The 72,089-nt window shown below is 37.2% G+C and overlaps 2 protein-coding genes across 3 annotated transcripts; both read right to left on the bottom strand.

Annotated features, from left to right (window-relative positions):
• Positions 1 to 14,956: 14,956 nt before the first annotated feature.
• LOC110466874 lies at positions 14,957 to 26,244 on the bottom strand. Of its 2 annotated transcripts, none has more exons than XM_021523680.1 (2): positions 25,692 to 26,244; positions 14,957 to 18,889 (listed from the first exon to the last, which is right to left on the bottom strand). In XM_021523680.1, the coding sequence occupies exon 2, from the start codon at positions 18,866 to 18,868 to the stop codon at positions 16,829 to 16,831; it is 2,040 nt and encodes a 679-aa protein (XP_021379355.1). In that variant the 5' UTR covers positions 18,869 to 18,889; positions 25,692 to 26,244; the 3' UTR covers positions 14,957 to 16,828. The 2 variants fall into 2 exon arrangements, with proteins under 2 accessions (XP_021379355.1, XP_021379356.1); XM_021523681.1 differs by lacking the exon at positions 25,692 to 26,244 and adding an exon at positions 22,545 to 23,031.
• A 12,473-nt stretch (positions 26,245 to 38,717) lies between these two features.
• Positions 38,718 to 50,466, bottom strand: LOC110466784 (protein shisa-5-like). The gene is made up of 5 exons (XM_021523541.1): positions 50,263 to 50,466; positions 46,220 to 46,277; positions 44,615 to 44,683; positions 41,858 to 42,204; positions 38,718 to 39,658 (listed from the first exon to the last, which is right to left on the bottom strand). Exons 1-5 carry the CDS (start codon positions 50,317 to 50,319, stop codon positions 39,632 to 39,634), a joined length of 558 nt encoding a protein of 185 aa, XP_021379216.1. The 5' UTR covers positions 50,320 to 50,466; the 3' UTR covers positions 38,718 to 39,631.
• Between the last annotated feature and the right edge of the window lie 21,623 nt (positions 50,467 to 72,089).

Raw genomic sequence — 72,089 nt, forward strand, 5'->3', positions numbered from 1 at the left:
TGTCCGTCAGCTGTTAGCCTCTATCAAGAAATCGCAATACGCGGAGCTGATATTTGAACGCCGAATCCACTTTGACTTGTCAACGTCATGACTTAATGGAGATAGGGATGTTGCTATAAATAAAGTGAATGTTCACGATCGGTAAATCGAAATTATCAATCGTATCGTACAGTTTCGTAGTAAGCCGTCCCTGTTGGTGATGTTGTAATTAAGGATAGATGAAAACTAAATATCGCTATTGAGGTGTAGGAGGCTACCAAAACACCATAATATGCTGTACAGTTCTTACTCGTACGATGATATGTATCTTAGATATGGCATACAGCATCGTGTTAAAAGTATTTGCGATTTACCAAGTTTTATATTACGTTTCAAATATATTTATTTTCATTGGAATATCTTGGGTTCATTAGAGCTCCATTAAAACAAAATTTCACAAACTGAAGAACACGATTCTAAACAATAATTTAAATATATTTTCATACATTTGTGTTGACTGATTTTTTTGTTCAACATTACATAATAATGGCAATAAGATTTTATCTCCGAAAAATACTGATCATAACTTGCAATTCATTCTAAAGGAAATATGACAAAATTGCTAGATAAATAGTCAGGTAATTCTCTTCAGGGTGTCCAATTTTATTTCAGTTGCGCTATATTTTGTTCCAGGTAAATTCAATGAAAAATAATTATTCCTAGTAATATTTCTTGTGTAAATAATGTCTGGGTGAATACAATAAACTTTCAATGAAACCGGAAACATCTGATGTGAGGGATGATTGCATAGGGAAAGCAATCTGAGCCATGTAAAAAATGGAATAATGAATGTAAATAAATACAAAATTGCAAACGGCACTAGCCGTCTCGAAGCATGCTTTCGATTAAGCGCTGTAATTATAAGAGAGAGAAAACAACTGCATGTCAAACTGACTGAAATGCAATTTTGCAATAGGCTATCGTGTGATAAAAAGTTTATTAAAAAGGCTTTTTATTGAAATCAGTTTGGAAGCAAACTTTCACTATTAAATAAATCTGNCACCACCCCCACCACCCCACCCCCCTGCACCTAGTCTTAACTTCTCACGGATATATCCTAGATAACAATGAACGGACATCAGTACATAAATTACTAAAAAAGCTATTTTTAACATGATGGGCGTGTTATATGTATGTCATGAACGCGTAATACGTGTTACATTATTTTTACATAAAAAAGGGTGCTTAAATTTGAATTCGGACACAACTCATTGTAGGCCTCATGTGAAGTTCGATGCATTGTAATTCGACAAACGAGTCTGATAAGGCAGAAATTGAAATTATATATATTCTCATGTATAGCTATCTGTCGTTGAAGAAAGCAACAAAGAAATTAAATTCATGAACTTTGACCTCATTGAAACCGCATACTTCTTTTGAGTATAGACCTATACTTCCTAATACAACAGAAATCGGTCGATGGTAGAGAAGCGAAAGCTATGTGCTGATATGTATTCCCTAGTCAAGTGAACTTTTAAAGCTTGAGTTATAAACATTTTTTAGAAAATAAGATTGTTGGGATATTATATCCAGTTGTATCATTAGGGAATGCTTTAAAATTTGTTATTGGAGAGACACTTTGTGAATTTGGCACAGGCAGTAACCTTACTCTTGACTTGATAGTACAATTATATTATTGTTCGTCGTAGTTAAATGTCCTGTATACGCTTTTCTGGCGCACTGCAGTTGGTAACATTTGGGATTTGTTTTATAGGAAACAGAGGTCTGGTTTTCTGACGAAAACCTAGTCTACGTGACAAACTTAACACGACGTACCGCTTCACATAAAGAATCCTCGTGTTATTAAATTCCGCGCACTTAAAAAGAATCAGAGATTTCGTACTCATATCGGTAGGAAACTGTTGAAATTACGGATGACTGTCATAGACATGTACAAAATCTACTAATGGAAGCAAAAAACTAGCAACATAAAACTGTATTTTAAAAAGAATCAGAACGAACAATATTTAACAAAGGATGAGTGTCTATAAGGCTCTTTTTTGGCCACGGTATATTCGGATTTCACCCCCCTATTTTATTCAAAGATGTCTTTTTGTATGACATGCGGAAAAACGAAGGTAAAACTTTGACCGAAAGTGGGTTTCTAGGGGTACTAAAATGTGTAGGGTAAATCACAAATATAAGACCAAGCTGCCAAGTCTCCGGATTAAGCGATGGAATCTACGGTTACAACCCTATAAGTTTTCAATAAAGTATGAGCCTGGTGATAGCAATATAGCTGATTACATGTCAAGACACCCACTAAAAGGCAGACCTTTGAAACAAAGTTCACAGGAACAGAGATAGCTGAGGAGTATGTAAACGTCATCATGACTGAGGCTGTACCAAAGGCTATATCACGTGACGAGATAAGGGAAGCAACTCTTCAAAAGGCTATAGAGTATACTAGGACAGGGAGTTGGTATGAAATGAAACAGCTGGGATCTGATGATAAGTATGACATTTAAGAGATGACAGCATTAAGGGCAGTCCCGGATGAACTGACGGTACACTCAGACAATACACTACTGAGGGATACAAGAATCGTGATACCTGTCATGTTGAGAGACAGAGCAATAAGTGTTGCACATGAAGGGCACCAGGGGATCGCTAAAACCAAGACATTCCTTCGATCAAAGGTGTGGTTCCCTGGAATTGGTGCCAGGGTGGAGACAGTAATAAGGATTGTATGACCTGTAAAATCCTTACACCGGAAAAAAAAGCATGGAATCACTGAAAATGTCGGAACCTCCCACAGGACCATGGGAGAACATTAGTATGGATTTTGTCGTCAGAGATAACACGCTCTGTGTCGGCGAACGTGACAATTCTGGTACTTGATAATGTACTAAGTTTGTTTGGAACACCTAAAATAGTGAATAGTGACAACGGAAGTCCCCTCAACTCTGAACAGTTACGGCGGTATGCTGAAAGCATGGGGTTTGATCACAGGAGAGTGACTCCACGGTGGTCTAGGGCCAATGTTTAGGCTGAGGCTTTCAATAGGCCACTCATGAAAGTGGTACGCGCTGCTACCGTTGAAAACAGGAATTAGAAACAGGAAATATACAAATTTCTACGTCAGTATCGTGCCACGCCTCACGTTACTACAGGACAAACGCCTTACCGTCTGATCTTCGGTCGCGAACCAAAGACAAAACTTCCCAGTATGCGCAACTATGAACTGTTGAAAACATCAGCGACAGGTGTCGCTGTGAGAGAAAGAGACAGTGACAAGAAATTTGCTATGAAATCGTACGCTGATGAAAGGAATTGTAACAACTGTAAGGAGATATCTGTTTGTGATACGGTGCTAGTCAGAAATGACGACAAAGGCAATAAACTTTCACGCACATATAAGCCAAAACATGAGACTGTAATTGCTAAAAAGGTCCAATGTTAACGGTTACAGGGAACGTGACCAGGAACTCATCTCGGATGAAGAAAGTAAATGAGGGTCTCAAAGGAAAAGTTAATGCACTATGTTGTGCAAAGAACAAAAACAAAATAGTCAGATACAATGTTGAAAGTTTTGAAGTTTATTGGGTACTGCATAGTACGTATACAGACATTGCATAATACAGATATTGATCATAAACATTGTTCTAATTAATTCGTATATATCTAGTCTTAAATTTAATTGTCAGATTGTAAATTGCAATTGTTATCTATAAAATCTCTTAGTGATTCTAACTCTAAGAAGGAGAGAGATGTAGTATCGTTCCGTTACTAGATACTAGATTGTGTCAATCCATAATATGTATGTAACCGGAAGTGAGAATAAATACAGAGAAATGTCATGGCTGACATACATGTACATGTGTTCGCTTGGTCTATCCATGCCATCTAAAACACTATACACGACTAAACATCACAGGTATTGCTATATTTCAATATTTGAAGAGTAGTGTAAAATAAACATCTACCGAAATTTGTTGACAATTTCACGCTTTGTAAGCTTTGCTATTGTAGTTCACAGTCTTTACAGTAGAACTGAGGTACATTTGACGTAATTTATAAATATTACTTTGTGTTAATACTTTATTAATGATACACAGAAAGAAATACACACATGGAAATACACACATAGAACAGCATGATATAATATCACCAAGGATAACTTAACCACGGATAATAATTCGTGAACCGCTTTGAGACGAGCTACGAACTAGGTTGTGATAAAGCGGTATATAAGAACCTCGAATTATTATATTATTATTATATTTCTTCCTCCGTATTTTTTACAGCAGCATTAAAATACACTTATCGGAAATAATTTATAATACCAATCTATTTAAAACTCAGCTGATATTCTCACTTGTGTTTGTAGCATTATTTTCATTCATCTGATGGGATATCGAGTAAAGTACATTAATAATCTCAACTGCATTTATACAGAACAAGATTTGTGTAACCATGATGTGTCTGTTGGGTTAGGACAGTACAAGATTTGTGCTAGCTTGAAATGTCTGTTGGGTTACGACAGTACCAGATTTGTGTAACCTTGATGTGACTGATGGGTAAGGGCAGTACCAAATTTGTGTTAGCTTCTTGTGATTGTTGGGTTACGAGATTTGTGCTAGCTTTAACTGTTTATTGGGTTAGGGCAGTACACGATTTGTGTTAGCTTTATGTGTTTGTTGGGTTAGGACAGTACCAGATTTGTGTTAGCTTGAGATGTCTGTTGGGTTAGGACAGTACCAGATTTGTGTTAGCTTGAGATGTCTGTTGGGTTAGAGCAGTACCAGATTTGTGTAACCTTGATGTGTCAGTTTGGTTGGGACAGAACAATATTTATTTAACCTTGATGTGTCTGTTGGATTAGGACAGTTCAAGATTTGTGTAACCTTGGTGAGTCAGTAGGGTTGGTACAGTACAAAATTTGTGTTAGCTTGATGTGTCTGTTTGGTAAGGACAGTACCAATTTTTTGTTAGCTCGATTTGTGTGTTGGGCTCGGTTAGTACAAGATTTGTGTTCGCTCAAATTGTTTGTTGGGTTAGGGTATTACCCGATTTGTGTTAGCTTGATGTGTCTGTAGGGTAAGGACATTACCAGATTTGTGTTCGCTTGAATTGTTTGTTAGGTTAGGACAGTACATGATTTGTGTTAGCTCGAATTATTTGTTGGGTTAGGGCAGAACCAGCAGATTTGTGCCAGCTCGAGACGTCTGTTGAGTTAGGATAGTACCCTGATTGTTATGTAATCTTTTAAACAACACCAAAGCCTTGGGTAACATACTTGACAAAGGGTTTTGTTGAAGATGAAGAGTTTTAAAATGGAAATATCTACACTTTTTTTTAACCTTTTAATCTTTTCTAAAAGCTTTAAATACGTGCAATGAATCATATCACATTTCATTGACAATAAATCACTAAAGATGTTAAATCACGTGTGTGTCTTATGTCAATCTTTAAAGATTCAAAGAGGTGGATTTTGCTGGTGAATTTCTCCTTTTCAAAGTTTGATGTGACCTTCTTGACCACGTATATATCTCTTTTGAAAGGAATATCAGCATCTTATGGCAGTCCCGTCCATTTAGATCTCAACAGTTGTACTAAAGGTAAACTGAATAAAAATCAGGAATGTCTAAATATTTCCAAACCATATGTAGAAAATTAGCAAAAGAAAAATGATGTCAATAAAACCCTCCATAAAGCTACAAATTTACATGTTTTAGCTGCATAAAATTCATTTTTAAAATATAACCTATAAGGTCATGGTCAGTCTACCTCAGTTGACGGACAGTCCAAGAGCATATTAATCTAAGGTTGACCTAAGGCCAAAATTTGTCACACAAAAAGAAGGCATCCATCATTGTCAGCTATTTCTTTCTACCAAAACTTATAAGGATTTGTTTTGGTTTTATTTTGTTTAACGTCCTATCAACAGCTTATGTCATTGTAGGACGTGTCTCCATGTGTGTTTTGTATGCGTGTTTCAGTGTGTGTGTGTACAGGTGGCAAGATATGTTGGTGTATTTGCCTCCTTGTAATAGCGCAGCTCTGATGCCGACTTTATAGCGTGAAATACTATGCCGAAGGCACCTAGCCCAGGTTTCCGCCCGGTCACATTATACTGACAACCGGTGGAACAACTTGGCATCTTACAGAAGTTGTCAAAATGGCAACAGTGTTCCAAATAACCCAAAGTCTGAACAGAAAATGAGCTGATAGAGAAGGAAGTACATGTTCCTTCGATAGACGACAGGGGGCGGTGCTGCAGTATGATGTTATCGTGATTACAAACTTTTAGAACGTTTACATTTGAACTTCTGTAAACATATTCTTCAGGAGGAAACATCGTTACCCAATTTCATGATTTATGGAGAACTAAGAAGAGTTCCTCTGAGTGTAAATATCGAAATTCGAATGATTGGATTTTGGGCCAAATTGTTAGAACCAATACCTAATAAATAAAGTAATAAAATGTATAAGATAATCATAAACTATAATACTGAATAGTCTAATTGTATTGAAAATAAATATCATTGATGAATGTAATGTAATACTCAAACATTGCACTGTTTTTTTATGGCCATACAAAAACAGTTCAATAATGATATTTACGTTTTCTCTGCCTCTTATGTTCTTTTTTAACTTACAATTTATGTTTAAAATTTAAAATTCCCGCCTTATCGACAGACCATTCAAATTCGTTGAATAGTTGGAACAGCGTGTTGTCGCGTGCTGATTGGCAAACAAAGTAGTACTTTGAAATTTTAACAAACACATCAATTGTAACGAACCCCTGTTGATCAGTGCAGTGAAACAGACGATATTTTTGATACATTGCATGGGTGTTAAAATTGTTTCCATTGCCGGCATTGGTGATTTCAACCGATGTGCATTTTTTACAATATTGCAGACCTTGGTCTTGTTTTTGTTGTAATAAAAGTACTTCTTTTATATTTTCTTTTTTCTTTTGCACATAAATTTACAATTACATTGTCAAGTCTCACAATGCCCAGTGATATTTCAGCAGCCGTCATGTTCATTTACATTGGATATTGTAGTTCCGGTCAGTGTTGTATTAATACGCTAATAATTGTGTCTCGTGCTGCATGGGAATTAAAGTCCCATTAACGACACAGCTGCTTTCAATGAGGCTATATAGTGACAATGCCATGCAAATGTAAATATATATATTTGAAAGTAAAGAATTCCAATGGTTGCAAAATACAGGTTTCCATACATTCAAAGGTAAATTCATTAATAATTGGAGAAGCGATGTTTTCAATTCAGAATCTATAAACATGATTATTATTCGAAAAATACCTGTTAGATCTCCCTCCAAGACTAGCAAATGTTTATTGTTAATTTAGAATTTGTAATGTTGATTTTCCGACTGAATGTGGTAGAATGGAATAACATTCTAAGAGAAGATAGAAAATGTATTCTTTGCGACCTGAATGAAATAGGAGATGAATATCATTATTTGTTTAATTGTAATGATCACCAAATACTGCAAAACAGAAGAAAAATGTATGTCTAGATATTATTTTGAAAGACCTAGTACTTTCAAGTTCAATACATTATTTAATTATGTCAAGAATGAAGAATTAATTTCACTTGTAAAATTCCTTAAGCACATAATTGAGCGAATTAACACTGTCCATTAACACCATGATTTGTTTATAAATTGTTATAAGGATGGATATGTAAATTCTCTACACGGTAAACAGTTTGTGAGAATAAAACTTGTCATTGTCATTGCAGTAAAATAATAAAATCAGACCACTTCGCCCATATTTAACGAAAATGGCCGAGATAGTCTGATTGTTATTTCACGGAAATTGTCGAGTGGCTCAAACTACCAAAACAAACTATATTTTAAAAAGAAACTATGACAGCTTTGGAGATCAGAAAAAAGTGCCTGAAATATTCATTGACTGAAGAATATCTATACAGAGAAGGAAAAGGCGCAGCACTAAAACAACTTGTTGTTGGATTTCGGATGCTAATTCTAATCATAAAATGATGCAACAGAAATGAATTTTGTTATGGAGAAAAGGAAGACATTTACGGTAACACTTTTGTTCGGTGTATATATTGAACTCACCGAAAAGGCTAACTTTAAAATGTAACCAGCCCGTGTATGATTAGGTGTTCCCATAAATATATACAGTCTGACCTACATTACTGTGTATTTTGAAAGGCAAAAGGAAAGTTCGATATGTTTTGACTGACATTAGATACAGAACTTTGCTTTTATCTTTAAATGAAATCTTAATCATATAAAATCTAATATTAACTATATATCGCCCTGAGTTTTATTTTTACTATCGTATCTAATGGTTTTGCATTGAGATCAATACACTTTATGCTAGGGCTCTAAATCGTATTTAACGGATTCCTTTGACATAATCTGTTACCCTCACACTAGAGTGATTTGTCAACAACCCAAGAAAAACATGTTAAACCGTGTGTTCAGTCGTATTAAATTGACATTAATGTAATGTTAATGTATTTTCCAAGGCTGACCATAGGTCAACTGGAGCATTTCACAAATTTCTGTCGCAAGCTCGAAACTTTCCTAGAAATAGCCAGGTGTGGTCCGATTGGACTGTTTTGTTATAGTGTATCGGCCGAAGTGTAGCTATATCTGAGTGAATCTAAATCCAAGTAAAGCTTATATTAACTTTAGAAATACGTTGAAATGTGTTGCATTCTGTTTGCTTTTAGGCGATACTTGCATGTTGACGTATGGGATTACTTTGTGTAACTAGTTTTTAGGCGTTAGATTGTCATAGTTTGTTGTTTTCATAGATAAGAACAAAATGTTACATTTTATTTCAATACCCGTTGCTGGTTATTTGTAGAAATGATCTTAGTTTTTAAAAGAAAAATTATTAAGTTGAAGAGGAAATATAACACCTGTAATGAAGAGTCTACATTGTTTCAGCTATATCCGAATTTTGTTTTCAAGATTCATTTTTTAAAAGAGCAGAATTAATATATAAAACAAAGTTTTTCGTTTCCACACCCGATACATTCTAGTGTATGTTAAAATGGTGCTATGGTAACAAATAATGCAGGTTGAGGTCGTTTCAATTTCTTCAATAGAATGTAATATAAGATATGTTTCCCAAATAATATCATTTACATACTGCCAAGAAATAGTACCGTCCTACGTATACATTATCTTATGTACATTGTGAATTTTGAACACGAAACTTCCTATTAAACTGTGTATGTTTTCCGCCACATTTTCTTTTTTGTGTTGATTTGTATATCCTTTATATATTCATGAATATATCAACATCTTGTTTTGTAATGATGCTGTCTTCAATAATATTTGACTCCAGTTTTTCTTCAAACAGATAAGAAGACACTTAAGTGACAATACCTGTGTATTCCATGTTATATATTTTAGTACTTGAGTGTGTTCTGTTGTGCATGTACCTGTGTTACCTGTTGTTTACTTAACTTTGTCCAGTTTAAGTGCACGCGTGTTCTGTGGAATGTTTCCAAACCAGTCGGACGTGACTTTAACATCAGCACACCTCGGAACAAAACAGCTTTTTTGCATGCCTGAATTTATTTGCTCTCCACTTTCTACTTCTTAGATGAGCGCGCGAGCGGTTTACGTAGAAATACTTATTAGCAGAACCTGTGAAGGTCTACTTATATGTTCGCCACACAAGCCTGTTAGGTTGACAATGGTTTGAGCAAGGCCGTGTGTATCTTTCGCGTGAAAGTATATTGTGGTAAATATGTGTGTCTGGTATTTTTCGGTTTACTTTATCCTGATATCAATATTCAACACGAAACAAAATAATTACTGTTGTGTTTACGACCCCCGGTGACAAATATGTTGATGGTTAAAGGAAACAATTTAGAAATATCCGAAGTAATTAGTGATAAACATCTATAAATATGCAAATAAATGTCCGACATTGTAAATTTAAGTTGTCAATTAATTGTTAGTGTAGGCAAGCAACCATTACCAGTTCAGTTTCTACATCAATGTTAAGATGGTCAAGCAACGTGATAAGTGACAATTCAGATGCTTAAATATGTAAAACAAGTAGCTATCAACTATTTAAGAATATTGAATATAATTCTGAAGATATTCAGGAAACACAGGTTGTCGACCGCTTAAACCATCATGAGTATGTACAAAAGGCAAATATGTCATCAGTGATTCTGTTACTAAATGTTAACTTAGTAAACAGGATGGAATTGCAGAACGAGCTCAAACAAATTTTGGAATAAGTTCAATAATCACCCGAAAAATTACAAGGTCAAAAACACTTTCATAAGTATAAAACTATCTAACGAATGACACAATTAAAAACGTAATTCAGATGAGACAATAAAGGCGGGCCCGTTCGTAAAAGAATCCGATGGTTATCAGCTAGGTCAAGTTTGTTCGCCACCAAGACGATCAAGGGGAAGTAACCCCCGCTGCACAAGCTTCCGATGTCCAAATAGTCTCGTTCAACCAGACTCTTGTTGTCTGCGCATGCTACGCCAAACAAAGAGTCTGGTCAAACCCAATGATATCGTTTTGTGAAGTCATAAAGAGGCTTACCAGAATTCTGGCAAATTATTTCATTGGTCAAATGTAGACACACCCTTTTCAACTTTTGAAGTCAGAATTTGAGTGGCGCAATATCGCATTGAATATATTTTAATTCATGTAAAAACTTACCTGTACATGCGTTCCTGAAGTATCCGTGTTTTCACTTTTTTTTTTGAGAAAAATGTAAGGAAATGCTTCAAATCTCAAGAATGATTGCATATATTTTCATTGGATATTTTACAATAATTCATGAAGCTAACAAGCTATGGACACAAGTCAAGCCAGAATACTTGATTGAGAACCTGTAGTGTTTTGAATGGTGTACAGGTAAAATCTCACTTGTTTTGCATGTTTTTCCAACCTCAGTTAGCCTTGTTGGCTTTGTGCTCAGTTATGTTTTTTTCAGTGGAAATATATGGCATTATTCTTGAGATTCGACACATTTTCTTACATTTTCTCGATAATAGTGAATAAACGGATACTAGCATGTACAGGTAAGGTGTTTTTTTCATTAATTAGTTATTCTTTGAAATGATTAAACGGCGTTGACATAACGTCCGGAAACGATAGTAAAAACACTGCCCTCTGGTGATGGTATTTTTAAAGTACAGTGTTTGACCAGACTCTTGAATTACAAGTGATCAAGCGTCTGGTGGTTGAACGAGATTAATGTCCAAAACGATAATTTGTCGACGAAACAGTCATGGTAAGATCTTCATGTGTTTCACACATAAAGTTATTCCTGCTAAATTAAAATATTGAGTGCTATGGAATACAAAATGTTTCTTTTTTTTCTGGCAGGAAACAGTTATTCTTGCACTGAAATATAAAGCACGAGTTACTACCTGAATGGGAAAACTCAACCAAGGTTTTATTTTTTTTGCAATTGTTTATTTTTCAAAGGAATGTTTTCCAATTACAGCAGATCACTATACATTCTCACTACCTCCCATTTACTCTTACGTATTGTCAATCATATACTGGTTCTCGACCGCTCAAACCATCATAAGTATAATTGTACAAAGTCCGTGTTGGTTCAACTTTTTCTGAAACGTCTAAACAGGAAATTGGAGTCCCACAGGGTGGAATCCTATCAGTCACCCTGTTTGGTCTTAAAATCAATGATATAGTCAAATGTCTTGGTCAATCAACAGAAGGGTCGTTATTTGTGGATGACTTCTTGATCTGTGACATGTACAGATCTAAGAACATGCACACGATAGAACGACAACTTCAACAGAGTTTAAACAAACTACAAAATTGGGCAGACGAAAACGGCTTCAAATTCTCTAAATCTAAAACTGTGTGCATGCATTTCAAAAACGAAAAGCACACAATGACCCAAATCTTACACTCGAAGGCACTAGAATTCCTGTTGTTGAACAGACTAAATTTCTCGGTCTCATTTTTTATTCGAAACTCTCTTTCATACCACATATAAAGTGTCTGAAGGATAAGTGTTCGAAGGCGTTAAACATTATACGAGTCCTTTCTCATACTGATTGGGGAGCGGACCATGAAATGCTTTTGCGCCTATACAGATCATTTATTTGAACAAAACTGGATTATGGTTCTATTGTATACGGGTCGGCGCGCAGTTCGTACCTGCAGATGCTAGACCCCATCCGTATATGACAGAAGAAAAAAACTTGCATTACAGTTTGCAGCTCAATTAAAATCAAACCCTAAAAATCCTGCTTTCGACCAAGTATTCAACCCAAAATACCAAAACATATATAAGCAAAACCAAAAACTTCTGCCAACATTTGGTATTCTTATTTCAAATTTCCTGTAAGAACTCAACAAAAAGTTGACTGACATAGCTGAATTTTACATATCTGATGTTCCTCCATGGACCATTCATACACCTGATTTTAACTTTACATTACATGAGCGAGGGAAATCAAATGTTATGCCCGAAGAACACAAATCCTCCTTTCGGGAATGCATTTCGAATTACCCTTCTCATACACAACTTTACACCGATGGTTCCAAAGAATGTGAGAAAGTGGCAGCAGCCTGATGTACTGTTTATACACTTCAGTTCGACTACCAGACGGCGCCTCCATCTTTTCTGCCGAAGCATGCGCCATTGGTTTGGCCCTCGACCATATCGATGAAAACCGCATTAAAAAGGCGATCATTTGTTCTGACTCTCTATCTGTCCTACAGAGTTTACAGTTACTAGATCCTAAAAACACACTCATACAAAAACCTTGTTCTTCGAATATCTCGTATCTTAAATAAGTCGAAAATAAATTTACTATGGATTCCGAGCCATGTCGGAATTAAATGCAACGAAACAAAATATGCATTAAATCTCCAACAAACAAATGTCAAACTACCATATACAGATTTTAAACCTATTATTCGTACAGCCATTCAAAATGAATGGCAGCAACGCTGGTCTCGAGAGACCAGCAACAAAGTTTTTAAAGTACAGCCGAAACTTAAAACATCTATTCCAAGTCGAATATATCGTAGAGAGGAAGTTGTCTTCGCTCGGCTCTGTACTGGGCACACATATCCTACTCATTCGTACATTTGAACGAGAATATCCACCTTCATGTGACTGTCACGCATGTAACACTCCATTTACAGTGGAACATTTTCCAATAGAATGTTCCAATTTAAACACATTCGTGATAACTACTTTCGAGTCCCGGATATGAAAACTCTTTTCAGCTCCGTGTACTCGAAGGCATTATTTAACTATTTGAAAGACATCAGTCTATTCTATAGACTCTGATGTCTTTTAACCCACCTTACTGTTATATATATCACATATTCCATATCATCTATTCGTTATCTCTTTTATTATTTTAACCCCCTTATATTTAATTATCTACACATACAATGCGAATGCTTTTAAAATGAACCTTTTTATCTGATTTTATCTTCGCTACTCACATGTGTGTTCAAAAAAGAAAAAAATATCACCATGGCCCTAAATGACCACAGCCGTCGATGGGCCATTAAACACAAACAAACAAACAAACAGTACAAAAGGCAAATATGTCATCAGTGATTCTGTGAATAAATATTAACTTTGTTAACAGGATGGCATTGCAGAACGAGCTAAAAACAAATTTTGGAATAAGTTCAGTTATCACAAGAAAGGATAAACTAGGATAAAAAAAACCGAAAACGATATGTAATAGACTCAGAATAGGTTAAGAAATTTCATAAGTGTAAAAGTATCTAACGAAAGACACAATTAAAAACGTGATTCAGATGAGACAATGAAGGCAATGCCCGTTCTTAAGGACTCACACAACTAAATAAGCCAATCAGCAAGTGTTGCATACGTTTGGTAATAACATCTAGTAAATGATTTAGTTGTGCGAATCCTTTAAGGGAAATAGCCATGTGCTCAATGAACCTGACCTTTCACACATTTTCTGTGTGTTTTAAGACACTTTTTTTAAATACAGCCACTGTTATTTGGTCTAAGCACATTTTGTTCAGTATGTGAATATATATATAACTTGATAAAACAATAATAATTGGGTTAAATCTGGGCTAAATATGACTCTGTGCTAAGGCCAGTATAGTTGGACTGACCCTTATACTCAGGTTTTTATTAGGATTGTGTTCAATTTACTAAAATAATGTATCTGCATGTATTTCAATAGTACTATTATGATCAGTGTACTAGCTTTTAGCACCTTAATCTTCATAGAACAGAAATATAGTGTGCTGTCCTGCAAAATTTTCATCCCCCCACCCTCCACCCACTCTCCCCCTCCTTTTCCAACCCCCTGTTCTAAGTCATTCTTAGGCCACTTCCCTCATTCAAATTATATCTATTTCTATGTTTAAAAGAGGTAGCAGTGTACAGTAGAAATCGTCCGACTCTGAAAAACAAGGCACATGTCGAGGAAATGTAAACACAGCGGATTTACCCTACACAACACATATATACATGTATATATATATATACATATAAGGTACTGATAAGTGTATAAACCTGTTTTTTTTTCTATGTATGTCACTTGTGTGAAAACATGGTTACCACATCAAAAATTACCAAAAAATGCTATTTCGGACCCAAAAATTGACCCCCGGTACTAGTAATTTTCTGTCTGAGATTAAAGATTACCTACTTGGTTGCAGAACTATCTGGGTCCAAGCAAAGTTGTCAAACTTGATTTTTTGCAATTTTGCATCGTGTGCTGTTGTCAAAATTGTACCTCCTGTAAAGCTAGCTTTTCATGTGTAGGCACCCTTTCGGTTATGGCCAAAATTTTATTCTCGAACCAAAAACATTTTTATCTTTTTTTACAAATGTGAAGCTCACATAGCCCACTTCATCATGCTTATACCAATTTAAGAACAGTTTTATTTTAATATTTTTTTTACATATCATCATACAGGGGTTAGCCATTTAACAAAAATATCACCTATGGCCACAACCCTCTACTGTACACTGCTACCAGAAAGCAATGATTAAACTTAAGTTTAAAAACTCAATATCTCTAAAAAGTTTCAAATTGAAACTTAAATAACCTGTTTCAGCATACCCTCATGTGTAAAAGTACACCACAGATTTTAGCACAAGTTACATAGCATATTATTCACACATTTTAAAGCACAATTCAGCATTAAGCCCTATTTCATTGTTCGGTATAATAAATGTGGTCATTCCAAGTTTATGATATTTGTTAGCTGGCTTCTGCATGTGCTGTCATAGTTTCATATTCAAACCCTCGAGATTTGAACAAGTTTTTTGTTGAGTCTTATGTTTTTTGAAATTTTCATTTTATCATAGGTTGAATGTCTCTACATAACTGTTATACCGTGCACAACAAGACTATGAACAGCAAGTAGCCCCTCGCTACCACAGAACAAGCTTTTACAAAAGTTGCACATGTGAGTATCTGTATGTGTATGTATCACATATAGTTTTTTCCGGCTAAATACAACTTCAATTCCATTTTTTTCATCATCATCATCATCATCATCATCATCATCATCATCATCATCATTTGCTTAAATTAGAAAAAGAAATCTCCAGACTAAGTTCTACCAAAATCAATTAAACTACACGGATGGAAAGTTCCCTAGGTGCTGTATTTAATTGGTTAATTAATTATCCTGGGTCACCATTTGACTGATTAGGGGGGATAAAGTTTGCCAAAGACACACTTTTGAGTGTATTGGATGCATTTTCAGTAGGACATATTTCAAATTTTATGAAAATAATGATGAAATTGCGATAAGATGAGAATCAGAAAGTAACATTCTGACCTACCCCGTTTGTAGACCGAATGGGAAAATTTTCCAAAATGACAAAAACAATTATTTCTCAATTATTGCCGAAACAATTTATTAGAATAATTTGAGTTTTTTTCCCTTTAGTTTCATTTGATTACAATTTTATTTCCATTTTATTTTTCATAAGCAATGAAAAGTACCTATATTTATAACTCAGGTTGGCCTTTTTTATTGTGATATATTTAACTTGTATTAAATTATACAATGATTGTGAGGAACCATTAGACTAGCAACTGTGGTAGCCTTGTGCTTAAATAATTATAATACTAGTACATTATCGGCACAGTACCACAGAAGATGTCTTTATGTCCAATTAAATAATCGATTAAATTATGAAAAGGAAAAGGAAAGAAAATGTAAACGACATATGATATTTCTATATCAAAAGTGGCAGTTTTATCCATTGGAACAGGCTAAGAAATTTCAAGTAATTCTAGAATTTTGGAAATATTTACCGTTTCGAAAAGAGATTTTAGACTTGTTAAAATAATTACATGTCTCATGAAACAAATCGAACTTATTTAAGAATAGTTTACTGTACATGGTTCATGGCATGCTAACCATTTAGGCTGGCCTTTGCAGTAAACATAATTTGATGTAAACTTCTGATCAACACAATATTGTACATGAGGTCGAGATCTGGACAGGGCAAAAGTAATAAATTTGTCTTCAGAAAAAACATGAAATATATCTTATGTAGACCAGCAATACGAATGTTTTGATTTATTTTATAACATTGATTATACTGGGTAAAAAATCGTCTTCCCTTTTTCAAACGAAGTATACAATTTCTTGACTAAAAACTTCCAAATAAATACAAACAAAGCAAATGTCATTATATTGAGGCAAAAAAACAGTTCCGTTTATAACACTGCCAGCTTATCTAATTTTTTAACAACTGTTTCTTAAGTATGTCATGTGATCCAACTACTCTCAATCATGGTATGTTTCTCTACACGAGTTCTACACTGAACTGATGTTCCTATGCTAGTTATATTTTGAATTTTGCAAACGCTCCATCCTCTCTTCGGAAGGATTATAATGTGGACGCTGTCTTCGACCGCCAAGAGAGTTTTTGTATTCCCTGAAAGCCCTGGATGTGTCCCCAATCATTTCATAGCATATCCCCAAGAGATTGTGGACTATCCAGTGTTGACCACCCCCCTGTTCCGCATCGTACGTCACCACCCGAAGGCGCGTCAATGCTGTGTCCCGTCTCCTGGTGTCTCCAAGCTCGTAGTAACACAAGAATGACAGGAATACAGCATAGGGGAGTGGAGGGATCACAAGTACATCACCATCATGTACTTTTGTCATTTCCGGGTGTAACTGCGATGGACAGAACAGTACATTGTTTTGCAGAAACCTGAGATCCGATACACATGTCTTCTGACATTTGTCTAGCAGGGTATAACCATGCCCACAATAATGCTGTTCATACCTGTTACTACCATTTTCCTCTGAACATTCGCCAATATAAATTGTGAAAGACGAGATCATGTGTCCGCACAACTCCAGTGTTCTCATGTAATTTCCAGTCTGATAGTAATATGTTGCTAACATCAGTTGTCCTGGACTTTTACACGCTGAGGCGAGTGGTGTCAACAAGTTCTTTGATTTCCTGAAAGATTTGTACTTCTCTTTATTACCTCGCGCAGACGTGTGCTCCTCGAAAGTATCCATCCCCATATAGGACAGTGCCTGTACTGTATAGTAAAGCGTTACAAATTTATCCAGGTCAGACGTTGATCTAGCCAGTAATGCCAATGACTTAGGAAGTATATCATAGTTAAAAAGACTTGTAACTGTTCCTTCGAATATTAGCATGTCGCGTTCCCTCTCTAATTGTTTTGGCGGAGGCATATATTCCAACTTTCCACTTATAATAAGACGCATACGCATTACTATAGATATGTGTGTTACTCCTGAAAGACATTCCCATTTCAAATCATGGAGCATAATGAGCCAACGTAGGAGGATTCGTTGATTTCTACCCTGAACTTTTCCACTGAACATATTGTTTCTGCTAATGAAGTAGTTTGGACAGTATCCTGCTTTCACCCAAGCGATCAAAATATTCAAGCAAATCATGAAACAGATGAATGTGTTCTTTTCTTGCCATAATGAGGTAGGTGTTTGTTCTAAAGCATGGAATATCACTGTTTTCATGATGTATGATGTCAGAAGATCTACGTCCGCAGTTATCCCTTTCAATGATTCAGATATCTGTTTGAGGAAGAATTTGAGAAGTCCATATACTAAAAATTGCTGATGCGTGAAAGAATACATGAGCTTCCTTTCAGCAGTTGTAAATGAAATCCGCCATTGTAGGCATGATCCAGCAGACGTTTTATCTCCTACAGGGACAAGATGACAACCGCCTTGTTCTATCTGATCTCTCAACGCTTTATTTGGCCATTCGTAAAAGCGAGGCCTACTCAACCACTCATTGGCTTCTTTTGGCCAGCTAGAACACGGAAAAGAACGTACAAGATCTACATCAAATGGAAGGTAACTAGATTTACAATCCATACTAGCAGCTGGGCCTTTATTTTCCAGGTCTACTTTTCCCATAAGACCCCATGTTTTCGCAAAAGTTCGTGCAAATTTTTCACTTGATATGAAAAGTTTATTTCCATCTCGAACAATGGATTCAACTAAGAGTTCACTGGATATCTGTCCTCTTTGATCTAGTTCCAAATTTACATAACCAGGTCGGCTGTCACTAGCTCTCATAATCAAAATTGTTTTATCTGTTCTACCTCGTGAAACACTGGTGTGCTGGTCAGGGCATATAACAATCACATTGTTGTCAATTTGCATAATGTCTACATCAGAACCGTTCATGTGGACACCTTCACCCATGCTTCCTGTGTTAAATTCAACGACGGTTTTGTCGCGTTCTATATACTCCCTTATAAATATCATTCTCCTCCTTATTGCAACCTCCTCCCGGCTCCCTATTAATCTGTCCAGAACATGATGCAGAATCCAAGACTTCTGGTACAGCTCATCCTGGTCTGACATCTTGGTTATATGTCACAGGTCCTGTTAATATATAATAGAACTATTATTTATCTATGATGATATATATATATATCACCACTTACTGCTATTGAACTTCTAAACATTACTATGAGAACCTATTATACAACTTACAAAACTAACCAACTTGAATGGAACGAGAACTTATAAATGCTTATTCTCACATGAATATAAACTATACATTGAACATGGCCAACTGTTTGACTCCTACTTTGGTTAACTCTCACTGAAAGGCGAGTTTATAACAATCTAAATACCTTATATCATCAGTCCATTCCTCTGTTCTACTGTTTTGTATTAATACACATAATACGATGTATGGCAGCACCTATATTAATCAAGATTCTTGATATCAAGAAATTAAACAAACCAAACATTGTACTCACCATATAGCCATTTCAGGTGGTTTGAAATTATCTTTAAACCTTGGACACCGCGACATTGAAAGTACGTTATGTCATTTATATTTGTATTTATTCAAATATGATAAGGCTTAAACTCCTGCAAGCTTACAGACCGAATATAATGACATTAGGACTCATGGTCCTTTGGAAGTTTTTAATGTAACTGACACATGCCGTCTTTTACTACAAGCTACATCTAGACCTTTTATATTTGGAAAATAAATATGAAACCTCAGAGACTATTTATATCACAATACACTTATGATATATATATGATATTTGTTGTTTTCTTAGGCTTAACGATATATCGGTATATGCGGCAGCCAAGTTTCAGTAAAATTAACACCTCCAAACGAGGTTACGGTATTACGCCGAAAACATCAACTAATTTTCACTTTGTCATTTGTGAATTCTACCCAACATAAAACTTGACTAAAGCTTTTATACGTCCGGAAATGACGGAACGTGTTTGTGGTTATGCTTGTCTGGTTGTCTAGGTACCAACAAGGGTTCTTTGCGGAGCATAATTTTCTAATTATGTCACCCACGTTCTCCAAATATGCTACACTAACGTATCTAGGGAGGCAGAATGAGACTTTTACGTCTTTACAGTATATATACCGATATAGCGAATAAATGAAAGGTTTGGTTTTATATATAATTGAAGGTAGTTTGACCTATTATGGCATTTGGAGCACAATAAACCAAAACAATTCAGCATTGTAAAAAGACGAAGAGCAAGGCCAATAAAAATGATTGAAAGATTGGACCTAAAAGGGGATATATAGGATATGTTTGAAAGACTACTCCTTAAGAACAATTGAAGGATTTTTTACCCAATTATACGCAAAGCTTCCCTGTGGGAAGTGGAATTAATATTGTATAAATAAATTTGTAGCTTGTCTAGGAAAAGAGGGACAGACTCCCACCCCTATAAATCTTAATTTTATAAAATAATAGATAAACTGAATTCAACAAAGTTTGGTTTTCATGTTTAAAAGAAAAGGAAAATTTAAATATCATAGCAAATTGAAACGAACTGAAAATTGTTAAGAACAAATCACCTCTCCTCCTCGAACTATACTAGCGGAAAAAAGAAACTATGCATGCCTAAAATGTGTTAAAACAATAAATGTGTATGACGTAGAACAACAAGGTTTTCAGGGACAATTCATTTGTTAATTAATTAACAGTTGCAGTCCATTTTCCACGTTATGGAATCAATAAGTTCCGCTCAGGAGTGACGTAAACACAGCAGGCATCAATACTGAGTTCACAAGTATAATACCTCAAATGTCCACCGTTTGCCTGAATTCAAGCCTGGCAATGTCGACGCATGGAGCCTATCAGACGGTTCAAGAATGCTTCTGGGATGGCATTCCAGATCTGTACCAACGCTGCAGCCAAATCAGCCAACGTCAGCGGTTGTTTAGGTAATGCCCGTAATCTGCACTTCATTTCATCCCAGACGTGTTCAATTGGCGACAAATCGGGGGATACAGCAGGCCAGAGCAACACGTCAAGGTTATGCTGGGCCAGAAAGTCCATAGCGGCACGAGCTGTGTGTGGCCGGGCGTTGTCCTGCTGTAGCGTAATGTGACGTTGCTGCCCTTGCACGAATGGAACGACGTGGATCCATAGGATCTCGTCACGGTAACGTAGCGCATTCAAATTCCCGTTAACAACTACCAGAGGCGTTCTCACGTTGGCTGTGATGCCGCCCCAAATCATAACGCTGCCTCCGCTGAAAGAACGTCGTTGTAACACACACGCGTCACGGAAACGTTCTCCAACGCGACGATACACTCTGGAACGGCCGTCACTACTATCCAGATGGACTCGCGACTCGTCCGTAAACAAAATGCCTGCCCAATCCCGTCGAGTAAATCGCAGATGGCATCTGCACCAGTCTAGACGTGCTACACGATGACGTGGCAGAAGAACTGGGCGGATTGCAGGACGTCGCGGACGGATAGCTCGTTCACACGATCGGTTCCGTACAGTTTTCGGGCTTATTTGTAGCAACCCACGGATTGTTCGTGCAGTCAAACTTGCCGTTTGGAAGCGTTTTCTCAAATGGACAAGCCGAATATGGTTGTCCTGTTGACGTGACGTCACACGTGGACGTCCCGCACGAGGTCGATCGCCAAACTGTTGATGTCGTCTCCACAAATCCTGGATTGTGTTTCGATGGACATGAAACGTGTAGATACAACGGCTTGGCCCATACCAGCTTGAAGCATACCAATGATCCGGAGGCGGTCATTTTCATTGAGCCTCGGTATAGCATTAATCACAAATTTAAACATTATAGTGCTGTTTTTACTGTTTACTGGTCTCAACAGAGTGACCCAACAGTTGAAAAATAATTTTTTATTGTCGAATTGGATGGCTGGACGAGAAAAACGTGCAAACTGGTCAACGCCTATAGAGATCAAACTGCACAGGAAAAACTGTCAATGACACACAGATAGTGTGTATGTGTCATACCCGGTCATGTGTGTGAATTTTCATGTATATACAGTTGGTAATACTTGTTCTATAACAATTCTCCGCATGCACAGTTTCTTTTTTCCGCTAGTATATATTGATTCTCCTTTAACTTGATCACAGATTATGTACTTAAGAGGTTGGACCCGGATATTTTGAAAGACTACTTACTTCACCAGCATAATTGACGGGATTTTGACCTAATCATATGCAGAGCTTCCTTCTGGGAAGTGGAATCAATATTGTAAAAATGAAATGTGTAACCTGTCTAGGATAAGAGGGACAGACCTATACCCCTAATTTTACAAAATGATAGATAATCTGAATTCAACAAAGTTTGGCGTACATGTTTAAAAGAAAAAATATATAAATATTACAGCAAATTGAAACGAGCTGTAAATTGGTAAGAACAAATCACTAACTGAAACCTCTTCACCTCGAGCTATATTGATCCTCCTTTTATTTGATCACAGTTAACATACTTAATATAACATAAAAAACAACAAAATGGACAAAACACGGAACTTAAAAAGCGGTTTAGTTTTTGTTGATAAGCAATACATTCTTTAACGTTATATATATTTTCATTTATTTTCAAAGCAACAGATAAAAATCAGTTTTAATCGATGACAGAATACTGTTGACTGCTTCAAAATCAGACTATGTATTTCCATATAGAAAAAAAATCGAAACTTTTGCACTTTTTTACGGTATATATGGAGATATATCATGTATAATTTGATATGAAAAGTCTGATAACTTACCAGAAACTAATACACTAAGGAACAATCCATGATTTGATGGGGAATAACAAGAGATGTTGTAAAGTACCATGGATAATCCAGGTGATGCAGTTGTGTACTGTTCTGTTCATCACTTTGGATGTTGTCAGTATGTCATTGTGTATTCTAATAAATTCGCTACATTATTTCCAGAATAAGACCATTACATGGTTTTAACATACTACCAGAATTTGCAGTACTGAATGAATTATTGTCTCTTCAAATTTTCACATTCATAGACACCACTGTATGTTCGATTCTGTTTGGATTATCAGAATGAAAGCCTGCATTGTTCCTGTCCCAGAAACACAGGCAATCGTTGTAAATTCTGGCTGTCATATATCCTGTTTGTTTACAGTAGTTACTATATACCCAATCATTATTAATATAACGAGGTGTCGATACAATACATAAGGAAATACCCAAACAGAGGTGACACAATCATTATTAATATAACGAGGTGTCTATACAATGCACAAGAAAATTACGCATAACAAAATACTTCCCGTGTATAGTGGATGTCACTAAGCGTATGTTCATGACATTGATCTATTCCTGGCTTGATGCATTAGTGTAGATCTACGCCAAATACCGTGCTATGCATATGCACTGAACCTTTGTGATACCTTTAACAATAATGTACGTTTCTAAGCGTATGTAAATGACATCGATCTATTTCAGTCTTGGTGAGTTTTGTATTAAGTAGCAGTTTGCACATAATCCCACAATAATGATATATTCCGTGCCGTTATGATATATCGGTATATGCGGCAGAAAAGTTTCAGTAAAATTATATTACATCTTCAAATGGGGTCAAGTTATTACGCCGAAAACATCAACTAATTTTTACTTTGTCATTTGTGAATTCTAATCAACATTAATCTTGACCTAATATGTTATACGTCCGGATATGACGGGACGTGTTTGCAGTTAGGATTGTCTGGCTAGCTCGGGGTACCAACAATGGGTTTCTTCGGGGCAAACTTCTCCTGATAATGACACCCACGTTTTCGAAATTTGCTACACTAACGTATATAAGGAGGAAGAATGAGACTTATACGATTCATGTACAAAGTTGTTACCCTCCCCTTTTACCAAAATTCGCCATGAGCATAATGTCCATGTCATTTAAGCTGCATTCTCAATATATGATATATATGTACTTATGTATCTGGAGGTAGCAGAGTGGTGTTCTGTAATTGAATCTTTCACCTCTCTATATGCTGAGATACAGACTTTTATAATTATTTTCAACACAAGTCTGTCTGCGGTCCCCCGTCGTAGAGTCTTTCGGGATCACTAACAGCTTATAAAGAGTTATTACCATCTGTTCCTTATTAATACGAAAATGTCAGTTTATATTCTGGTCTAATTCCCAATTTGATTTAATGACGCATATATATACATTGGATAGTAATTATTTATCTATTTGAACAACGAACATACTTAAGAAACATATGTAAGATGAAAAGGGGAAAACACAATGGACATTCATATTGGGGGATTATTGGCTGTCGCCAGAAGGAGGAGGCTGGTTTAATATTCAAAATTGTCATCTTAAGCACGGGGAAACGGAATTTAATCAATATAACAACTTGTTATTAAACATCACTGGACAACAAACGTCTATGTTTTAAAAGCTAAATATTTCTCTAGTCGAAGCAAAGCCGCAGACCCAAATGGATAAATAGTGATTATTTAACATGCAACTTTTTCGGCAAAGTGAACTCGACATTGAAAGTATGATTGAAGGTATTTTAACCTAGTATGGTATTTGGAGCTCAAAAGTCAAAAATATCAGTATTGTAAAATGATGAAGAGCAAGGCCTAGAAAAAGTGAATGAGAGGTTGGGCCCTAAAGGGGATATAAAGGATATTTTAAAAGACTATTTACTTCTTAAGCATAATTGACGGGATTTTGACCTAATCATATGCAGAGCTTCCTTCGGGGAAGTGGAATCAATATTGTGAAAATGAAATGTGTAACCTGTCTAGGATAAGAGGGACAGACCCATACCCCTAATTTTACAAAATGATAGATAATCTGAATTCAACAAAGTTTGGCGTACATGTTTAAAAGAAAAAATATATAAATATCACAGCAAATTGAAACGAGCTGAAAATTGGTAAAAACAAATCACTAACTGAAACCTCTTCTCCTCGAGCTATATTGATCCTCCTTTAATTTGATCACAGATTATGTACTTAATATAACATACACAACATCTAAATGGACAAAACACGGTACTTTAAAAGCGGTTTAGATATTGTTGATAAGCAATACATTCTTTAAAATTATATACATTTTCATTTATTTTCAAAACAACAGATAAAAATCAGTTTTAATCGATGACAGAATACTGTTGACTGCTTCAAAATCAGACTATTTATTTCCATTTAGAATAACTCGAATCTTATGCACTTTTTACGATATATATGGAGATATATCATGTATAATTTGATATGAAAAGTCTGATAACGTAACAGAAACTGATACACTAAGAAACAGTCCATAATATGATGGAAAATAACCAGAGATGTTGTAAAGTACCATGGATAATCCAGGTAATGCAGTTGTGTACTGTTTTGTTCATCAATGTGGTTGTTGTCAGCATGTCACTGTGTATTCTAATAAATTCGCTACATTATTTCCAGAATAAGACCATTACATGGGTTTAACATACTACCAGAATTTGCAGTACTGAATAAATTATTGTCTCTTCAATTTTTCACATTCATAGACACCACTGTATGATCGATCCTGTATGGATTATCAGAATGAAAGCCTGCATTGTTCCTGTCCAAGAAACACAGGCAATCGTTGTAAACTCTGGCTGTTATATGGCCTGTTTGCTTGCAGTAGTTACTATATACCCACACAGAGGTGACACAAGCATTATTAATATAACGAGGTGTCTATGTATAGTGTATAGTCACTAAGCGTATGTTCATGACATGGATCTATTCCTGGCTTGTTGCATTAGTGTAGATCTACTTCAAATACCGTGCTATACATATGCATTGAACCTTTGTGATACCTTTAACAATAGTGTACGTTTCTAAGCGAATGTAAATGACACCGACATATACATTGTATGGAGATATATCATATGTAGTTTGATAACTTACCAGAAATTGATAAACCAAGAAACAGTCCATGATTTGACGGGGAACAGCAAGATATTTTGTAAAGTGCCATGGGTAATCCACGTAATGCAGTTGTTTACTATTCTTTCCATCACTATGGATGTTGTCAGCAGGTCACTTGTTCTGTGTAATCTAATAAATCCCCTACACTATTTCCAGAATAAGACCATCACATATTTTTTTACAAACTATCAGAATACTGAATAATTAATTGTCTGTTCAATATGTCACATTCTGAACACATTGTTTAGCATAGAAACCACTGTATATTCGGTTCTTGTGGGATTATCAGAATGAAAGCCTGCATTTTCCTGTCTCAGAAACACAGACAATCGTTGTAAACTCTAACTGTCATATGGCCTGTTTGTTGGCAGTAGTTACTATATACCCAAACAGAGGTGACACAAGCATTATTAATATAACGAGGTGTCTATACAATGCATAAAAAATTACACATGACAAAATACTTCCCGTGTATAGTGGATGTCATTATAAGCGTATGTAAATGACAATAATATATTCCTGGCTTGTTGCATTAGCGTAGATCTACGCCAAATACCGTGCTATACATATGCACTGAACCTTTGTGATACCTTTAACACTAGTGTTCGTTTCTAAGCGTATGTAAATGACATCGATCTATTTCCGTCTTGGTGGATTTTGTATTAAGTAGCAGTGTGCAAATATTCCCACAATAATGATATACTCCCTACCTTTGTTATAGTAATCCTTTGTCTTTCAATAAGAATCAGTGGCCAGTCAGGTAGAACTTCAGAATAAAAGATCAATGAACTTATCACAGTATACGTTATAATAACACTGATTATTTCAGATGGAATTTTACCCCCAAAAACTCGTGTGTTCAAACCATTGCTATATGATGTTATTGTGATATAAAGAGCGTCAATACCATATAACTATTTGTTACATAAATAAATATAATATTGTGTAAGCTGATCAAAATACAATATTAGAATACATAATTATTTTAGTCATTAGGTAATCATTTTACATTTACAAGTACATGGTGAAATTAAAACTTCACGCGGTAGACCCTTATTATAAACCCTAATCAATAAATGGTTAGTATGAAATCCTCTACAGTAGATTATTTATTTATTTATTTATTTATTTTTGATTTTTTTTTCAAATTTTTTTTTCAGTACATTTACAATACACAGGACATCATCACACATACACACATTCACACATGTTGAAATAGTGAAATTCATTCCATCATCATCATCGACAGCATTATCCATATATCACTATAATCATCCATATATCATCTTTCCATCATCACTATAGTCGTCCATATATCATCATCATCATCCATATAACATCAAATCATCATCCATATATCATCATCATCTGTACATCATCATCACTATATTCATCCATATATCATCATCATCCGTACATCATCATCATCTTATCATCACTATATTCGTCCATATATCATAATCACCATCCCTATACTATCATCATCATCCATATATCATCATCTGTACATCATCTTATCACTATATTCGTCCATATATCATCATCATCATCATCATCCGTACATCATCATCATCTTATCATCACTATATTCGTCCATATATCATCATCACCATCCCTATACTATCATCATCATCCATATATCATCCTCATATGTACATCATCATCATCACCATCTTATCACTAAATTCGTCCATATATCATCATCATCCATATACTATCATCATCATCCATATATCATCATCCGTACATCATCATCATCTCATCTTTATTATATTTGTCCATATATCATCATCATCATCATCAATATATCATCACCATCATCAATATATCATCATCATCCATATATCATCATCATCCGTACATCATCATCATCATCATCATCATCATCATCATCATCATTTATAATATACATGTATAATTGATACATTCAACAAAACATAATGTCACACACTTTCACACATAGAGAGACAGGACAAAGATAGTGCCATAACATTTTAAAAGGAAGGCTCGTTTAGAGAGAGAGAGAGAGAGAGAGAGAGAGAGAGAGAGAGAGAGAGAGAGAGAGAGAGAGAGAGAGAGAGAGAGAGAGAGAGAGAGAGAGAGAGAGAGAGAGAGAGAGAGAGAGAGAGAGAGAGAGAGAGAGAGAGAGAGAGAGAGAGAGAGAGAGAGAGAGAGAGAGAGAGAGAGAGAGAGAGAGAGAGAGAGAGAGAGAGAGAGAGAGAGAGAGAGAGAGAGAGAGAGAGAGAGAGAGAGAGAGAGAGAGAGAGAGAGAGAGAGAGAGAGAGAGAGAGAGAGAGAGAGAGAGAGATTTAAAATGTTGTGAGAAAACTATTTGTTCGAGAGAGGGAGAGCGAGAGAGAGCAAGAGAGAGAGGGGGGATGCAATAATGTTCATGTATTTTCGGAATATATTAGAATAAGAGTAAATAGTTGTGAATTTGGCAATATATTTCAAGGCCAAGGGTGAAAAAAAACTTACACATGAGAAGAGAAAACAAAAAACAAGAGGAGAAAAAACCCCACCTTATAGAGCAACAAGTTTTCCCCACTTCTTCCATTCTTTTTCAAAACTTTCTTTAGCAATATCTCCTTTGCTAATTGCTATATATTTTTGCACGTGATAGTGGTCTTTTATTGTGTTAATCAATGCATTTATATTCAAGGAGCTATGAAGAGTCTACAGTAGATTATGATAAAATCTTCTACAGTAGAAAGTGGAAATGAAATCTTCTAAAGAAGATTATGCTGAGGAAATCCTCTAAAGTAGATCTTAGTAATGAAATCTTCTAAAGGAGATCTTATTGATGAAATCTTTTAAAGTAGAGTATGGTGATGAAATCATCTACACTCGACGTGTTGATGAAATCCTGTGAAGTAGATTTTAGTGAGGAATTATTCAAAAGAAGAGAATGGTCATAAAGTCTTCTACAGAAGATCTAAGTGAGAAAATCCTCTCCATTACATTATGGTAATGAAATCCTCTAAATTTTATTATGGTGAGGAAATCCTCTATAGTATATCGCAGTAATCAAATTGTCTACCTTAGATCGTAGTGATAAAATGCTCTACTTTATATCGTGGCAGTGGAATCTTCTACAAAAGACTGGAAATGAAATCCTCTATAATATATCGTGGTAATAAAATATTCTATTACATATATCTTTGTTATTAAATCATTTACAGAAAATCTTGGTGATAAATTCCTTTACAATAGATTATGATGATTAAGGTGATGAACTCTTCTTTATGGTGTCTTGGAATCATATACAGTAGATAGCGGTGATGAAATCCTTTACAGTAGATCGTGGTTGTGAAATCCTCTATAGTTTATATTAGTTTTGAAATCATATTCAGACGATCGTGGTGATGAAATCGTCTACAGTAGATCGTGGTGTTGAAATCCTCCTCAGTAGATCGCGGTGATGAAATCCTCTATAGTAAATCATGGTTGGAAATTCCTATACAGAAGATCGTGGTAATGAAACCATCAGTTGCTTATCTTTGTTTTGAAATCATATACAGTAGATGGTGGTGATGAAATCCTCTACAGTAGATCGTGGTTGTGAAATCCGCTATTGGAAATCCTTGATTGAAATCCTCTACAGTAGATCGCGGTGATGAAATCATCTACAGTAAACCATCGTGATGAAATCCTCTATAGTAGATCGTGGTTGTGATATCGTCTATTGTGTATCCTTGATTGATATCCTCTTCAGAAGATCACGGTGATGAAATCCTCTACAGTAGATCGCGGTGATGAAAATCATCTACAGTAAATCGTTGTTGTGAATTTCTCTATAGAAGATAGAGGTAATGAAACCCTCAGTTGTTTATCTTTGTTTTGAAATCGTATACATTGGATCGCGGTGATGAATTCATCTACAGTAGATATCGTCATGATGAAATCCTCTACAGTAGATCGTGGTTGTGAAATCCTCATTTGTGTATTCTTGATTGAAATCCTCTACAGTAGATCGCGGTGATGAATTCCTCTACAAACGATCGCTGTAATGAAATCCTCTACAGTAGATCGCTGTGATGAATTCCTCTACAGTAGATCGTCGTGATGAATTCCTCTACAGTAGGTCGCGGTGAGAATTTCTCTACAGTAGGTTGCAGTGATGAAATCCTCTACAGAAGATCGTGGTTGTGAAATCCTCTACAGAAGATCGTGGTTGTAAAATCCTCTACAGATGATCATGGTTGTGAAATCCTCTACAGTAAATTGTCTTTGTTATGAAATCATTTACAGTAGATAATGACATCCTCAACAGTAGATCGCTGGGATGAATTCCTCTACAGGAGATAGTGGTTTTGAAATCTTATACAGTAGATCGCGGTTGTGAAGTCCTCTACAGGAGATTGTGGTTTTGAAATCCTATACAGTAGATCGCGGTTGTGAAATCCTCTACACTGGATCGTGGTGATGAAAGCATTTACAGTAGACCGTGGTGATGAAATCCTCTAAAGTAGATTATGGTGATGAAATTCTCATACGGTAGGTCGCATTTATGAAATCCTTTGCAGTAGATCGTGGTGATGAAATGCTATTACATGGGTCGTGGTGATGAATTCCTCTACAGAAGATCGTGGAGATGAAGTCCTCTAAAGTCGATTATGTAGATGAAATTCTTCTACAGTAGGTTGCATTGATAAAATACTTTCCAGTAGAACCTGGTGATGAAAACCATGACTTTATTTTATACACGGAAAAACTTATTCCAATTAAGTACACTGTTATTCTCTTTACATGTAATGTTATCTCCGATGACTCAATTGTTAATTCATATTCAATAGTAAGCCCATATCATTACCAGATTTACCTGAGGCTGATCGAAAAGTAACTGTTCCTACCTGGAATGGTGCAGTCTAATTCTCATACGTTGTTAAATAACAAAATAATGTCATTATACAATATTTCAAAAAGAACTTAATTTCTTACCTAAAAATGATATGAAAGGGAAGTCTTTAGCATTCTTGTGTTGTTTAGTCACATCATGAAATCATATCCACTACATCCTCGTAGTGAATTTACATCACAACAGGCAAATCTTACGAAATCCTACATAGTAATCCCCTTGATGAAATTCTATACAGGAAACTCTCTTTGTGAATTCTACAAATTAGATCCTCAACAAATACTTCTTAACCTCCGAAGTTCCCAATTAGGTATGGCCCCTCCCCATTCTTTCCCATAAAAGGTAAAGGTTACGAATGTGTGAAAGTGTGCCACGACTTATTTCGACAAAATTTGCGTCAGCATTTTGTAAATACAATGTTCATACAATTTGAAACCACAAGATGAATACAGTGTGACTGACTTTAGGGCTTTACATTTGCTAGTTCTCTTGTTTCTTTCGAAATTTAAGTATCGCTTTAGGCTGCAACATTTTTCTCTTTTTTTTTTTGTTGTTTTCCAACTAAATTATTTCATCGACTGTCATGCCACAGGTGAGTTCAATAAATAAACAAAAATCTTGATTACAGGTAAACAGACATCATCTCATTCTATGGTCATCTTAAAAACATTTTTGTTTTCGTTATTTATTTGTTTTAAATNGGGGGGGGGGGCTTTATTGTGATATAGTTTACTTATTTCATCAACCGAGATTTCTTTTCGACGATTCATTAAATTATTTGAATAGCAATGAATGGTGGTGATTACTTATGTATCATTGCCCAGATGATGTATCCAGTTATTATGATGTATAGTCTTAATCCAGGTTATATATAAACAATGACTGCTCTCATAAACTACAATCGTATTGACTCTTTTGTGAACGACACTGCAGCAAATACTTCCAGGAAATCCTAAAGTTGTTAAAAGGTCATTCTGTGTTGATAAATGACGATGTGATCTTTATTAATGTGATTGAATATGTCCTTAAAATCATTCTGTATTGTCTGTTATAAAAATATATATATACAGAAAATACACGTCTCATAAAGCACTGCTATGACTGCAGTATAATAGGGCAGATCCTTGATGGATGTCACATAAAATGTTATTTATAAATGTATGTTACATCAACTGAACGTGACCTGCCTTTTTCATTACTAAGTGACCTCATACATCAAGAAAGGTTAGTAAATAAAATTGAAAGTGATATATTATCAACGGCATTTCCTTGTATTTATCTCAATTTTAAACCAAATGTCACAGGCTCCGTTTGTAGAACATCGCCAGCCGTCAACATTAGTAGCATGTCGACAACACAGTTTCTAATCTTTGTTATTGCGTGTGTTCTGTGCATTATCGCACTGGAGCAAAACTTCGTGGAAGGTAAGATCATCATTGTAAATGGTTTATAAATTTTAATTGAAAAAAACTTCGTGGAGGTAATATCATCGTTTTTGTCTATAGTTTAAATATTTCATTGTTACAAAACTTGATACAAAACGTGGATATACGATCACCATGTCAATGGTTTTAATATTTTACTGCAACAAATTTCGTGGAAGGTAAGATCCTCGTTGTCAATGGATTAAGTATAATTTTGTTGCAACAAACTTCGTGGAGGTAATATAATCATTGACAATGGTTTGAATATTTTACTGCAACAAATTTCGGGAAGGTAAGATCATCGTTGTCAATGGATGAAATATAATTCTGCTGCAACAAACTTCGTGGAGGTAATATAATCATTGACAATGGTTTAAATATTTTACTGCAACAATACTTCGTGAAGGTAAAATCATCATTTTAAATGTTTTAAATGTTTTACTGTAACAAAACTTCGTGGATATAAAATCATCATTGTAAATGGTTTAATTTTTTTACTGTAACAAAACTTCCTGAAGGTAAGTTTGTCATTGATATTGGTTTAAATGTTTTACTGCAACAAATTTCGTGGAAGGTAAGATCATCGTTGTCAATGGATTAAACATATTTTTGCTGCTACAAACTTCGTGGATTTAAGATCATTATTGTCAATGGTTTTAATGGTTTTATTGCAATAAAACTTCCTTGATGTAATACCATCGTTGTCAATGGTTTAAACATAGTACTGCCACAAAACTTCCTGGATATAATATCATCGTTGTCAGTGGTTTAAACATTGTACTGCAACAAAACTTTTTAGAGGTAAGATCATTATTAATTGTTTTAATATTTGACTGCAACAAAACTTCGTGGAAGGTAGATTGTCGTTATTTTGAATATGCACGGCATCCTATGGCAGCAAAATAGAGTAGCAGGTAAAATCATAATTGTCTATATTTTGACGTCACTTTTCTGCAGTCTGAATGTATTGGCTTTGTGATGAAAAGTATCTATGGTTTAAGCGTCATTTAACAGTAGCAATCGACAAGGCAGTCAATTCCAAATTCGTCGTTGATACTATGACCTTAAAGTTAAAGTTAAATGAACGAAATGATCATATGTGCTCTTTGTGGGTTCGCATCGACAAAATCTATTATAATTGGTGATTTATTACTTCGTATTTCAGGTAATTGTTTTATATAACAAGATGGTTTGTTTCTGTTGATAGACTATCAGTCCGCGAGGTTAGCCTTAACCTTGAAACTGGAATTTATTCCGTCACTGTGTACATAACATATAAGTTGAAATACAAATTATATGTTGTAGGCCAAAGTTGTAAATGTGTATCTTCATAAAGGTGTTTAAAGGCACATTTCCTTTTCTCTATTTTTCTACACATGTTTCAGAACATTTTAGACACGACATCTCTTTTTTTTACCTTTAGAGTCCAACTGGTACTTCACGGTGAAATACTGTTGTATCGGAAAAATAAATATTAACAGGTGTTTATGAACTTTATATTTTTAATAATGTTGTGTGATCTGTGCGTCATCCTGCTGCAAGTAAGCTTCATGGTAACTAGGAATATAACTGTTTGATTCAAAATTAAATTCTACTTCGAGAATACTTGATTGGAAGCAAGGTTGGTATTGTAATTGAACGGTGCACCATACCATTGCAGCGAAGGCAGATGACATAGTCCAGGGATACAGAGAGAGTGAGCGTAGCCCCTGGGGTATCGATGATCTATTATTTCCCACTTGTGTATGGTCCAAGTATCAACCCACCGACGCATATTTTTTCGTGATAAATTCCTCATAAGAATTGAACTTACTTTTTGATGTGGCAGACCGTATTTGTACAAAGGACTACGGTTCAAACTCCAATCTGGTCGTGTATTTTTTCATCTCCTCATTCAATATTTTTATTTATTGCATTTCCCCACCTCGTTACAGTAAGTGGCCAGTGCTTTATTAAAATGTATGCAGCTCATAGTATCCATGCTACCATAATACCCCCTCACCTCGCCCCCTGCCGAAAAATAAATCAATAAAAAATAAAACTTGAAGGTTTGTCCATGTATTTTTTCAGAAGAATTGCCTTCCTAATGAACTAGTCATCACAACTGTGTTGTATAACCAATCAACAATGAATCCTCACTCATTTCGGTTGATAATCGTTAATGTTACACTGGTGATGTCACAATCACGGGAAGCAGTAAATCACGTGGATTGATTTGACCCTCAAAATAATAAAAAGCTGTGTACCAGCGAGAGACTTTGACAATCAGGCCTTGTTCTGATTTCAAAATATTCATGTAAGTAAAGAAAGGACAAAGATAATGTCGCTTAAATATGTGTTCCGTTATAGGTCAAGCATCTCCTTTTGGACCGTGGAACAGATGGCGACCATGGTGCTTCTGTGTCTGGGCAGGAAATTGTCCGTGCAGATGGTGGTTCGGAATACCGTTTTAGCCGCATCTTAAACTTTTTCAAGAAGATTTGTTCATCCGACATCACTTGAACTTCGTAGAGAACGAGGTTAGACCAGCATTCATCTTAACGATGTCAGACATATTGGATCCCCAGTGTTCTTCCTGAACGTTGACCAACCACGGGTTTACAAGACATAATAAAATGTTGAACTATAAACGATGTTTGTAATATTTTTGTAAAAGGCTGTCTCCACACTTAGTTGTATCAATGTGTATAAGTGAACGGTCGTTAACAGACTAAACATAGCGTATGTTCACGAGGAAAACAAAACATGTTCGTTGACGATTGAATAATTTGTTTTGATATACAAATAAATTTACACTTTTCCTTCATCTTAAAACTGTATAGTTTTCACTGTATTCTTTATGGTTGAGTGTGAACAGGACAAGTGTCATCAAACTCATAAAAATTTGCTGTTAAATATTTGGCAAAGAATATCTAGAAGAAAATGTCATGACCAAGTTTCACCTTACTATATATGGAGAAGTGTGATCAGGACGAGTGCCATGACTAAGTTTCACCGTACGCTATACGGTAAAGTGTGATCTGATCGAGTGCCATGACTAAGTTTCACCGTACGCTATAAGGTGAAGTGTGATCTTGACGAGTGCCATGACCAAGTTTCACCGTACACTATATGGTCGAGTGTGATCAGGACGAGAGTGACAACAAAGTTTCACTGTAATCTATATGGTAAAGTGTTGAAGTGTGATCAGGACAAGTGTCATGACAAAGTTACGCTGAACCTTATATGGTGAAGTGTTATCAGGACGAGTGTCATGACAAAGTTACAAAGTACTATATATGGTGAAGTGTGATCTGGACGAGTGTCACGGCAAAGTTACCATGTACTTTTTAGGGTGAAGTGTGATCTGGACGAGTGTCACGAAAAAGTTACCATGTACTCTTTATGGTGAAGTGTGATCTGGACGAGTGTCACGACAAAGTTACCATGAACTTTATAAGGTGAAGTGTGATCAGGACGAGTGTCACGACAAAGTTACTATGTTCTCTTTATGGTGAAGTGTGATCTGGACGAGTGTCACGACAAAGTTACCATGTACTCTTTATGGGGAAGTGTGATCTGGACGAGTGTCACGACCAAGTCACCATGTACTCTTTATTGTGAAGTGTGATCTGGACGAGTGTCACGACAAAGTAACCATGTCCACTTTAGGGGAAGTGTGACCTGGACGAGTGTCACGACAAAGTTACCATGTACTCTTTATGGTGAAGTGTGATCTGGACGGGTGTCACGACAAAGTTACACTGTACTCTTTATTGTGAAGTGTAATCTGGACGAGTGTCACGACAAAGTAACCATGTCCACTTTAGGGGAGGTGTGATCTGGACGAATGTCACGACAAAGTTACAATGTACTCTTTATGGTGAAGTGTGATCTTGACGAGTGTCACGACAAAGTTACCATGTCCTCTTTATGATGAAGTGTGATCTGGACAAGTGTCACAACAAAGTTTCACTGTAATCTATATGGTAAAGTGTTGAAGTGTGATCAGGACAAGTGTCATGACAAAGTTACGCTGAACCTTATATGGTGAAGTGTTATCAGGACGAGTGTCATGACAAAGTTACAAAGTACTATATATGGTGAAGTGTGATCTGGACGAGTGTCATAACAAAGTTACCATGTACTTTATATGGTGAAGTGCGATCAGGACGAGTGTCACGGCAAAGTTACCATGTACTCTTTCTGGTGAAGTGTGATCTGGACGAGTGTCACGAAAAAGTTACCATGTACTCTTTATGGTGAAGTGTGATCTGGACGAGTGTCACGACAAAGTTACCATGAACTTTATATGGTGAAGTGTGATCAGGACGAGTGTCACGACAAAGTAACCATGTACTCCTTATGATGAAGTATGATCTGGACGAGTGTCACGACAAAGTTACACTGTACTCTTTATGGGGAAGTGTGATCTGGACAAATGTCACGACAAAGTTACCATGTTCTCTTTATGGAGAAGTTTGATCTGGACGAGTGTCATAACAAAGTTACACTGTACTCTTTATGGGGAAGTGTGATCTGGACAAATGTCACGACAAAGTTACCACGTACTCTTTATGGAGAAGTATGATCTGGACGAGTGTCACGACAAAGTTACCATGTACTTTTTATGGTGAAGTGTGATCTGGACGAGTGTCACGACAAAGTTACCACGTACTCTTTATGGTGAAGTGTGATCTGGACGAGTGGCACGAAAAAGTAACCATGTCCACTTTAGGGGAAGTGTGATCTGGCCGAGTGTCACGACAAAGTTACCATGTACTCTTTATGGGGAAGTGTGATCTGGACGGGTGTCACGACAAAGTTACACTGTACTTTTTATGGTGAAGTGTGATCTGGACGAGTGTCATGACAAAGTTACACTGTACTCTAAATGGTGAGTTGTGATCTGGACGAGTGTCACGACAAAGTTACCATGTACTCTTTATGGTGAAGTATGATCTCGACGAGTGTCATGACAAAGTTACCAAGTACTCTTTATGGTGAAGTATGATCTGGACGAGTGTCACGACAAAGTTACCATTTACTCTTTATGGTGAAGTATGATCTCGACGAGTGTCAGGACAAAGTTACCAAGTACTCTTTATGGTGAGGTATGATCTGGACGAGTGTCACGACAAAGTTACCATGTACTCTTTATGTTGAAGTATGATCTGGACGAGTGTCACAACAAAGTTACAATGTACTCTTTATGGTGAAGAGTGATCTGGACAAGTGTCACGACAAAGTTACCATGTACTCTTTATTGTGAAGTCTGATCTGGACGAGTGTCACGACAAAGTTACCATGTACTCTTTATGGTGAAGTGTGATCTGGACGAGTGTCGCGACAAAGTTACAATGTACTATATATGGTGAAGTGTGATCTGGACGAGTGTCGTGACAAAGTTACCAAGTACTCTTTATGGTGAAGTATGATCTGGACGAGTGTCACGACAAAGTTACAATGTACTCTTTATGGTGAAGTGTGATCTGGACGAGTGTCACAACAAAGTTACAATGTACTCTTTAAGGTGAAGTGTGATCTGGACGAGTGTCACGACAAAGTTACCATGTAGTCTTTATGGTGAAGTATGATCTGGACGAGTGTCACAACAAAGTTACAATGTACTCTTTATGGTGAAGTGTGATCTGGACGAGTGTCACGACAAAGTTACACTGTACTCTAAATGGTGAAGTGTGATCTGGACGAGTGTCACGACAAAGTTGCCATGTACTCTTTATGGTGAAGTATGATCTGGACGAGTGTCAGGACAAAGTTACAATGTACTCTTTATGGTGAAGTGTGATCTGGACGAGTGTCACGACAAAGTTACCATCTTTTTATGGTGAAGTATGATCTGGACGAGTGTCACTACAAAGTTACCATGTTCTCTTTATGGTGAAGTGTGATCTGGACAAGTGTCACGCCAAAGGAAGTGTGATCTGGACGAGTGTCACGACAAAGTTACAATGTGCTCTTTATGGTGAAGTATGATCTGGACGAGTGTCACGACAAAGTTACACTGTACTCTAAATGGTGAAGTGTGATCTGGACGAGTGTCACGACAAGGTTACCATCTTTTTATGGTGAAGTATGATCTGGACGAGTGTCATGACAAAGTTACAATGTACTCTTTATGGTGAAGTGTGATCTGGACAAGTGTCACGACAAAGTTGCCATGTACTCTTTATGGTGAAGTATGATCTGGACGAGTGTCACGACAAAGTTACAATGTACTCTTTATGGTGAAGTGGGATCTGGACAAGTGTCACGACAAAGTTACCATGTACTCTTTATGGTGAAGTGTGATCTGGATGAGTGTCACGACAAAGTTACAATGTACTTGATATGGTGAAGAGTGACTTTGAAAGTGGGCCTAGGTCATTTTTGTTTACGCAACCTTTGTTAAGCTCCACAAAGAAAGCTACCACTACATCATGAATATTGTCCGTTCGTCTTCTGAAGTAGCCGTTTGAAGTTTTTGACATATTTGACCCCTGTAACAATGAAAGTTGGTCAAGGTCATTTTTATTTGCAATCTTTGTTGGGCTCCACCCTTCGGGCCAGGTAAGCTAATAAAACCAAACCACTGATCCGGTTTTTCGACTATCAATATTCCAATTTCGTTTATCTTGTCAAAACTGCATTACAATGCAAAACACTTATTGCAGCTTCATTATATAGGCTCACATATAGCTGTCCAGAAACCATTTTTTTTGTAAAGAATAACATAAGGATTTCTTTGTGAATCTATTACATAAATTTTTGGCTACATTTATTTTTAATTAAAAATGAACAAAAGTGCATATAGACATAGATGTACACATGTCACTGAAAACAAGCTCATCTACTTTCATATTTGACGCAAACTTTGTCATAAGTTTGAGAAAATGGAGTACTTTTTACTAAAAATGAACTTGTGTTCTGTGTATGCATAAACACTGTTTTTAAATGCGTGTCCGTTTCACATTAAGTTCATGAAATGCGTCAAGCAATTTTTTTTTAGCAATGTTCTGCCAAACTGATTCCCAAAAACTTGGGAATTCTCATTAGATATACAACCACCTAGAGATTCCTCGCTGTTTTAAGTTCATGTATTTCAAAGAGAGTTCCATTTATTTTTCTTCAAAACAAAGATGCAATTTGTACCAAATATGAACCTTTACATAACCTGCTTACTAAATAAGTTTAATGCATTTAAGCCATTACTATTTTTTGTGTCTGAATATTGCAGTATTTTTTTTTTTAAATGATCATTTCAATGTCTTCAGGGATTTTTTTCGAATATGATAATACTGTTCATCGCCCAAGATACAATGATTCCATTGGCTCTATATCAACTTAAACATTATGCCATTCAATGTAACTAACATATTGCACAGTTTTAAAATTTTTCTTAATCTCAATGACAGGAAATCAAAGACACTTAATCGGTACATCATTTTTTTCAAACTAAGATATGTACACTGTATTTCACAACATGAACATCATATTGTTCATTTCATTTTGTTCTGTAGTAAAAATAAACCAAACTGAACATTCACTGATCACTGTTCATCTGACGTTTACCCCTACAAGGGTAAATAAATATCCCGGACGTGACGTCATCGGCTAAAACACCAGAAGTGACAACGTGTACTGCCCTACCAAATGCCTCACTGGTTTTGTGGTGGAGCAGATTTCTGAAAGAAAAGTTACATAAATGTTTATTAGCTTTTAAACATATAGTGTTGGTTATATCAAAATATAGAACAGTCTGCATTAAAAATATAATTTTGGAGAACCATTTTTTGCTTTTCAATGTAACTTTTTTTTTTAAACTGATGCTTATATTAATTTATTTGCATGATTTGGTAATTAATAATTGCAATATTTTTAAAGATTTCCAAAACAAAATTCACAAGGATATTGAATATTAATGGACTGTTTGTTACTTATAACCGAGGTAATGTAGCAAGGGAGATAACTGGGGTTCATTTCATATCTGTCATGTTAGTTATGATACACATCAAAATACAATATGTACTTAACACATCCTGTTGCTACAGTTGCAGTCTGGGTCAATATTAATAATAATAATAATTTGAGGTTCTTATATACCGCTTTATCACAACCTAGTTCGAATGTCGTCTCAAAGCGGTTCACAAATTATTATCCGTGGTTATAGGGCCTTTGCAACCAGCCAATATCTTTCTCAACTCCCTAGGGAGTATACAACCGGAGCTGCCATTTCGGCGCACACAGCTAGCATTCAACAATTCTAGCACTGCCCAACCATGTACTCATTTACAGCTGAGTAGACTGGAACAAGCGGAGTAAAGTATCCTGCTCAAAGATACAACACATTGTTGTTCCGTGACTTGAACACGCAACCCTTCGGTCACAAGCCCGGCGTCCTACCACTAAACAACCGAGCCTCCTATATTCATGAAACTGTTCTCATGCTCAAGCAAGAATTCTGTACTCAAACCAATTTCCTTGTTACTTGCATAATTCATGCGATGATATGGTCAGAATTAATAAAAGTCAAGTCTAGCCATTGAAAATGGTTTTCTTTCAAATCTCCGACAAAAATGTTAACTTTTATGACTTTATCACCAGAATAAGAAACTGAACTTGAGCCAAAGCCGAGTATGAGATCAGTTTAATGGATACGGACCCTAATCTTCTATCATTTATCTTTAAATTTTGTAACCACCCCTTGGCTCCATCTCACTTTCTGCTCAATTGCAGAGTGTTCACCCATGTGAGGAAGCCAATGAGTTCTGTCTTTGGGTCAGTGTTCACCTATGTGAGGAAGCCAATGGGTTCTGTCTTTGGGTCAGTGTTCACCCATGTGAGGAAGCCAATGGGTTCTGTCTTTGGGTCAGTGTTCACCAATATGAGGAAGCCAATGGGTTCTGTCTTTGGGTCAGTGTTCACCTATGTGAGGAAGCCAATGGGTTCTGTCTTTGGGTCAGTGTTCACCCATGTGAGGAAGCCAATGGGTTCTGTCGTTGGGTCAGGACTTACCAATGTCATTAAAAATGGTATTTGTTATTTCCTGCTAAACGTTCAACGTTAAGGGTAAGCACAGCAAATGGTTTACCCGTTGTCAGTATACTATTACTGGGAGGTGTACTGTGTTGAATGCCTGTGTATAGTCTTTAAGTGAGATAACACACTAAAGTCAGTATCAGATCCACGTGAAGTCAGGCCAATGCACCCACATAACCTGCCCCCAGCACACAGCATACACTACACACATGGAGGCAAGCCCTTAAATCATCATAGTTGTTAATAGGACCCGAACCCAATAAAGCAAACTAAAAAGGATAAATAGTATTGAATTATATAAGTTGGTTTGGATACATTACAACACATTTCTCCCTTTCTCTTGTTTTAAATTAACTCATATCATTAACCCCTGAACTTTCATGATGAACTATTCCAATCTTTGAATTGGAAGAGTTCAAATGTGTCTTCAGGGTTGAATGAGTTAAGTTCTATCAGGGTACATCTAACAATCTGGACCTGATCTTTTCCTAATTATATTAGTCACCCAAAAGCCAGTTCAAACAACTTAACAAGTTCCCCCCACACATGCAAACAACTTAGTGGTTTTTTTCTCAAATACATGCCCCGGTTGCTCAAAGTTTGGTTAACATTAACTAGTGGTCAGTGAAAAATTCCAATTATTACCAACAAAATTCAGCTCTTACAAAATGGAATAAGTCTCCAAAACACATCAATTTCATTTTTGTCTCAACAAAACAAAACTAAGGCACTTATGATATGAGATGTTCTTGATTTTGTTGTATTCCTATCTAAAAGGTTTTTTAACCACTGGTTAACTCTTACCAGCCTCAGAGCAACTGGGGCCAGGCCTCAATAAACCATACCTGTGCTGGTGCATATCCGGGGGGAGCAACATCGGAGTATTTCGGCGGGGCAGCCGCTGGGTATCCTGCGGCGGCAGGTTGTTGATAGCCTTGTTGGGCTGGCTGTGGGTAGCCCTGCTGCGGGTAGCCCTGCTGTGGGGGGTAGCCCTGCTGTGGGGGGTAGCCCTGCTGTGGGGGATAGCCCTGGGGGTAGACAACATTCTGATTGGATGTTGTTGTCACAACAGAAGTTGTCCCATACTCTGGCTGTCCAAACCGTACGTAGTTCTGACGAGCACGTCGGCGTCGCAAGCATATGACACAGCTAACGATAGAAAAGAAGATGATGACCCAAATAGACCAGAACCCTGTGACAAAAAAAAACAGGAAAAACATTTAACACTTCAGGAGGGGACATAACTCTGCTACGATCTCAGGGCTCTGGGTGTGGTTATAAATAAATGAAATGTCTTGTAAAATACTTTTCAAAAGTAGATTTAGAATAATTTTTTTTTAGAAAACCTTGAATCATTATCCTTACCTAAATAGACTTTTGTTAAAGCTATTGACGTCTCCACATTGTATACCCCCCTTGTTAGTTGTTCACAAGTAAGTTTCGAAGCAGTTTTGAGAGGTCTGACTTAAATTAGACTGTTTATTCATATGATCAATTCTGTCATCCACAGCATGACAGCATTTTTGTTACAGTTCATGCAAGAATAAGACAACAGACAAACATGATTCCTTCCATTGAGGCTGCTAGTAGCATCATTTTAATATCTAATATTTCTTTTTAAATTTTGTTCTAGCGAGATCATTTGTGAAAGAAGATAAATTCCAATTTTCTACACTATCCCTTTGTTTCTTATACCAATGGCATTTGTCATGGACTAATACAGATTTTGAGAAATATTTGCACATAGTTTATCCTTCAGAACTTGAGAGTCAAGATAATTCTTCTGCTTGATATCTTCATATTATTACTAGTTATGATCATCTTGCTTCTGTATAACAAAAGGAACGACTTTAATTCCTGAAGGGTAACTTTCTTTCCTTCACAAGTCTTTTGGCTTTTGAAGTTTACATTTCACAGAATCATCAATACTCCAGGGTTTATGCTCAGTTTCGCTCTCTGCACCCCTGGAATACATCATGACAAAATTGAAGGCTCAGTGTGCACCATTATGTGGATCAGAAGAGAAAACTAGTTTGATACTTTGATGTACATCAACAGAATCTTTCGTTCATGCAACAGTAAATTTGACTGGCTCTGACGTTGGGTGTTGCTACTCTGTAATCTTCAGAAGGCAGGTATGGACCTAGCGATTGGTCAGGGTTTTTTTCACCCGAGACCGATTATATAGCTTGGCTAATGCCTTCAATTTTGCTATGACATATTCCAGAGGTGCAGAGTCCGGAAAGGGGGGCAACGCCTGGAGTATCGAGGATGATTTCATAGCTGATTTGGTACTAAACGAGCCTCTTCTTAGTATCAGGAATATCTGGAAAGATTAGTTCTGTTTGAACTTTTGACTAATAAATAACATAGTCAAGGTTTTCTATCAAAGATATTTCAAACTACACTGAGGTAGTGATACGGCGGTCATCCTACTTTTGAGCTATTAGGGTCTTATATCTACCATGATGAAACAGTCAGTGTCTTAGATCTTTGACGGGTGCAACATGCGGTGCAGGACACCAACCCCAGACACACACCCCCTCCTACCATAAATAACTACCACTTCTAATTTTAGTGGAAATTCATATTTTACTCCTCAGGCTCTCATATCGTCATTTCATACTGATTCTAAGATATTAAGAGGTAATCCTTGTGTATTGTGGTATTTCTTTCTATTCACTTTCAAAGAGCAACGTAAAGAAATGACAAGAAGGTTTTCCAGAAGCTCTCTGGATACTTTTTCCAAGAAGCCAAATGTTATTGATCTCTAATAAGCAGAATATCACTTTATGGTATTGTTGACTGATTGATGCTTTTTTATACTTATAAATACTGATATGGAAAGACATTGTTTGCAGATTAAAATTTAGAGCATATTCTTTGTCAAAAGTATGGGTTAGTTTTTTTAGCGAAACAGACAATGATTTCTAGAGTACAACCCAGCAGGCACACAACAATTATTCAACGTTGAAATGAAGTTGTAATTTGGTCGTGACGTTGATAAACGTTACATCAACTTCGATTCAATGTTATTTTTTCAATGTTGAAATGTTGTTGTAATATGACGTTTAAACAATGTTGATTAATTTCATTTTTATCAATCTTATTAACATTGCTGAATCTCAACGTTAATCAACGTCGATTCAACGACCTGTTTTCAATTGTTAATGATATCCTATATTTTATATTTGGTTATTATATATAGAAACATAACGATTTTCATGGTCATAGGTAAAAAAAAAATGAAAGTATCATAATTGTGCAAGCATTATCTACTGGGGGATTTGAAATCATGTTGTTGAACTTATGGGGAAATTGAAAGAATTAATTAAAATCTGGAGTCGTTTTCTTGGTCCGAAAGAAGGTTGAATGGTTAATGTACAATTCAACGTCGAGCTTCAACGTTTAGTCAACGTCGTGCTTCAACGTTGAATTCTGGTACGTTATTTCAACTTTCAAAATCAAATATAAATTAAACGTTTAAACATCGTTGAGCTTCAACGTTGAATAAACGTTTATTCAACGTATATGTGCCTGCTGGGAAGGTTAAACATGATACATTTATGCTTTCCTTATACTATGTCATCAACAATACGTACACCAGTACTGGTAGACAAAGGTTTGGTAACAACAGATATCGGAGAAGTCGCTGCAGCAATAGGCACCATCTGTAACATAAACAATAATATTATCTGTCGAGACCAGAGTCAGCGGGACTAAAACGGTAAAATTTATCATCGAAAATAACATTTTAGAAAATTTGCCACAAAACTTAAAACATTCTCTTAACTTGTTCACCCCTGAAATCTCATAATGAACTATTCCTACCTCTGAATTGGAAGAGTTCAAATGTGTCTTCAGAGGTGAATGAGTTAATTACACTAATTAAAAGTGTCTGAATGCATATTTCATAAATGCTGGAATCAGTCAAATCATAACTTTGCAACCCATGACTACTCACTCATACAATAACACTTGTAGGTTTATCTTTAATGTAAACGAGCCTCTCATTGTTCATGAACACCAGCCAAAAAAACCCACAAAAGTTTCAATCCCGTAAAAATATGTCCATATACAACAAAGTTAACGGTGTGGTTACGCATATCTCTTTAAACTTTTCAGTCTATTGAATCATTTATAGAACTGATTTCCTATTTCCAGGGCATGAAAAATACGGCAATAGTATGTATGGTATTATCCCATGAATAAACTTGCTTATTACACTCGGGTGTAGTACATTGTAACGGCTTGTATTTTCTAATCGCAATAACCTACCATAGTAACCTGTAATACCCTTGTATACGCTGTAACAAGATGTCCGAAAGGATTGATATGGTCTATGAAAATGTAGATCACACTAGTAAAGTTAATGTACCCTATGTTTATAAATGACGTACATATACATTGAAAGACATGTTTGATGAAGATAAATACTTCAGATAGGACATGTATAGATGTAAATAGAAACAGACCCATCAAAATTTGATTTGATTATAAACAAGATAGACCACGCGATTGATCAGTCTAGGGCTGCAACGATACATTAACAGGGCGTTACAATACTTTGGTCACGATACAAAATTTTAAATAAGTAGAAGCAAAGTGAAAAGATATGTTTCAAATCTTTAATGGCGATATTACAACTGGAAACAGGCCTGGTCCAACATGGGCATGACTTGTTTCACACAATAAGTGTGTGCATGCCGAGCTGTCATGTTGGGACAGATATGAGTAGGCTAAATTCAGAAACAACAATATCTGGAAAAAATCGTTTGTGTATCATGACCTCCCCGAAAATATTGTGTATCGTATGGTATTAAAAATATCGCGCTAAATTGTCGCACAATATATCATTGCAGCCATATTGGTCACTCGTCAATAGGGAATGTCATCTGTTGATTGGCTAATGATGCCTCCAATCCATTATACAATCTTATATACCTAAAAAGCACCTTCATTTCAGCACAGCAGTTGTTTTCAATATATTGTTTGTTTTTATTTTGTTTATCGTCCTCTTAAACAGCTACAGGTCATTTAAAGACATGCCTCCATGTTTGTAGTGTTTGCATGCTTGTGTGTGTGTGTGCTGGAGGCAGGCTTAAATATTTAGTCAATTATGACTCAGTTTTTGTCTTCGGTATATTAACACCTTGTCAATGTACAGAGTTGGCCTTAGTAGATTTAAACAATTGAGAGCTACTCACCTCCATAACACCAGGTGCTAGAATATGGGTAGTCGCTGTTGATGCACAGAATGTCGCCCTAAAACAGATCTTACTTTTATTAACTATGCTTAATTAGGTAAAACAAAAACACCTTCAACGCATTAAAAACTCGTTAATTAAAAGACTTATTAATGCAGTAATGATAAACCAAACGATTGAGGAGATCTCTAAGAAGTGTGACATGTACAAGGTTGTCAGAATGTTGACAACGACCATTTACCCAGTAAAGGGTAAGTTCGTTGGAGACTGAAGAATTTAGCCAGTAGATTAATACAGTGTTTCTAAGTGTGGCGGAACTGGACTGGGTCAAGAATAGATAGATAAATTGTCCGTCTAGAGTTCAGAGGGTCCCAGGTTCGAACCCCAGTCGGACCGTTGCATTTCTTTTTCTCACGTTACAAATTTGGTGCCCAACAAAATATTTCCACGGAAGGTGGTATAGGGTCTCCTGTGTCTTCGAGGTCAAAGACTTGATATATAAGATGGAGGAATGTGGCGGAACTGGGCTGGGTCGACCAACGGCGACAAGAAAGCTCATTGGTAGACCATCTGTCTAGAGTTTGGTGGGTCCCAGGGTCTGGCTGTTGCATTTTTCATTCTCTTGTTACATTAAAATGGAGATCGTATATTAGAGTAGAGTGTTAAGGGTGTTCTCAGCCAGTTTAAAGTACACATGTACATTTAGCCTGTAGTATAACAGTGTAGTAGATGTAGGGGTTATCAGTCAGTTGACCATGTACATTTAGCCAGTGGTATGAAAGTGTAGTAGATGTAGGGGTTATCAGTCATTTGACAATGTACATTTAGCCAGTAACATGACAGTGTAGTAGATGTAGGGGTTATCAGTCAGTCGACCATGTACATTTAGCCAGTAGTATAACAGTGTAGTAGATGTAGGGGTTATCAGTCAGTTGACCATGTACATTTAGCCAGTAGTATAACAGTGTAGTAGATGTAGGGGTTATCAGTCAGTCGACCATGTACATTTAGCCAGTAGTATAACAGTGTAGTAGATGTAGGGGTTATCAGTCAGTTGACCATGTACATTTAGCCAGTAGTATAACAGTGTAGTAGATGTAGGGGTTATCAGTCAGTCGACCATGTACATTTAGCCAGTAGTATAACAGTGTAGTAGATGTAGGGGTTATCAGTCAGTTGACCATGTACATTTAGCCAGTAGTATAACAGTGTAGTAGATGTAGGGGTTATCAGTCAGTCGACCATGTACATTTAGCCAGTAGTATAACAGTGTAGTAGATGTAGGGGTTATCAGTCAGTTGACCATGTACATTTAGCCAGTAGTATAACAGTGTAGTAGATGTAGGGGTTATCAGTCAGTCGACCATGTACATTTAGCCAGTAGTATAACAGTGTAGTAGATGTAGGGGTTATCAGTCAGTTGACCATGTACATTTAGCCAGTAGTATAACAGTGTAGTAGATGTAGGGGTTATCAGTCAGTTGACCATGTACATTTAGCCAGTAGTATAACAGTGTAGTAGATGTAGGGGTTATCAGTCAGTTGACCATGTACATTTAGCCAGTAGTATAACAGTGTAGTAGATGTAGGGGTTATCAGTCAGTCGACCATGTACATTTAGCCAGTAGTATAACAGTGTAGTAGATGTAGGGGTTATCAGTCAGTTGACCATGTACATTTAGCCAGTAGTATAACAGTGTAGTAGATGTAGGGGTTATCAGTCAGTCGACCATGTACATTTAGCCAGTAGTATAACAGTGTAGTAGATGTAGGGGTTATCAGTCAGTTGACCATGTACATTTAGCCAGTAGTATAACAGTGTAGTAGATGTAGGGGTTATCAGTCAGTCGACCATGTACATTTAGCCAGTAGTATAACAGTGTAGTAGATGTAGGGGTTATCAGTCAGTTGACCATGTACATTTAGCCAGTAGTATGACAGTGTAGTAGATGTAGGGGTTATCAGTCAGTCGACCATGTACATTTAGCCAGTAGTATAACAGTGTAGTAGATGTAGGGGTTATCAGTCAGTTGACCATGTACATTTAGCCAGTAGTATGACAGTGTAGTAGATGTAGGGGTTATCAGTCAGTCGACCATGTACATTTAGCCAGTAGTATAACAGTGTAGTAGATGTAGGGGTTATCAGTCAGTTGACCATGTACATTTAGCCAGTAGTATGACAGTGTAGTAGATGTAGGGGTTATCAGTCAGTCGACCATGTACATTTAGCCAGTAGTATAACAGTGTAGTAGATGTAGGGGTTATCAGTCAGTTGACCATGTACATTTAGCCAGTAGTATAACAGTGTAGTAGATGTAGGGGTTATCAGTCAGTCGACCATGTACATTTAGCCAGTAGTATAACAGTGTAGTAGATGTAGGGGTTATCAGTCAGTTGACCATGTACATTTAGCCAGTAGTATAACAGTGTAGTAGATGTAGGGGTTATCAGTCAGTTGACCATGTACATTTAGCCAGTAGTATAACAGTGTAGTAGATGTAGGGGTTATCAGTCAGTTGACCATGTACATTTAGCCAGTAGTATAACAGTGTAGTAGATGTAGGGGTTATCAGTCAGTTGACCATGTACATTTAGCCAGTAGTATAACAGTGTAGTAGATGTAGGGGTTATCAGTCAGTTGACCATGTACATTTAGCCAGTAGTATAACAGTGTAGTAGATGTAGGGGTTATCAGTCAGTTGACCATGTACATTTAGCCAGTAGTATAACAGTGTAGTAGATGTAGGGGTTATCAGTCAGTTGACCATGTACATTTAGCCAGTAGTATAACAGTGTAGTAGATGTAGGGGTTATCAGTCAGTTGACCATGTACATTTAGCCAGTAGTATAACAGTGTAGTAGATGTAGGGGTTATCAGTCAGTTGACCATGTACATTTAGCCAGTAGTATGACAGTGTAGTAGATGTAGGGGTTATCAGTCAGTTGACCATGTACATTTAGCCAGTAGTATAACAGTGTAGTAGATGTAGGGGTTATCAGTCAGTCGACCATGTACATTTAGCCAGTAGTATAACAGTGTAGTAGATGTAGGGGTTATCAGTCAGTTGACCATGTACATTTAGCCAGTAGTATGACAGTGTAGTAGATGTAGGGGTTATCAGTCAGTTGACCATGTACATTTAGCCAGTAGTATAACAGTGTAGTAGATGTAGGGGTTATCAGTCAGTCGACCATGTACATTTAGCCAGTAGTATAACAGTGTAGTAGATGTAGGGGTTATCAGTCAGTCGACCATGTACATTTAGCCAGTAATATAACAGTGTAGTAGATGTAGGGGTTATCAGTCAGTCCACCATGTACATTTAGCCAGTAGTATAACAGTGTTGTAGATGTAGGGGTTATAAGTCAGTTGACCATGTACATTTAGCCAGTAGTATGACAGTGTAGTAGATGTAGGGGTTATCAGTCAGTTGACCATGTACATTTAGCCAGTAGTATAACAGTGTACTAAGATGTAGGGGTTATCAGTCAGTTGACAATGTACATTTAGCCAGTAGTATAACAGTGTAGTAGATGTAGGGGTTATAAGTCAGTTGACAATAGACAGTAGTAAATCGGTGTAGTGGGTGATGCGGTTATCAGTTGAGTGTTCATCATTTTAGTGGCTATTTTTTTCATTAACTAAGTTGACATTAGCTGGCTGTCTTTTGTCAGCATTGTCAAATGACTTACCGGGATGGGGATGGGTGGTGTGGGTTGGTTATTGGTCAGATGAGTATTTTGCAATTAATATGGGCATTGCAGAACTGGCCGCGCTCCGATTATAGTGCGATATTTGTAGATGCGTGTAATGACTTGTACAAATATCGGCCAGTTGACAATTCACATCTAGCCTTTTCCTTTTTTGTATAAAATAATATATATAACGAGTGTTTAATATATTGTTAGTTATATGTTGACGTGGGCAACTTGTTCAACAACACCCGCACGTGATGCTTTGTAACATAAACAAATACTGTTGGACATTGTTTTCTTAACAATGATATTACTTCCCTTGTTATTGCAAGACAGTCTACGTACCTTTACATGATAAAGAAGTCCGGTCAAGATGACCAGTAAGGACTCAGTCCAGCCCATGTCGCTATTGTTTTGATTCTGTCTGGATTCCGAGGTACGGCCCGTTGTGTCTATTTCTCATCCAGCACACCAGTAGATGAGATTTTATACTTCCTGTTTACCGTGACGGCTTTCCCCACATGACACGCCAGGTCATATGACCCTGTGCAGGTTATCTCGTCACGTTACTTTCCGTTATCTCATGTCGTACACTCCTTGATCTATGTTATAACATCACATCGTTTCATCACCTAACTCATGTAATATTTCTTTATTTTTAATGATCTTTATAAATTTTACAATGATACGTTTAACTCCTGAATTACGTAACAATTAAGATGCCGATATAAGTATACGTCTCTGATATTATAACCATTCCAGGTTAACAGTTGAGATGCTTTTATTTATTTAGGAATCGAAGACATAACGATTTGTTGTTAATAATACCACGGACTTAGATAATCTAATCTAATTCCGTGATAATACAGTACAAAGACGTTCAACAATTTGGACTTGTGCAAGTCTATTGTCATTTACTTAAAATAAGAAAAGGATAGGCATACTTTTGCTGGGTGGCGAATCGATCTTAGTGGACTCCGAAGTCTCGATTCATCGGTCGAACGTGTAAAAGGTATTTGGTCACATCACGTGCATTTTCTTCATATTTTCTTTTTTATTTCACTCGGACCAGAGACTGCTCAGACGTACGCTTTAGTGGTGTGTTACAATATTCCACTAATTCAAGGCGGATATGAGTGATTAATAAAATCAGTGGATCAAATTTGTTTCGTAATTGTGGTCAAATAAGTATTTAATATATATAGACATGTGAAATAAGTGCTACTCGATATCAGTGATAACACGATATACATAATATATATGTGTTATATTAATTGTATATATATTGTGTTAGAATTTTTTTCATAAAAAGAATTAAGTTTTTAAGTCATGCTAATTTCCTACGAATTTTCTTTCGATACATCCTTTATAGGGATTATAAATTTTGAAATTAAAAACTAATTTTTCTTACGTCTTACTAATTTTAATTAATTGTTTCACGTTCGTATTTAAATAATTATTTCTTTGTGAAGATTGAATGGCGTTATATGATGCCCCGCCTTGGGGCCAGTTCGGACAGACAGTCTGGGCAGAGACATATAAAGCCAGTATATATAGTCTCTTGTCTGGGGTAAGTTCGACTCACGTTGGAAACAGCATAATTATGACCTCAGTCATTAGCCCGCAACGTTAGATTTCCCGCCAATTTCACGATGTTGCATGAGTCGCCTATGCCCCGGTATCATGGGCCGAACCTGCCCCTAACTATTTCAAGAAGTTCGTATATTACAGCAATACACAAGTCAGCGCTAGGCTTTTATGTATACCATCATGTGAAGCTGTCAATGTGCTACACGTATGATATAAATAAGGAACAATTCGATTTACAGAAAGTTCGCAAAACTAGAAGGAAGTGAGGTCATGATTTTCTTTTTCCTTCAAATTTTAAGTAACTTCCTCCGTTTAAATAACATATCTTCGTCATTTTTCAAGCGAGTGTCCCGCCCAGGAAACTTAACTGCTATAACTGTATAAGATACATAACTGTATAAGTTCTTCAAAGTTATAACATTTATACAAGACTATTTTTTTTTAATTTTGCACTCTTTGTCCTGAAAAAAACCCACAGGTTCGAAAGCTCGCGAAATATGTTCAATTACATCAGGGACGTATATACTGTCCCTGATAACATTTACTGTTTGTGTTCAAAAAACTTTGCAATTATTATTTATACGAAACCGATGAATCTCATGAATTCCAAATTACATATTTATTATTTTGCTATCGCCAATAAATTAGTGATATCACCTAACCATTATACAACGTCATCCCCTAATCATTATAGTGATATTACCAATAAATGATCAACTTTCTGTCGCATTTCCCCACATTTTTCATCTCTGACCTCAGTGTTCTGCATGGTCGAGTGAGAATGACCCCTTCCACTATTTAGACGTACAGATACGCCTCGTCTCTCGAAGTTTTGTTCACGCCGCGTTTACACGAACAACTATCAAATTATATATTTTCTCATTATGTTAAGATTTTTAATATTAATTCACTTGACCTCACGTATTCCAGGTGCAGTATTTACTATAATTAGCATTCGGTTACAAGCTAACCGAGGGGATATGCAATTACAACTATATTTATGTATTCTTTATTGTTTACTTATTTCATGGTGACTGTTTTTCTTTGTTTTATGTTGTAATATGTAAATGTTCATGTTCCTGTCTTGATAAAGGAGCAGATCGCCCTGAAAATTTGACACATTTCTTTGTCTGCACTATCCGTTGTTACTTCTTTGCCAATAAATGAAAGTGATGTAAATAACAAATATTTCGGGTTTTTTTTATGATTTTTCGTAATCTGGTGCTAACAGAGAGCATTTTTATTCCTCTCGTGAAGCTGGCTGTAACACACTTTTAACAGCATTTAGAAATTCAGTAGAATATACAAAATGTACATGTATCTGACAATTTCGGCGCTGCTATTGTTGCGACCTTGCTTTCAATTGTTGATGTGACGTCATTTCTGTCGTTGGTATGCTCACATATGACAACGGTAATTTTGCGAGACCAACGGACAAATCAAATTAGTCGCGTTACATTTTTGTGTCCAACTTACGGAATGGCAAAATTTCCTATTTGAATATTCAGATTCATTGTGCACTCAGCTGAGACTAAGTAAAATATAAAACAAACGTCATGCGCTTGTTTGTACAAAAGTCGAAAATGTATTTTTGTTGACAATATATTCAACAACACAAGATATTTTAACATGAGCGCTTAGTTCATCGTAGATACAGTATACGCCATTAACGGTCAGCAAATGGCCTTTTTGAAAATTTCGTTATTGATCAAGCACTTATAAGCTTTTACTTCTTAAAAATATAGAGGTTTAATTTTAGAAAAAGATGATTTTTGGGCTTCTCTGCTCGAAGTCACTTATATATATTATATATAAAATGTTTGCTAAAGTTCAGATCATTTTTTAAAATTGACAAATACTAGTTCAATAACTTTTATATACTTTTTTCTCATACTTTACACTAATTGTTTCTTCTATCCAGGTTAACAGTATGAATTTGGGCATATTTTTAAGCAATTATGTACTAACTTCCTTCATCATTTATGAAAAAACGCATCCATTCCTGTATAAAGTAAATGATAACTTTTATTAAAATTGATTTATATTTCTAATAAATGTAAAAACATTTTTGGAGCTAATTAGATTTTTGTCAGAAATTAGTAATAAACATGCATTAAATTGGCTTGAATTTGGCAAGAGTTACTCCCCTTTGCAGAACTCTCTAGTTTAGTTTACAACCACAATTAATTTTACTATATGTTACTACCAAAGACAAAAATGAAATTAAATTATTTTAAAACTTTGCGCAGGGTCTGGTTCCTATTTCATATTGTATTTCTATTCAAACTGAACATACAGTGAGCTGGAAAGTACCTCATGACCGGCATTTAAGAAAGATAATTTCATTTGAATGTCACTACCCTGCTTGTATAGGGGGAAATACCAAAAATCACAAAATATCACTACTCAAGCCTCATCACTCATTGTGTCCTGCTGCCAATACAAACTTGGAAACTGTGTCAAATAAAATTTAATCACTAGAATAGATATTGTTAAAACAATTCTACGTAAAAAATTGTACATATCTGTCATAGATCAGACAGGAAAAAATATTTAGATTATGCTGCAGCAGAGGTGGCAGACAGAAAGGATTCTGCTGGAATCAAATAACAGTTAGCAGGGGCGGTCCGGAAATGTTTCAGGGGGGGGGGGGGATAATAAGGTAGTTACAAAACAAATGGTAACACATGGTTTACAAAATGGATTCCAGTTTCATGTTTCTTTGACCGCCTCAATGGTTTTGTGGTAGCACTCTCCCCTTGAGTGTGCTAGGTCTTGGGTTCGAACCCCCGGCGGGTCAAACTTAAGACTTGAAAATTGGTATTTGCTGCTCTCTGGCAAGAGCAAAAAAACAACCTGAAAAGGGGTAAACATTTCAAAACATGTAAAAAAAAAAGTCAAAATTGTAAAGAAAATATAAAGGGCTGGGTATTGGATTTAGCATGTTGATTATAATCAGAATGAATGATAAATCAATTGGATTTTGGCATCACAGTAGCAAAAAGGTTATGTTGAGGAAAATTTGAAAATAAAGTTTAAACATTTCAAATATGAATATATAATATTGAAGAACGAAAAACGTTTAAAATGGAAGGTGTCACCTGACCCGATAATACTCCACTGATCCGCCTCTGGTTAGTTATTCATGATGAGGTCAACCTTACCTGTGTAAACAAATCTATGTTCCATTTTTCAGATATGAATATACTAAGCATATACTTAACATTTTTTACCACAAGTAAATCTATCAGAAATGGGAAATTAGTGAAAACTTTAATAAAATAATTTCTTAATTTTCTCATTTAAACCAAAGAAAAACCATCATAAAATGTGTTTTGAAAAAAATCCATTTCGAAAATAGAGTCTTGTAAATGTTTAAATCGTCCAATCAAAACTCTTTTCAAGGAAACACAACAACATATCATGATTATAATGTATTCTAAGTTTTAAAGAGATCCGTTGAAAAATGTAGGAGGAGGTTGCCTGACAAAAATCAAATACTGAAATGAACAAAGGGCAATAACTGTTGAAAAAATTGTCGAATCTAAATTCATTTAAGGGAGACACAACTTCACAAATTTGACGGGCGTATACAAATAGTCACATGACCCATTATTTACAGTTCAATGATATTTTGTGAAATTGGTTAAGTTTTATATGTCCAAGTTCATTTCACAGATATCATATGTCCACTGTTATGTAGCTTGATGTTGGTGTGCATCATAGGGGACCTGTAATCATGTGATAAATAGGTCACTTCGACCTACATTTCATGTTCATGAATTTATGTCCAAGTTCATTTCTCAGATACTATGTGCCCTTCTAACCTGTTTTTGAAAATACACTGTTTCCATATTGAATAATTTTTAGGTGAAACAACTGTAACGTATTTTAGCAATTCTAAGTTATCGTCAATTTATGATTGTTGTCTGTCTATTTGGCAAGAGTTCTTAGGGTTTTTTAACAGGAACATGGGACAGGCACATAAAGAATGTGGCGGGGCTAAACATGTTTGTGAGCACTCAACCGTCTAACCTGGGACATTGCTTGTTTAAACATCAGGCTTATGTGAGTCTATGTAAATATTTTATTATGGAATTATATATTAAACTTTTTTTGTCTGGGTCAACTTTTTGCAATCCCTCAGAATCACATTTGGCATTTCTTTAACATTTCAACTCTATGTTCCCTGGTTTAGTCCTAAAATATTCTCTTTTATTCAGGAGGTAACTGTGTTGTATTTTACGCTTTGCGGACGTAAATCATACATTTTACTGTCACAAATTGACGCAAAGCTTAAAATAAAATACAGTTACCTTGCATTTCCAATTTAATGCAATACTAAACAAAATATCTAGGTGTTTTTTTTTATTTGGATAAAAGTTGCCTAATCTTAAATTCCGTGAAATGTTGTTGACTCCTTTGACACATAAAGTCATAGCACATTATGATTATAGAAACACTTCCGGTGCAAAAGGTTTACATCGGACAGTTTTGGGATTTGTTTATGCTACAAATTTGGATGAAATCAGGTAAAAATAGTTTTAGGTAGGCAGTTTTATTCATTTAACATATTCATGGGGAAAATATGACATATTGGAATCCGTTATGGCTACTCCTTACATCCTTGTAAGAAGACCCTTAGTTACGGTATGCAGATTGTGGAATTTAAGCAGTGTGTTGCCACTCAAATCCAATGATACAACACATTGCATAATAAAGTGTACTTACACATTTGAGACCACTAGAAAACAAAACATTTTTTTTGAAAAAGAAAAAGGTAAAATTGAAGTTTAATTTAGTTTAGGTGGCTCCACACATCGTCATCAGCGTCCATTTTCGTGACGTACTTCCGGAAAAAGTACAGCTCGGACTCATTCACCGTGTCGTCATTTCCGTATTGCGTATCGGGCATTCAATATCGTAGTGCAAATTATAGTAACCCCTGTGTCGTTTTTGGTTAAACGGTCAAACCGATCGAACCACTGTTGTTCGTTTATTAAATAAGGTCGGACCTAGTAATCTGATGCTGCTTTTAGGCGAGCCTTGAGAACTGCATACACATTTGCAGGTCCGCCAGGATTTATACCCGAAATTGTTACATTTATAAACGGTCAAACCGGTTGTTCCGCATAAACGAACAGGCCCCTGGTAAACAATAGAACACGTGCGTGCCGATGATATGTCAACACCCGATATCGAGATTTTACCGGGAAATGTACTTCAGGTAAACGGACTCACGGGAAGACAGTGACATGAGACCAGACGACCTCAAGAAGGTAATATAGGAAACACATGGAATGCGGACGTACCGACCTCACATGTGCATATCACATGCTTACACGAGTTCATAAGCTCGAGGTCGTTACGATTTTCGCTGTAATCGTGTTTACAAATGTAGTCTACTTACTCTGTGTAAATAATGTTTTGTAAAATATCAAGATACCTATGAAATGGATGTGTGAGTGCACGTGAGAACGGCATACCAATTGCGATAGCCTCTGGTCACATATGTACCTGACATGTAATTATAAAATTACCGTGAGTTAGCGGACTGTAGAATGATGGCCAACGTGTACATGACTGAGGGTAATTTGGTTACATTAAAGAACAATAAATTGATAATTTTGAATCATATTTTTGATTTATTTCCATCATTTTTGTTTTATGTAAACAGAGACAACTGTCATTGTGTAAATGTCATCCCTCAGCAAAAAGTTCCGAATTTTTTCAAGGAAGATAACTCTCACCCGGATCAAAGTGATTGTAAAATGTTAAATTAATTAATTATAAAGCCATTGTGTATATTTTGTTCAATTTCCCATTCTATATGTATAGATCTTTGTGTCCTGTTTGCTTTTAGCTTGTAGATAATCAATTTTATCCGTACAAATACAATAAAAAACACTTTGTGTAACATGTGTTACATATTTTGCGATAAATAACATATTTGTAGGGTTAATTAGAAATGCTTCTTTTCATTTTATTATTGTTGTTATTGTTCCGAAAAATGCCACACACAAAAAAACAGGAAAATATTAAAAAAAATATTGGTATTTTTTCCAAAAAAGTCCCCAAACTATCGGAATGTTTAGATTTTGATAAAATCAACTCTACATAGTTGCATCACCATTATATGAAAGTTTCATCGAATTTTGCTAATTAATTGCGAAAGTGTGGAGCCACCTTAAACGGCTTCTATAGTATGACATTTCATCAGCAGAGGTCATTGAGTTTCCATAGTAACCAATTTGAAATGTAATTTCTGATATACTGATTTGTCTATCTAAACAATAGACAACAATAAGAAGAATACGATTGTTATAAGGGGATTTTACACCTGCATGTCCAGATCTGATTAGATCCTGCATCAGAGAATTCTTAGTGAACATCACATCAATTCTTTTAATTCTACAAGTCAAATTATAGTAACTTTAAGAATAAATATACCTTTTAACAGACTACTGTCATGGAAAGCACTATTGATGATAAATTTGTTGCATTAACAAACAAAAAAAGGATATAAAGGTTATTCATAGATTTCTTAGATTTATTTCCATGCAAATATCATGTACTTCGAAATTAGTGTAGATCGTATGATATAATTAAAATGTAACCATGGTTACCAATCCCTAAATTCAAGTTTCTTATTTTAACATGAATGTAAGTCAGCCCAAAGTCATTATGTCTCTATATTTTTTGGTAGTTTTTCTTCCTTTTAATTTAAAGAATTACAAATTTTCACATTTTTTCATGAAATAGGAATTTTTGACAGACCTGTTTCCATAGCAACAGATCTTTCATTTGTTATTTTGTTGTATTTCTCCTATATAAAATAGATAAGAAGAAAATTCGGATGAAATAAAGAGTTTTTTTTTTCACTTTCAATTACATTTTATTTGGAAAAACCCTGAAACAAATGTGAAATTAGCAATTTTTGTTTCCATGGTTACACCCCTTGGCAACAATTCCCCCAAGAATTGTATTGCGTATATTGAAACTAGGATATGACTCCTTATTGGAAAGTATAATGTCCTATTCCAATATGAATGCATAAGGTTGCTTTACTTCCTCAAAAACGGGGTAAATTGGGTATTTCTTCAGCTGTTGGACCCTACCATGGATCGAGTGATAAGGTAAGGGTAACATTTTTTTTAATTAATTTTAAATTTAGTCTTTGTGTGCAATTTGAATGATATTAATATATATCATTGGCATTTAAACCAAGACAGTGGCATTTTAACGTATATAGATGCCTGAAGTAAACCTTTTTCATAATGGAAAGGAGCTTTTTGGAGGGGAAAATAAAATAATCCCTTGCCATGGTCCATAGCAACCATATGTTTATTTATTTTTTATTTATTTATAAAAGTGTGACAACTGACAAAGTTTGAAGCTTTCCTGAGACTAGGCGTGCCTCACCCTATATCAGACATGGTTGATATTTACAGAGAATCCATGTTAATTTCTAATTACCATGCTGCTACATTGTTCTTAAATAAGTTAAGACACGTTTGGAAAGCGTTAGAAATGTACATTTTTTGTTATATTTCCCACGTATATGTTTGATCCGGATGATCGGTAGGGCTGCAACGATACATTAACATGACGATACAATACGTATCACGATACCGTGGTCATGATTCGATACGTATCACAATGGATACATATAGTAACAGTAGAAGCAAAAAGAAAAGAATTGATGCAAATTTTTAATGGCCATATTACAACTGAAAATATACTTAGTCAAAACGGACATGACTTAAAGTTTCACATAATCATTCGCGTCTTTTGACGTGCATGCCGAGCTGGAGCTGTCACTCGCCATGTTAAAATGATATGAGTGGACTCAATTCAGAAACGACAAAATCCTGAAAATGTCGTAACCTCCGAAAAATATCGGTATAGTACCGTATACAAAATATCGCGATATATCTTCGCACGGTACATCGTTGCAGCCCTATAATGATCGGTGATAGCAATTCACTTTTGATACAAGGTAAAGGAGCACCAATGATGGTCGCTTTGAAACTATAAGCACCGGGTACGTGAAACAGATTTGTTGAAAAGGTTATTATAAACAATATGTAAAGGTACATACAATGTAAATTGCATTTTTACATGGAAACTATTCATAATATTGAAATTTAGACTGAGGTCAAAGTTCATTCATGATACTATAGGGCTGGAGTTGTGGTACTTTATTAATTTTTGTATTGATAATAAAAAAAAAATTAAAAAAACACGGATAGAGTAGGATATTGTATTGTGAACAGATCATTCGATTTCAAAAATCAATTATTAACAGTATACAATCTACTTCAATACACAATGGCTGAGTCCGACATTATCCTGCAATGTTGTAAGCATATACTATCTAGTTGATAACACAATGATTCTGTATGGATTTCATGTGGTATATCGAAAAATAGTCGATCTAGTCACTGTTACACGATGATCGAGTTTTGAAATCAGGTGCAATGGTTAAACATAATCTAGTATTAAAATGCAGACTAAGTTTGCATTCGTGTGAAATGGTGAAACATACCACTCAGTTAGAACACAGAAAGACCGAGATTCGAATACATGTGGAATGGTAAAAATATACAATCTAGTACAAAAACATGATAATTAAGGAACAATAAAAAACATACAATGTATTACATAAAATGATAAATGAGTTTGGCATTTTTGTGGAATAGTACAAATAAACAATCTAGTACAACAAATGAAGATCGAGGTGGTTTTTTTTTTTGAAACGGTGAAATATTTGTGGAATGATAAAAGTATCTAATACAAAAAAGGTATCGATTAAGTATGACATTATACTTGTGGAATGGTATCCGAGGTACACTATCTAGTACATAACGGTATGCCCGAGTTTGACATTCTTGTGGAATGGTATCAGAAATACACCATCTAGTACATAACGGTATGCCCGAGTTTGACATTCTTGTGGAATGGTATCCGAGGTACACAATCTAGTACATAACGGTATGCCCGAGTTTGACATTCTTGTGGAATGATATCAGAAATACACAATCTAGTACATAACGGTATGCCCGAGTCTGACATTCTTGTTGAATGATATCAAAAATATACAATATTGCACACTACACTGTGTTCGACACTCTTGCGGAATTATTAAAACATCAAAAACCAGTAAAAAGCATATTGATCCTATTTGGAAATCGCTCTTTGTTATGGTAAAACATACACTTTAGCACAATTTACATTGTACGATAATCGAGGTTTTCATTTTTAAACAGTTAAAACAAGTTTTCTATACCAGCACTAACACATAAACATCGTACAATAGCAACAATACCAAAATAATTTGTTAATCAATGGATATCATTTAATTAGGATCGAGGAAAACAATGTCCCATTGTTACGTGTAAAACACACGGCTTCCGACACAGGCCATGAACACGTAATACCATGACACCTGTGTGGTGTCAGATGTTTGACCCTACAGGATCTTGATGGGGATTCAAGTTTGCACTAATTAATATGGAATGTATTGAGATTATTTCTAGGTTAGTATCACACACCTTTGATAACTTGTTTCCAACACAAAGGAACTTATTGTTCTAACAGCGATAGTCCACAGGTATAGTGTGTTAATCAACTCAGCAGGCCATACCAAAGTGCACAATTGGCGAATTCCTCGAGAGAGTTTGTGTCATCACCGATTGACGTAGTCGGCTCGTTGCCAATCTCCCATGTGACGTCACTAGTCTGCTGTTTGGTTTCCGGAATGGAATTGTTGACGCGTTCAGGGCTGGAGTAGGTGTGGTCTATCCGATGAGGCCCGGGGATGTGAAAATCATGAGTAGGTGTTGCTTGCTCTACGGTTCTATCTTCTGTCTGGATGTATGTGATGCCATTTCCGGTCGAAAATGTCGTCTGCTGGTCATATCCGGTATACGGTTGGTTCCCAACTTCTGGTGTCTGGATTCCCGTGACGAAAGATGGTGTTGGTAGACTGTACTCTGTGTTCGTGGCGACAACATGGACTGGTGCTTCTGTGTTGGATTTACAAAGGACGTGCAAATTACCGATAGCATTGTCGACGGATACCTCCCATTGGCTAGCTGACTGTGTGACCAAACTCTGCAAATCAGCATACGTCATCTCAGAGAAAGTACTGTCTGCCCTCGATGTCCTGAAATTGTCTGTCCTCATGGCCTTGCGTACCTTCGGTCTGTGTCGGATCTGTTTCCTCTTGGGAGCCCTCCTTGAGGAAGAACACTCACTCCGAGATGGTGACACGTCCGACAAACAGGAGGCGCCACGTGTCATATCCGAGCTGTCCCGGAGCAGTCCAAGGGGTGTAATCCAACCAGACTGTACGTCATCGTTGATAGGCCGGAAACCGCTCATGTCATTGTCTGCCATGTCAGGTGTCCGAGGTTCTGTGATGTCGGAGAATGCTGGCGAGCTACTTTGACCGGGATGTTCACCGAGGGATCTGAGAGACGTCGACGAAGATGAAGTAGACAAAACGGACGGCGGACGAACAATTGTTGTTTTTCCTTTGTCTGGACTTCCAAGAACAATGGGGCTGTTAGCAGATGTGACTGATGGTAAACGATAAAGCATTGGCGTCTGGGGTCTGCAGTTGTTGGTTGAGTGACAATCCGTCGCAGAACCGGCGGTATAGGGTGCTGACGTTTGCTGATATCCATGGTTACCCTCGTTGGTATCACAACTGTAATCTGTAGCTCCGATCACGAACACAGAAGAGGACGGACGGTCAGATGTGGTCTTGGAGGGGGCTCCTCGGGAGTAATTGAAAAAGGGAATGTCTATCCGCGGTACCTGGAGTTCGTCGTGAAGGTCCTCTGCATAGTTACCGTCCTTGGCGATGGCGGTCTGCTGGCGCCGGAACAGACTAGGTGTAACTTCAGCCATGTTCACAGTCCACAAGTTGTTCCTGCCGTCGGCGGTCTTCCCTCCCTTCACAAAACATTTGCAGTGAGACAGATTGTGACGTACGGAATCCTTCCATCCCAGGTACGGCTGCTTGAAGAAGTCGAACATATTCCTCAGGTAGTCATGAATCTCACTCAGACTCAGCATCTTATTTGGTGACGTCATAATGGCGACGATGATCATCCCAGCATATGAATAAGGAGGTTTTCCGTATCGTTTGTAGATAGCCTTGTTTCTGTTGGGGAGCTGCAGGTTATGGATGTTTTCAAGCAGAGACTGGCGTACGTTCTCCATGGTCCTACACAGAAAATACACAAATTAAGAATTTCCTGTCCTGTTTTTTTGAGCGGAGTATTACTGAACATAATTTATAACACGGATTGGAGTTATATATCTATTTTGAGTTTGGGACTACATGTCTACATGCCAAATGTAGAGATCTCGTGTGTATGTATGAATGAATGTAAAGGACTATGTGTGTACGAATGAATTAATATGATGTCATGTGTATGGACAAGGACCACATAACGTAAGTGTACGATTGCAGTTATGTAAGAGGATAGCATGCGTACATGATGGATTGAAAAACCACAAGTGTACGACACGGATGAGGGGATCATAAGTGTACGAGAAGTTAGATGAGGTAAATTTGTACAGGAGGTATAAGGGATCACAAGTGTACGGGAGAGATGAGGAGATCACATGTGTACGGGAGAGATGAGGAAATCACATGTATACAGGAGGGATGAGGGATCACGAGTGTACGGGAGAGTTGGAGGGGTAACATTTGTACAGGAGGGATAAGGGATCACAAGTGTACGGGAGAGATGAGGAGATCACATGTGTACGGATTGGATGAGGGGTTCACATGTATACGGATTGGATGAGGGGGTCATATGTGTACGGGAGAGATGAGGGATTTACATGTGTACGGGAGGGATCACAAGTGTACAAGAGGTAAGAGGGTATCACGTGTGTTATGGAAGGATGAGGGATCACATGTGTACGTAAGGGATGAGGGAGTCACGTGTGTACGGCAGGAATGGGGGGCACATGTGTACGGGAGAGATGAAGTTATCACATTGGTACGGGAGGGATGAGGGGATCACATCTATACGGGAGGAAGGAGGGCATCAAATGTGTCCGGGGGAAATGAGGAGATCACATGTGTACGGCAGTGATGAGGGATCACATGTGTACGGCCGGGATGGGGCTCTAATTTGTACGGGAGGGATGATGTTATTACATTGGAATGGGATGGATGAGGAGGTCACAGGTGTAAGGCATGGATGAGGAGGTCAAATGTGTACGGCAGGAATGAATAGATCACATGTATGCGGGAAGGATGAAAGGTTCACATATGCAAGGTAGTGATGAGGGGATCACATGTGTACGGTAGTGATGAGGGGATCACATGTGTACGGGAATGATGAGGGATCATGTGTGTACCGCATGGATGAGGGGGCACATGTGTACAACAGGGATGAGGTTATCATATTTGTACGGAAGGGATCACATCTGTACGGGAGGGAGGAGGGGTCAAACCCGGCAGGGATGAACGGGTCACATGTGTACGGGAGTGATAAGGTTATCACATGTGTACGGGAGGGAGATAGGGGGTCACATATGTACGGTGGAAATGAGGAGATCACGTGTGTACGGGAGTGATCAGGGATCACATGCGTACGGCAGGGATGAGGGAGTCATATGTGTACGGCAGGATGTTTGGTCTAATGTGTACGGGAAGGATGAGTATATCACATGTATACGGGAAGGATGAAAGGATCACATCTGTACGGGAGGGATGAGGGGGTCACATATGTACGGTTGGGATAGGGGGATCGCATGTGTACGGGAGGGAGAGGGGTCACATATATACTGGAGGGATGAGGGATCACGAGTGTACGGGAGAGTTGGAGGGGTAACATTTGTACAGGAGGGATAAGGGATCACAAGTGTACGGGAGAGATGAGGAGATCACATGTGTACGGATTGGATGAGGGGTTCACATGTATACGGATTGGATGAGGGGGTCATATGTGTACGGGAGAGATGAGGGATTTACATGTGTACGGGAGGGATCACAAGTGTACAAGAGGTAAGAGGGTATCACGTGTGTTATGGAAGGATGAGGGATCACATGTGTACGTAAGGGATGAGGGAGTCACGTGTGTACGGCAGGAATGGGGGCACATGTGTACGGGAGAGATGAAGTTATCACATTGGTACGGGAGGGATGAGGGGATCACATCTGTACGGGAGGAAGGAGGGCATCAAATGTGTCCGGGGAAATGAGGAGATCACATGTGTACGGCAGTGATGAGGGATCACATGTGTACGGCCGGGATGGGGCTCTAATTTGTACGGGAGGGATGATGTTATTACATTGGAATGGGATGGATGAGGAGGTCACAGGTGTAAGGCATGGATGAGGAGGTCAAATGTGTACGGCAGGAATGAATAGATCACATGTATGCGGGAAGGATGAAAGGTTCACATATGCAAGGTAGTGATGAGGGGATCACATGTGTACGGTAGTGATGAGGGGATCACATGTGTACGGGAATGATGAGGGATCATGTGTGTACCGCATGGATGAGGGGGCACATGTGTACAACAGGGATGAGGTTATCATATTTGTACGGAAGGGATCACATCTGTACGGGAGGGAGGAGGGGTCAAACCCGGCAGGGATGAACGGGTCACATGTGTACGGGAGTGATAAGGTTATCACATGTGTACGGGAGGGAGATAGGGGGTCACATATGTACGGTGGAAATGAGGAGATCACGTGTGTACGGGAGTGATCAGAGATCACATGTGTACGGCAGGGATGAGGGAGTCATATGTGTACGGCAGGATGTTTGGTCTAATGTGTACGGGAAGGATGAGTATATCACATGTATACGGGAAGGATGAAAGGATCACATCTGTACGGGAGGGATGAGGGGGTCACATATGTACGGTTGGGATAGGGGATCGCATGTGTACGGGAGGGAGAGGGGTCACATATATACTGGAGGGATGAGGGAATCACATGTGTACGGGAGAAATAAGAATATCACATGTGTATGGGAGTGATGAGGGGGTCACGTGTGTACAAGAGAATATGAGATCACATGTGTACGGGAGAAATGAGGGGATCACGTGTATACGGAATGAGAGAATCACATATGTACGGGAGAGATTAGGGGTCACAAATGTACGGGAGCGATGAGAGGATCACAAATGTACGGGAGGGATGAGGGATCACATGTGTAAGGGAGTGATGAGAGAGTCACGTGTGTACAAGAGAATAGGAGAGCACATGTGTACGGGAGAAATGAGGGGATCACGTGTATACGGAATGAAATAATCACATATGTACTGGAGAGATTAGGGAATCATATGAGTAGAGAAAGGCATGAGGGGTCACAAATGTACGGGAGGGATGAAGAGATCACGTGTGTATTGTAGGGATAAGGATATCACATGTGTACGAGAAGGATGAGGAAATAACATGCGTACAGGAGGGATTGAGGAACGACAAGTGTACGACACGAATGAGGGGATCATAAGTGTACGAGAACTTAGAGGTCAAATTTGTACAGGAGGGATAAAGGATCACAAGTGTACGGGAGAGTTGAGGATATCACATGTGTACAGGAGGGATAAAGGATCACAAGTGTACGGAATGAAATAATCACATATGTACGGGAGAGATTAGGGAATCATATGAGTAGAGAAAGGCATGAGGGGTCACAAATGTACGGGAGGGATGAAGAGATCACGTGTGTATTGTAGGGATAAGGATATCACATGTGTACGAGAAGGATGAGGAAATAACATGCGTACAGGAGGGATTGAGGAACGACAAGTGTACGACACGAATGAGGGGATCATAAGTGTACGAGAACTTAGAGGTCAAATTTGTACAGGAGGGATAAAGGATCACAAGTGTACGGGAGAGTTGAGGAGATCACATGTGTACAGGAGGGATAAAGGATCACAAGTGTACGGAATGAAATAATCACATATGTACGGGAGAGATTAGGGAATCATATGAGTAGAGAAAGGCATGAGGGGTCACAAATGTACGGGAGGGATGAAGAGATCACGTGTGTATTGTAGGGATAAGGATATCACATGTGTACGAGAAGGATGAGGAAATAACATGCGTACAGGAGGGATTGAGGAACGACAAGTGTACGACACGAATGAGGGGATCATAAGTGTACGAGAACTTAGAGGTCAAATTTGTACAGGAGGGATAAAGGATCACAAGTGTACGGGAGAGTTGAGGAGATCACATGTGTACAGGAGGGATAAAGGATCACAAGTGTACGGGAGAGTTGAGGAGATCACATGTGTACAGGAGGGATAAAGGATCACAAGTGTACGGGAGAGTTGAGGAGATCACATGTGTACAGGAGGGATAAAGGATCACAAGTGTACGGGAGAGTTGAGGAGATCACATGTGTACAGGAGGGATAAAGGATCACAAGTGTACGGGAGAGTTGAGGAGATCACATGTGTACAGGAGGGATAAAGGATCACAAGTGTACGGGAGAGTTGAGGAGATCACATGTGTACAGGAGGGATAAAGGATCACAAGTGTACGGGAGAGTTGAGGAGATCACATGTGTACATGAGGGATAAAGGATCACAAGTGTACGGGAGAGTTGAGGAGATCACATGTGTACAGGAGGGATAAAGGATCACAAGTGTACAGGAGAGTTGAGGAGATCACATGTGTACGGGAGGGATAAGGGATCACAAGTGTACAGGAGATATGAGGAGATCACATGTGTACAGGAGGGATAAAGGATCACAAGTGTACAGGAGAGTTGAGGAGATCACATGTGTACGGATTAGATGAGGGGGTCATATGTGTACGGCAGGAATGAGGGGCACATGTGTACGGGAGGATGAAGTTATCACATTGGTACGGGAGGGATGAGGTTGATCACATATGTACTGGAGGAAGGAGGGAATCAAATGTGTCCGGGGGAAATGAGGAGATCACATATGTACGGGAGTGATAGGGGATCACATGTGTGCGGGAATGATGAGGGATCACGTGTGTACCTCATGGATGAGGGGGCATATGTGTACGGCAGGGATGAGTTATCACATTTGTACGGGAGGGATAAGGGATCACAAGTGTAAGGGAGAGTTGAGGAGATCACATTTGTACAGGAGCGATAAGGGATTTACATGTGTACGGGAGGGATGAGGGATCACAAGTGTACGGGTGAGATGAGGGATCACAAATGTACGGGAGGGATGAGGAGATAACATTTGTACGGGAAGTAGGAGGGGTCACGTGTGTACGGGAGAGATGAGGGGTCACAAATATACGGGAGGGATGAGAGGATCACGTGTGTACGGGAGGGATGAGGAGATTACATGTGTACGGGAAGTACGGGAAGTAGGAGGGGTCACGTGTGTACGGGAGAGATGAGGGATCACAAATGAACGAAAGGGAAGAGAGGATCACGTGTGTACGGGAGGGATGAGGAGATTACATGTGTACGGGAAGTAGGGGGGGTCACGTGTATACGGGAGGGATGAGAAAATCACATATGAATGGAAGAGATGAGGGAATCATATATGAGTACAGGAGGGATGAGGGAACCATATATGAGTACAGGGGGGATGAGGGAACAACATGTGAACGGGAAGGATGAAGAGATCTTGTGTGTATGGTAGGGATAAGGTTATCACATGTGTACGAGAAGGACGAGGAAATAACATGTGTACGGGAGGGTAAACGGATAGCATGCGTCTAGGAGGGATGAAGGAATCACAAGTGCACAGTAGGGGTGTGGGTATCAAATGTGTACGGGAGGTTTGACGGTACATGCGTACATGAGGGATTGAAGAACCACAAGTGTACGACACGGATGAGGGGATCATAAGTTAGATGAGGTGAATTTGTACAGGAGGGATAAAGGATCACATGTGTACGGATTGGATGAGGGGGTCATATGTGTACAGGAGAGATGATGGATTTACATGTGTACGGGAGAGATGATGGATTTACATGTGTACGGGAGAGATGAGGGATTTACATGTGTACGGGAGGGATCACAAGTGTACAAGAGGTAAGAAGGTACCACGTGTGTTATGGAAAGATGGGTGGGGGGGGGGGGGCACGTGTGTACAGGGGAAATGAAGTTATCACATTGGTACGGGAGGGATGAGGGGATCACAATCACATCTGTACGGGAGGGATGAGGGAGTCACATGTGTACGGCGAAATCAAGGTCTAATTTGTACGGGATGGATGAGGTTCTTACATTGGAATGGGATGGATGAGGAGGTCACAGGTGTAAGGCATGGATGAGTAGATCACATGTGTACGGGAATGATGAGGGATCACGTGTGTACCTCATGGATGAGAGGACACATGTGTACGGCAGGGATGAGGGGATCACATATGTACGGGAGGGAGGAGTGGTCAAATCTGCCCGGCAGGGGTGAACGGGTCACATGTGTACGGGAGGGAGATAGGGGGTCACATATGTACGGTGGAAATGTGGAGATCACGTGTGTACGGGAGTGATCAGGGATCACATGTGTACGGCAGGGATGAGGGAGTCTCATGTGTACGGCAGGGATGTTTGGTCTAATGTGTACGGGAGGGATGAGTATATCACATGTATACGGGAAGGATGAAAGGATCACATCTGTACGGGAGGAAGAGGGGATCACATATCTACTGGAGGGATGAAAGGAGGATATCACATGTGTAGGGGAGTGACGAGGGACGACAATTGTGGATAGTGTGTTATTAGGTGAGCGTTTTGCATAAAGTGTATACCGATGAAATTGTGGATGACCTATACGAGATTTGTAGATTTCGTGATTATGTGTGGAGTTGTGGATTACGTATATATACGAGATTTGCGGGTTACGTGTTTACTTGTGCAGTAAAATGTTTACATGATGGAATGATTGAGAGTTGTACATCATATGTATATGATAAGAGTTGGGGATTATAACAATGGTTTGGTGAAGTGGATTACATGAATTAAGTTACCCACCTATACTGCTGAGAGTTATGGATTTCATGTATTCGTGTTGTTAATTATGCGTATTTGGGTTGGAATTGTGGATAACGTGTAAACAGCTGGAATTTATGTATTTTGTGTATATATTCAAGTTTTCAAGTTTTATTCGAACTTTAGGCCATTGGCCCATCAGTATACAATACATATTATACACAACTCATGGACAATGCACAGAGAATGAAGACAATCCTATTCCATTATAATACCATTAATCTGTTTGCCTCATAGAGGAATTTTCCTAGTATACACAATTCTTTAATATTATGGACACTCAATAACAGAACGACTTTAAACACAGATGTTTTTTTTTCCAATAATATCTTCTGATAAAACGTGATCTGAGATTTTGGAATTTAGAACAGACTAATAAAAAATGAAATTCGTTCTCTACTTCAGAGGGGGAGTTACACTGTTTACAATATCTACGTTCTCTGGGTATATTATTCCGTCCAAATTCTACAGCCAAATAATGTGTAGATGTGCGGATTCGAGTTAAACAAATGCGATATTTCATTGGCATATATTTTGTGAGGTAAAATTGTAATGATTCTCCAAAATCTTAGGGATTGTATGCCTTGATAAAAAAAAATCTTTGTTTTATCAATGGTAATAACACTTTTTTGCTGAGACATACATGGATTTAACCAAACATCATTTAGACCTAGATTATTTAATTTATCTCTTACTGCTATAGCCCAGTTGAAATCATTTTTACTACAAAATTTTAATAAAAATCTATAGGAAGTGGATATGATACAATTTTCAGATTTTAAGATCTTACACCAATATTTCATCATTCTAATTTTTCTCATCCAAACTAGAGGTAATCGTCCCAATTCAAGATATACCATATTGTTATTGGCCGATTTCTTCACTTTTAGTACTTTCTTACAAAAATATAAATGTACTCGTTCAATCTCTGGAGCTTTGTGCATACACCAAATTTCACTTGCATAAAAAAGGTTACTGCTTACATATGTATCGTGGTATCATAGTTTTTACATTTAAAGTTTAATGATGAACACTTTGAATATAATGGAAACATAGCTGTCCTTGGATAGCTAATTGTTTGTGGATAGAAGTGAATTTATTATTGTATTTTAGAATAACACCTAGGTAAGGAAATTGATCCACACATTCAAATTAATTTCCTTTGTAATACCATTTTTCACCATTATGTAATCTTCCACCTTTTCTAAACCCTACAATTATTGTTTTTTCCGCATTTACAGTTAAATTTCGAAGTTATACAAAAGGGTGTTTTGTATACGGTTGGTGTTCTTGATTGCGTGCACGTGTATACGGAAGGGAATTGTGGATAGCGTGTTTTCGATGTGAGTTTTTGGATAATTTAAAATGTGGTAGAAAATTGTTAATTTCGTGTAGATGAGTGGCTTTTTACAAATAATTCGTATACTGGAAGCAGTTGAGGATATCTTGTGTGTGTGTTGAGGTTTGTATATTTCGTGATAATAGAGGCGGGCGTTTGGATTTCGTGTAAAATCGGGAGGGAGTTGAGAATAACTTGTGTTGGTTTCAGTTATGAAAGGGAGTAGTGTATTTCATGAGTACGGGAGGGGGTTGAGGAAAGCATGCATGGGCTGGGAGTTACGGATTTTATATTTTAGTACATTATATTTTGGTAAATGGTTTTTAATGCAACTTATTTCCTTAGTTTTTTTCTGTATCCTCTTGTCCCAAATAATTTTATGTACGTTTCGTTCACCACTAACTTTATTGATAAAGTAATTAAACGAGGACGAAGATCTGTGTTTGAAGTGTGGCGTAATGTATGTTCGGGTACTGTGTTATTAACTACAGCTGTCATCACAGTTTGGGTATAGAACACGTGCTGTGGTAAGTAGTACCGGTATATAGTTTGTTTAGCTTCAAGTTGTTGACACAAATTCGTCACAGTATAGTACATTTACTGTTCACTGGGCTTCAAACACAAAGACAGAATGTGTCAGTCATTGTTTTAACTTACCGTTTGGGCTCTCAAGGGGTTCGAATATGATAATTGTACTGACATAATTAGGTATTTGTATATGTTTTAAAAAATCCAACAAGCCGACGACATCATACCAGTCATGTCAGGAATGCACGATTCAGAAATATTAATCAAAAATATGGGTTTTTTTTCAAGTTGTCTTGGGTTCTACTTGATATTGTATATTACTGTATTTCATAACGGTGTAATCAAGTGATCATTTTTGCAAGTTTAATCAATTATTTGCCGATACTGATGGTATGAATATACGTCATGGTTTATAAATGGGTACTAAAATACTCAAAACCAATCCTCAATTGATATAGAGAACCATACGCAAAAATACCACTGATTATAGAATTGAAGGTAAAATAATAATGAAACCGCAAATGTCAAGGTGCACAACAATTATGGAGTAAAAAAATGATGAAAATTTATTTATTGTGCAATTACAAGCATATTAATCATGACATACAATAATTAAGATATACCATTATCATGATCATGTACAACTAAAATTATGTTCGAATTCCTGATGTTGACAGGTCGTTTCGGTAACAAGACGAAAGTCGTTTTGGTACTTTTTTCGGGTCGTTTCG

This window comes from Mizuhopecten yessoensis, unplaced genomic scaffold (assembly GCF_002113885.1).
Source record: "Mizuhopecten yessoensis strain PY_sf001 unplaced genomic scaffold, ASM211388v2 scaffold11145, whole genome shotgun sequence".
Taxonomy (NCBI): Eukaryota; Metazoa; Mollusca; class Bivalvia; order Pectinida; family Pectinidae; genus Mizuhopecten; species Mizuhopecten yessoensis.

Excerpts from the sequence above, each read along its gene's own strand:
- LOC110466784 (XM_021523541.1), bottom strand. The coding sequence starts at position 50,319 with ATGGGCTGGACTGAGTCCTTACTGGTCATCTTGACCGGACTTCTTTAT. Across the intron at positions 42,205-44,614 it reads CTTTGTCTACCAGTACTGGT|GGTTCTGGTCTATTTGGGTC; the intron begins GTACGTATTGTT and ends TTTTTGTCACAG. Across the intron at positions 39,659-41,857 it reads CCGGATATGCACCAGCACAG|AAATCTGCTCCACCACAAAA; the intron begins GTATGGTTTATT and ends CTTTTCTTTCAG.
- LOC110466874 (XM_021523680.1), bottom strand. The coding sequence starts at position 18,868 with ATGTCAGACCAGGATGAGCTGTACCAGAAGTCTTGGATTCTGCATCAT.